Source organism: Phoca vitulina, unplaced genomic scaffold (assembly GCF_004348235.1).
Source record: "Phoca vitulina isolate PV1807 unplaced genomic scaffold, GSC_HSeal_1.0 scaffold14, whole genome shotgun sequence".
NCBI classification, from domain to species: Eukaryota; Metazoa; Chordata; class Mammalia; order Carnivora; family Phocidae; genus Phoca; species Phoca vitulina.
Window position 1 is genome coordinate 13,771,484 of NW_022589717.1, and position 72,089 is coordinate 13,843,572.

A 72,089-nucleotide genomic window follows, 5' to 3' on the forward strand; every position below is an offset into this window, starting at 1 on the left:
GATATGGAGAATGAGGGAAAAAAGTGAGGGGAATCAATTGTCCAAATATTTTTAGCCCAAGCAACTAGAAGTATGTTCAGAAGTACACCTATCCTTGATTACGGAGATGGGAAAAAGTGTTGGAAGAACAGATATCAGTATTGACAAGCTGAATTTGAGATGACTAAAGATATAGGGGTATCACAAATGCAATCACATATATAAAAACAAATGATCTAAGAAGGAAATAAGAATGTGGCAGTTGGCAGCAAATAAATAGTATTCAAAGCCAGTACACAGGTAAGTGGACCACGGACAGAGCTCTGGTTTGCACCTAAGTTAAGAGGGTCGGGGAAGAGTAGGAACCACCAAAGTTGACTAAGAAGGAGCCACCAGTGAAGTAGAATTAAAAAAAAAAAAAAAAAAAAATTAAGAGTAGCAACCTGATATCTAAGGAAAGGTTGAGTATGTGAAACTGTTTCAGTTGCAATAAATCAAATAAATGGGGAAGAGAAAATTGATACGAGATTTGGCAACATAAAAATCACTAGATATTTTTATTCAGAACTCTAGGAGGAAAATCTTGGTCGGATTATATTTAAGAGAGAAAAAACATGAGAATTTGGAGACAGTTAGCATAGACAATTATTTCTTAGTGTTCTGCAGCAAATGGAAACATCTGTGGCAGCTGGTGGTTCAAAACAATAATTTTTTAGAGCTGGGATAATAACATTGTGTTTTATGATGATGGGAACTATACACAGACAGAAAATAATTGCTGATATAGGAGAGAGCCAAAAAGTTTTTCTGGGTTATGTACTGAAGTACAAAGGGTAAAAGGGAGAAAGTGTAAAAAACAGGAATTATTGAATTCAGGCAGAATTCAATATATATGAATATATATATCATATATATATTATATGAATATATATATCATATATATATATATAAATATCAATATATATATATATCATATATCAGATAGTTCATGATAACATGCAAGAATACAATATCTCCAGATACTAAGAAGCAGGAAAATGTGGCAGTGGGAGTATGTGGATTTTTTGGTTATTGCTTCTATTTTGACAGTAAAAGATGGGCTGTGGTTACCATCTGAGTGTGCATGGATGTCAATATATAGAAGGTTTGAGGATAAAGGAGCAGTTATAAAACAGCCCCATGGGTGAAGGGCAGGAGGAACTGATTGAACAAAATACCAGTAGTATATTTGCCTGGTATCTTTATGGGCTCTTTTGAACATTGTCATTCCAAATCTAACTGATACCGATCAACATGGTTATATGTTTGTTTTTCAGTAATTTTTAATTACACATTTGCCTGTGTGGAATGGGTGAATAGATGTGTTTAACCAGGGTTTTAGTTTGCCAGTAAGTAAGACAAAGCACAGGAATTTCAAAGGCCAGTATTATATTTATTTACCACTCTAATTGCAAGATTTTGTGATTTTTTTCCAAAATATAATCTATTCAAATTTGCCAAACAAACCAACAAAAAAACCTTTATGCCTAACAGAGAGATTTTCCCATATCATGGCAAGATTCAGTGATGTAATAACCCTCCTAATGATGGGCTACGCCTAGTCTCTGACGCCTTTCACTGATACTAGTTTATCTTGCACACTGCTAGCAGAGTAATCTTTATAATGAAGTTTTACAAATAATATATTTTACAACTTAAAAAATCATGTGTGCCTTTTAAATGAAAGAACAAATAACTTTGCTTATATTTCTATCACCAGAGAAAAGCTTTTTACCTCCTTTTTGTATGTTATTTTCCATGTAACTTACGGAAATATTTACATTTCAATGACAGAAATTAATACCACTTATGTAATGACATAATGATAAATAATAGTTTAACACAAATAAAAATATTTCTTTCATCTTGCCTGCTTTAAAAAGTTCTAATCCTTTGATGATTCTTTCTTAAAATAATTTTATTTTTTGGCTTTCAATGCACTTCACTAAATTCTACTCTTCACTTATGTTCCACATGACTCAGATAAGCTGATGACAAATACATTTATTTCTCTAATCACTGACCCTCTATTGAGCTCAAAATTCATTACCTCTTTCTTGATTTTTATTTGGGTATCTAATAGAATACCCAAACATAATATCTCCAAATGCTTTGTTTCAACTCTAGCATGTCCCACCCCCACTTACTCCTCTCTGTTTTTTGTATCATAGTAAATTGCACCATTATTCACCCCGGGCTCATTCCCAAACATGAGAATCTTTGATTTTCCTCTTTCTACCAGTCCAATCCATCATCAAATACAGTCAGCCTCAAATGCACAATTTCTCATTTCAGGGTGTCCTATGCAATTCCTTTCCTGGAGTGATCCTTTTAAAGTACAAAACTCTCCTACAACTTCTCATGAAAGACGGAATAAGGTCTAAAGTACTACGATGCCCTGTATGTATACCACAGGAACTTTGCTCTTGAGTTTTTCTTCACCAGAGAAGCTCTTCCCTCAGATCTCCTTACCACCTCACATCAATATTTTTCAAATGATGCTTTCTTAGAGATGTCATTCTTAACTTCCCTATGTAAAATAATCACCAGCCTTATCAGCCCCTCACACCTCATTCTGCTTTTTTATTCTTTCTTTCTACTTCCCATTTCACTGTCAGATCCTACTCTCCTATTCAAGCGCATAGATTTGCTATTTTAACTTCTATTTAATACACACAAACGCATGCACACATGCATGCAAACGCGCGCGCACACACACACACACACACCCTCCCTCTGTTGTAGTTATTCCTATTCATGTTTAGCCTCTCCACTTAAAAAAAAAAAGCTTTATGACAACAGGGAGTTTGTTTTTCTCATTCACTGTTTTACCATTAGAATAGTGTTTTACATATAGTAAATATGTTATAAATATTTGTTGAAAGGGAAAAAAGGCAGTGAAAGAAGAGAAGAAAGGGAGAGAGAAAAAGAAGGAATGCATTGCAACATACGAATTCCAGGGTATGATGACATTTCTCAAGGTACAGCTTCATTTCAGAATCTCTACTGACAAAACTTGAACAACAAAAAGAGTCTCCTTTGCTGGATTACCAGGGCAGGAATTATCCAAAAGGGACTGACTACCTTAGTGGGGAAAATGCTATCCAGTGAGGCATTTGAAAATCTGTGGGAGCATCCTTGTGTCACATGGGGGTGGGGAACCACTGGCATTGAATGTAGGTGGACCAGGACTGTTAAGTACCCTGCATCGTCCACAATGGGCTGTTGTCATCCACATTTTTTTATTTATTTTTTTAAAGATTTTATTTATTTATTTTAGAGAGAGTGAGCGAAAAAGAGAGCATCAAGCAGGAGAGGAGCAGAGGGAGGAGCAGAGGGAGAGAGAGAAGCAGACCCCCCACTGAGCAGGGCGCCTGATGTGGGGCTGGATCCTGGGACTCAGGGATCATGACCTGAGCTGAAGGCAGACATCCAACGACTGAGATACCCAGGCGCCCTATCATCCACTTTTTTAAATGATCTGATGCATATATTTCTATAAGATAAAAACTTGTTTATAATTACCTCAACCTAGAACTAAACTTTTATTTTTACCTAAACAGAGTGTTGTTTTGTAAACACCTTTTATTCATGTAATTTTTCAATAACGTGACAGCTGTATAAAGAGAGAACAGGATACTTTCTGAGAAATGATGAAGAATTGTTCAGTATTTCCCAAAATTCTTATGACCAACGTCAATGCCACTCTTGTTGAATTGCCTGGATCATTTGCCGCTGTCTACTCAGTGTAATGTAAGGGTCTCAGGCTTCTTTACTGTGTTTTCTACCAAAGACAGGCCCAAGAATCTGATTATGGAAGTACATATTATCTTTAACTTAAATTCACTTTATATTTCATTTTATCACACAGGTAGAGCATTGTATTATTTCTGTAGCTGTTTTTGAATTTCGGTTACACTTCTCTGGTTTATCACTGCACAATAAGCTCCAGTATCTGTGGGAGCTGGTCTGAGAGTATTGAGAGCAAATGGTCTAACATTTAACTTGTTAAAGCTCATCTATCCATTTGCTGTTTTTTTGCTATCAGATACGTCTCATCTCCTTACTATTTTGTAAAGTGAAAATTATAATAACACAAATTGCTGTCTTTTTGAATGCCTTCTGTCAGTCACTTTATGTTCGTCATCCCTGCTAATCCTCCCAACACCGTAAAGGTACTAAAGGTACTGAAGAGGAAAGACATGCCTTATCCAGCGATCACAGGTGAGTCATCACAAGACAGGACTCAATTTCTGGTCTTATCCCCTTTTTTAGATATGGATCTATATATAGCACAATTCCATCATGCATTATGCATAAATATTCTAAAAAAAAAATCACTCAATGTTTCTCACTGGAGAAAATAGGGACGTAAGTTAGATTACTACTCAGACTGAAATGACAGCTCCCCACTATGGCAAGAGGAAGCTGGTACCTACTCCCAACTTTCCAGGTTCCTGGTGTGGGTCACCTGCTTTCTTTCTTGGCATGTCCTTGAGTGCCTTTACCTCAGTCTTTCTTACTCGGCCCTCAGTAAATGATAAGCATGGTGGCACATGCTTCCTGTAATAGGCGCCCACCACACCTTTGAATATTTTCAACCATAACGTTTAAACCTTAGGCAAGAAACAGGTAAGACAGAAAACTCGGTTTAACAATATATTGCTTAATGAATGTAAAATCATTCAATCTGAATATACATTTAAAAAATTCACTAAATTAGGTAATTTTTGGAATTAAGAAGTCAGTGTCTTAAAATGTTTCATCCATTCTATTCAAAGTAATGTTACAGTGTCAACTATATGATATACTGTCAAGGCAATAGTTAATGTCCTTAAAGATAAAATTGTCAACTCATTAGAGCTGAATTTGGAAGTTGAATTTCAAAAGTGACTTAAAACTTAATTATCATTAGCAATTTTTTTAGCAGATGTATTTTAAATTGTTCGGAATATTGTTTTTAAAAATCAGACTTTTATATGTAAGTGATAAATTTAAAAATTACTTTCAAAAATAGCAATGGAAAGAAACTAATTTATGTATTAGATAAATGCTAATGTTTAAAGGTATACAAGCTGCATTTCTTCTGGTAAAACAAGGAAATTCAATCGAAATCTTTTCAACCTTTCAGTTTGGAAATGTGACAGTAATTATAAATCTTGTTGACAAGATTTCCCCTTCTCTTGGCAAGCACTTAAGCTTGTATTTGAACAGCCAACACTCATTATCTGTTATTTTGGTTTCCTCTGAATCTTGGAGAATATATAAATTTTTCTTTTGTTCCAGTCATTCCAACAAATGAGTTCATATTACCGAGTATGCAGAAGATGACTACATTCATTATATTTACTAATAGCATGCATGTATGTGTATCATACTGTTCTATATTAATAGCATGCTGTGTATATATGCATATATGTGTATGTGTACATACGCATACACACACATACACATATATAACTATGAAGAGAGCACCTCTTCTTTTAAAGGTAAGAATTCTTAAGTAAATATCTTAGCATTACTAGTAACGTGGGTAGAGTGTTTCTGACATGTTAGGCTGGGTGAAAGTACCCTTCTCTGCTCTTTAAACAAACCTTTAGGAAGAGCAAGAGGACAAAATTTGTCTAACATACTCTCACTAGGTCAGAGGTTGCATCTACTCTAGCCTTACGACATCAATGACAATAAAGTTTATTAAAACTAGTGTCCCAGATGCCTTCTGGTATATTTTAGTTCAGATATAATATTTGTCCTGAAATTTAAGGAATAATCATTCTGAAATACTAATTTTTGATAGGTCCATTTATTTTCTGTTGAATCTATTCACAATAGATTCTAATTCTAATTGAATGATGAGAGTAGAATTGTGGGAACAAAAGGAAGATGAAAGATTCTGTATCTTCCTGATCAGGTTCGGCTGCAGATGACCTCTTGTTCTTTCTCTGATTTCTCATTGTTCCACAAGAGCTTGTGCAGATCAGAACAAGAATTCTTTAGTGTCTGTCATGTAACATTAATAATACCTCTTATCTCTTATGACATTGACCTACAAATAAATGGCAGCTAAAAAATACACAGCTCAGGCTCAAATGTATGTTTTAAATAATGACAGTTTGAACATCAGATACCTTACAATATTGAATCCATACAAATCTTAGATCAGGAAACAGAATGGGATGGGAAATGGGCATGGGATATTAATAGAAACTCTGAATATGTCAGTGATAATTGTTGATAAGCCTCAGTGGAAAATAGTCTACAGAGGTTTTCTTTTTTAACCTTATATTAAATGTCCTCTTTGCCTTTTGTAATATGGCTTGTCTTGAAGTTTATTTTATCTGATATTAATATAGACACACTAGCTTTCTTTTGTTTAATGCTTACATGGAATGTATTTTTACATCATTTTACTTTCAAATCATTTGTGTCATTATATTTAAAATACATGATCTCTTATAGCAAAAGTAATAGTTGTGCCTGGCTTATTATAATATTATTATTATTTTTTTAAATTTGGGCTGACAATCTGTACCTTTTTATTTAATTGTTAATTATATTTATATCTGATATATATATCAATGTAGTTGGACTCATACCTACCATTCTTCTACCATTTATCTATATTTATTTATTCATTTATTTATTTTTCTGCTTCTGTTATCTTCTTTCTTTCTCTTGGATTAATCAACCATTTTTTTAACATTCTACTTAAATACCTTTCTGTATCAATTTCCTGATTGCTCCTGGAATTACTTTATGTATCCTTAACAGAGTATAGGGTTAGTATTTTAATACTTTATGCAAAATTTAAGAACCTTGGAACAATATTTCATTTACCTCTGATTTGTTGTATTATGGCCATATATTTTACATCTACATATGTTATAAACCTAACCATAAAATGTTATATTTTTGCATTAAATTATCAGTAGTATATTAATTTCGGAAGTAACAAAAAGTTAGTTTTTCTCATCTACCCAATGTATCTATCTATCTATCTAGTATAATCATTCTGTCCTTGGATCAGTTCCAACTGGAGTCATATGTCTTTGCTGAGAATTTCTGATAGCAGTTTTTGTGGTGCAAGTCTGTGGTGACTAGTTATTTTAGCTGTAATTTTCTGAAAATATTTTCAATTTACCTTCATTTTTGAAGTTGTTTTGGTTGTATTAGCATTTTTGGTTTTGTGGATTTGTTTGTTTGTTTCTCCTATACTTACCTTGAAGATGTTGGTCCACTGTGTGCAGGAATTAATTTTTTTCTGAATCTTGATAATTCCACTGTTATATTGTATCACTATTCTTCTGTACATAATGTGTCACTTTTTCTCTGGATGCTTTCAAGATGTTATTTTTTATCTCTCCTTTTGAGCAATTTAATTATAATGTCTAGGTGTGATTTTATTTTCATTTAGTCTGCTTTAGGGCTCCTGAGCTACATAAATCTGTTTGTGTTTTCCCTCATGTTTTGGACATCTTTGTCATTATTTTTTCAAAAAAAAAATTATTTCTGTCTCTCTTATTTTCTCACTCTTCTTTGGGGAATCTAATTACACATATATTAGTCCTACTGGTTACTGACATCCAAATTCTTTATTTTTCATCTGTTTTTCTCTCTATATGTCATATTGGATACTTTCTCTTGATTTATCTACAAGGTCACTGAACCTTTCTTTTGCCATCTTCAATATTCTGTTAGTCACATCCAATAAATTATAATTTTAATTTCTTAAAGCTTTCATTTTGTTGTTTTTAAAATAGATCTATTTTTTTCACTTATGAAGATTTTTTTTTTCCTCTGAGTGTTTGATGTATTTACAATAACTGCTTTCAAACCCTTGCCTGCTAATTTCTATATCTGGTTTGTCTTAAGACATCTATTTATTCATTTTTTGTTGTCCATGAGTCATATTTTCCTACTTCATCATTTATCTAGTCATTTTTATGGCTTACTAGACATTTTGGATGATATGTTGTTGGGACTCTTGGTTCTTTTGTCTTTCACTGAAGAGAAATGATTTCTGTTCAAGTGGATAGCCAGACTTTTGGCTGCTCACTTAATTTGTAGAGTCTAGAATTTAGAGCTTTAGAGTGGGTCTGTTTCAGTTCTGTTCTTAGTCTTCAGTTGAACTCATAGATTTGTTATGCAGTCTTTACTTGTAAGGCAGAGAGTCCTTTCATGGTTTCACAAGAAAGAGTGATGTGTTTTCCAAGACTCCCTATGTGGACAATATTTAAACTGCTACCTCTCTCTCCCTTCCATTAAGCAACTGCTAAATCTCTGTTCAAATTCCTTATTCTTTGGGATGTGTTTTCCACTGAGCTCCCCAGCATCTCATTCTGGGCTTACCCAAGGATTTGAGGGGAGATTATAAAATAGGTCTGGATCTCTCACTGATTTTTTTGTGAACTAAGCTATTCAAAAGAAGGTTAATTAGCCTTTAAAATATGATTTCTAAGGATTTCTTTTATAAGAAATTTAGGAAATATTTTACTGCTTAAATGCAGAAAATTATATGGATATATATGTATCCCCACATTTATGATATTCATGAGCATCCCTATGATCTGGGTAGATCATCTTTAAGTAGACAGAAAGAATGTTGCAGGCTTTTATTGGCTAATAAATACTATCTATCAACTTCTTCATGTCCCAGACTCCCTTCCTATTTTTTTCAGATTCCTTTAAATAATGTGTCCCTTTTCCTTTCTGGTGTACTAATCTGTTTATTCTGATGAAAGTTAATTTACTTTCTTATAGATTTTTTTTTGCCTTTCTGTCTCTAAAGTAAGTATGAAACTCTTTTGAAGTTCTTTAGGTTATTTGTTATGAGCTAGAGTTGAGTAAAATAAAAGGAGATAAAAGAAGAGAACAAAGCATGTGCTATAGAACTAATGGGATATGAAATCCAAACCCCAGAAGTACAGAAAAGGACAGAAATATCCGTGACTTCCTGCACTTGGGGCTACCATTACATAAGGAAGTCATCTAATGCTGTCCTTTTAGATATTTAAATTGTTTTCCAATCTCCATTTTGGTTATGTTTCAGTTTAAGGTCCTGCAATAATTACTGTTACAGAAAAAAATAGTTACTAAGCGTTTGAAGTCTCTAGACAAGACATATCCTATGAAAAATTTAACAAAAGTAAGATATTGTAGAAATAAGAAAATTAAGGGAACTACGTAATGGTAACAAAAAGAAATCAGGAAACATAAAAACCAAATATTAATAATAGCCATAATAATAAAGACAATTAGCAGAGCCAATGTAAACAGGTGCATTATCAAAGAACCTTCCCCTCAAACTGTATGTGAATAAGAGAATAAAGAGCTGAAAAGTTAGGCAAATCACCAATTTCTAAAGAAGATTTACCAGCTCATGAAATTACAACAAACCAACCAAAGCCAATTAATAAAGTCTATTAAGATTTGTTTCAGGCAGATGATTTTAATGATTTTTATAAACTCATGATACATATGTAATGTTTTCTCACTTCCAAATATGGATCAACTTCTAATGCTCCAATTCTTACATTCAGACATCATTTCTAGTTGTATGCACTCGCATTTATAAACTCTAAGAAGTTTGTTAGGCACAAATATTTATTTCCTTTATTATTTTTTCTTTAAAAAATACTTTATATTTATGGCACTAGACTCTTTATATGCTATGATAGACCAAAGCCAGTGAGAAATTAGATACTGTTTAAATTACATTTAGTATGTTTTTACCTATCATTTTGGTTATTTAAAACACAAAATAATGAAAATATCCCTTATCCAAAATTTCATAACATAGACAACAATCTTTGTTTATCATTTCTCTTTTGAATTCTGGACACTTATATTAATTAATAGATATCTATAAATGTCTAACTTGAAATATAGACAGAAAAAGATTCCCTGAAGTGTTAAATAAATACATGCTCACTATTCTCCTAGAAGTTACTATAAACTTTTCCATTTTGGTTGCTACTCATCTCCACACTCATTTCTGGGAATCCTTCATATATGCCCTTTGTTCCTCTTGTGGTTTATAAGAGCACACAGGAGAGCATAGTTAGATTTCATTAGAAGGTGTTTGACCAATAATTCTCTTTTATCATATTATAATCTATGTAAAAGCAGATACGTGAGTTTAGTTTCTGGTGTGTTCTAATTGAACTAAATAACTAAACTTTAATTAATTGCATACTGCTCTCCTGGATAACCAAATGTTATGAATAAATATTTTGAATAGGAACTAGGGCCACGATTAGAATAATGAATGTGATAGCTATTATATAAAATTGATTTTTAGTTTAGATAACATAAAGTATGTACAGTAATAAGTATATCTTGTCATATTCCATAAATGCTTCTTTTCCCATACCAGCATTCCCCACTATTCCTTAGAGTATTTTAAATTGATAATCGATAAAATATATACAAAATCTAGCTGTTTTACATGAGAGGTTTTGTAAAAATCATGAATTATAGAAACTGCATTGTTAATTTTTTGTAAGATTTATTTATTTATTATATAGAGAGAAAGCATGAGAGCGAGTGTCAGGAAGGACAGATGGAGAGGAAGAGAATCTCAAACAGACTCCCTGCTGAGTGTGCCCCCCCACACACACATACATGGGGCTCAATCTCACGACCCTGAGATTATGACCTGAGCCAAAATCAAGAGTTTGATTATGAACTGAGCCACCCAGGCACCCCTGCACTATTAGTTTTTTAGCTAACTTTTTCATTTTGTATACAACTTCTTTCTTTACTGTGTCTCTGCCTGACTTCTCTATTTTTAGACTGTGGGTTGATTTTCATTTCCATAATTGTGTTACATTAACACTTTTAAAATTGTTTTTAAGTCTAATTATTAATGTTTTTTTTGGCTATTTTATCTTTTTATTTTTTTGATTATTTTATTATTAACATATAATGTATTATTTGTTTCAGGGGTACAGGTCTGTGATTCATCAGTCTTATACAACACACAGTGCTCCCCACAACACATACCCTCCCCAGTGTCCATCACACAGCCATCCCATCCTCCCACACCTCTCCGCTCCAGCAACCCTCAGTTTGTTTCCTAAGATTAAGTCTCTTATGGTTTGTCTCCCTCTCTGGTTTCGTCTTGTTTTATTTTTTCCTCTCTTCTATGATCTTCTGCCTTGTTTCTTAAATTCCACATATCAGTGAGATCCTATGATAATTGTCTTTCTCTGATTGACTTGTTTTGCTTAGTGTAATACCCTCTAGTTCCTCTAGTTCCATCCACATCTTTGCAAATGGCAAGATTTCATTTTTTTGATGGCTGCATAATTTTCCATATAGTATTTTAATATATATATATATATATATATATATATATACCACATCCTCTTTATCCATTCACCTGTCGATGGACATCTGGGCTTTTTCCATAGTTTGGCTATTGTGGACATTGCTGCTATAAACATTGGGGTGCATGTGCCCGTTCGGGTTGTTACATTTGTTTCTTTGTTGGAAATACCCAGTAGTGCAATTGCTGGGTCATAGAGTAGCTCTATTTTCAACTTTTTGAGGAACCTCCATACTGTTTTACGGAGTGGCTGCACCAGCTGGCATTTCCACCAACAGTGTAAGAGGGTTCCCCTTTCTCCGCATCCTCGCCAACATCTCTCATTTCCTGACCTGTTAATTTTAGCCATTCTGACTGGTGTGGGGTGGTATCTCACTGTGGTTTTGATTTGTATTTCTCTGATGCTGAGTGATGTGGAACACTTTTTCATGTGTCTGTTGGCCATTTGGATGTCTTCTTTGCAGAAATGTCTGTTCGTGTCTTCTGCCCATTTCTTGATTGGGTTATTTGTTCTTTGGATGTTGAGTTTGATAAGTTCTTTATGGGTTTTGGATACTAACTCTTTATTTGATATGTCATTTGCAAATATCTTCTCCCATTCTGTCGGTTGTCTTTTGGTTTTGTTGACTGTTTCATTTGCTGTGCAAAAGCCTTTTATCTTGATGAAGTCCCAATAGTTCATTTTTGCCCTTATTTCCCTTGCCTTTGGAGACTTGTCTAGCAAGAATTTGATGCGGCCAAGGTCAATGAGGTTGCTGCCTGTGTTCTCCTCAAGGATTTTGATGGATTCCCGTTTTACATTTAGGTCTTTCATCCATTTCAACCAGAAAAGACCCCGGATAGCCAAAGGAATGTTGAAAAAGAAAACCAAAGCTGGTGGCATCACAATTCCGGACTTCAAGCTCTATTACAAAAGTGTAAACATCAAGACAGTATGGTACTGGCACAAAAACAGACACTTAGATCAATGGAATGGAATAGAGAACTCAGAAATGAACCCTCAACTCTATGGTCAACTAATCTTTGACAAAGCAGGAAAGAATGTCCAATGGAAAAAAGACAGTCTCTTCAACAAATGGTGTTGGGAAAATTGGACAGCCACATGCAGAAGAATGAAAATGGACCATTTCCTTACACCATACACAAAAATAGACTCAAAATATTACTCCAATGATTTTAGAATTATCATGTGAAATCATGCATTCAACACTAAAAAACTGACTAGAAGATGAGGCTGACTTTGTTGATGTTTTTAGGGTAATAATTTAATGGGTAAGTCTTAGATTATTTGTTTATAAATTAAGACTACAAATCTTAGTTTGTTGAAAATAGGTTTTATGAAAGCTTTCAGATATATGAATCTTGAGTGTTGTAAAACATTACGTTAGCCACAGTTGATTTTAATTCAACATAAATCAAATTAGCAATTATATTTAAATTATGAATCAATTCATTTCAAAACTTGCAATTACACTTACCTTTGCCATATCAGCTACTGTTGTATAATAACAAAACTTTCTACATCAAATAAAACACATTTTAAAACATCTATTGATGGAAAGTTGCAATGCTAGAGTTAAAGATAATAAAGCATAACTAAGATTTGCCACCTGACAGGAAATTTCACAAAATCTAAAGTTTATCAATATCTTCTCCTTCCTCTAAACAGCAACAGACCATTTGTTGACTTCTATCATTATTTTAATGATGTTTTGTTTTTACATTTCCTAAATTAGTTGTAATGATTATTTTTTATAAAATTAGTACTTGCTCCTTATAGAATTAGAATAATTTTAATATTAACCATTATATAATTTGAATATTAATTATCTTCTGATGCCTATGGTTTCAAAAAGTTGTCTCACTTAAAAGTGACATAAAAATCTAATGCTTTATAATCATTTCTTTCTTAGTTATCCAAACTAAGTCATCTGTAACTAATAGAGTACCAACTATGGCAAAATATGTAATGAGAATACTTTCTTGGGCTTTGATATATATTTGTGAATTCTAGAATTTAGTTACAGGAGTGACTGTCTCTGTCTTAAATCAAATTGCTTAACATCTATAGCTATAGCCACAGGATAACAAATACAACTATCACTAACTGGAACACGTGGAATAATGACCTTATCTAAGAGGAGTAATGACTTTTTTTTTTTTTTAAAGATTTTATTTATTTGCGAGAGAGAGAATGAGAGACAGAGAGCATGAGAGGGAGGAGGGTCAGAGGGAGAAGCAGACTCCCTGCTGAGCAGGGAACCCGATGCGGGACTCGATCCCGGGACTCCAGGATCATGACCTGAGCCGAAGGCAGTCGCTTAACCAACTGAGCCACCCAGGCGCCCGAGGAGTAATGACTCTTGTTCTCTGTAAGGCATTGTTCAGAAATCCTATTCTTCAGTGTGTGACAAGTGAGATGAAAGCACACTATATGTGAGACAGAGTAGATTATACATTATACACATTGTGTGTACCTAGGAAAATACAAGAAACTTTATGTAAAAGATTTCACTCAGGCTCCCATACTCTAGCCCAGATATAATGAAATTTGCATTTGTTTATTATACTTTTTTGTGTGTGAACTCATTTGCTGTTTTGTTATTGCCATAGACTGAATATTTGTGTTTCCCCAAATTCATACGTTGACACCTCTCCGCAATATGATATTATTTGAGGTGGGGCCTTTGGGAGGCGATTAGGTCATGAGAACAGAGCCTTGGTGAATTTGTTAGTGCCTTTATCAAAGAAACTGCAGAGGGTTCGTTCCTTCCTCTGCCATGTGAGGACACAGACAATAGATGCCTAGGTTTTAACCAGGAATTGGGCTTTCACCAAATTGGGCAGACATCAAATCTGCAACATCTTGATCCAACTTCACCAGCCCTGCCTTTGATTCAGGACACGGACACACATGGGTTCTGTTTATAGTACTCCCATGTCTTCTGGCTTCCTGTTGAGCTACACCAAGTGGTGAGCTCCAATAGGATATCTGAAGGATGAAAGTGTTAGATCGGGAAAACTATCCTCAGGTTCCCTCCCAGTAGGGTCAACACAAGTTGGCTGTCTTCCTTAACTGAACATAACAATCGTCAAAGCCATTTTTTCCTGTCTAACCTATAACTTCACCTCCCTTCATTTCTACATTTTTGTTAGTGCTGGACTCTGTGCTGACATTTGAAGTTCCATTACACCTCACTCACAACTTCATAACTAATTCCTATGTAAATAAAACCTCTTCAAATGATCTTAATTTGCATATGTCATCTGTCTCCAGTTGGGATTCTAATATATCTTCATAATCATGGAATACATTCTTTATAAGGCATATCCTTGAAGGTACATCAATATGCTTGAAATCTAAGACAATTTTAATAGTAATCTAATAACTTTGTCTAAGCAACCAGCTGCTAACATGTTAACATTCACTGATATTAATTTCAGTTCTCAGGAGAAGCCACAAGACAAAGTATAGAATACTATAAAAATAATTTGAGTTTATCACTTATAGACAAAGCATTTTTCAATAATTTGCTTCAAAATTAATAATTTGATTTTTGCCACAAGAATAATTTATTTAATATTAAAAGGTCATCATCAAGTGTTTTATCTAACTCCACATAAATGCATCATCTAACCCCAAATAAATGTATTTAAAAATAAATTTAAACAATTAAGATATTTTTCATTAATTACTCCATTCCCTATATTCAGAATAATGAGGTTGCACTGTTTCAAAAATTATTTCACTGCTATTTACTTATTTATTTATTTTTAAGATTTTATTTATTTGACAGAGAGAGACACAGAGAGAGAGGAAACACAAGCAGGGGGAGTGGGAGAGGGAGAAGCAGGCTTCCCACTGAGCAGGGAGCCCGATGCGGGGCTCGATCCCAGGACCCCGGGATCATGACCTGAGCCGAAGGCAGACACTTAATGACTGAGCCACCCAGGCGCCCCGTGCTTTTTAAATAAAATTAAATTTATATGTCCTTAAAAATAGACAATACACCATAAAGAAAGCAGGAAAAACTTATTTAAGATACATTTTATTTTATCTTCATGGAATATGTCACATTCATTATGGAACTGAATTAATAAAACCTGGATGGAAAACTAAATTAATTGGAAAAGAATATCAGTTATTTCAGTTAAAAGTTGTGTATATTATTTACTTTACTTAACTTTAGTTACGTTTTCCAAACTAGGACTTAAATTACTAATTTATCAACTTCCCTTCCTCAGTTCCTCATTGTTAATCACTCAGTTTGTGTAGTGTAGGCTTGCAGGGCCTGGGCATTTGGCTCAATTTGTTGGTATACTTACCTAATGGGCCAAGGATCTACTCCCAGTCCCAGTAGGAGCCACTTAGTTTCACTTAGTTATCGTTCCTACAATAACTACATAATGTATCTTCAATTTCAATACTGACTAGAAAAAAATTGATTTACTCATGTACAAGCTTGCCTTCATCTTTGTTTGAGAATAACTCTTCATCCACTATCAATATTTATAATAATAAATCATTTTAGTTTGCCATTTCCCTAAATATAGCACTTCACCCTAAGCTCTCCCTTATGGAAGGGGCTCATTTCCCACATCTTACAAAACTGAGGGTCAGAAGATAACATAAGCATCCCTTTCATCCCTGTTACCAAAACGCTCTTTCTAAATCATTACTTCTTCACATTTATATAAAAGCATCTGTGAATTTGAGACTCATGCCACCATGCTATATACCATGTTCTCTTCAGATTTTTTTAGCTTATTTGGAAATTATTTCACTGCTTTTTAAGTATTTTGGAGATATTTTAAACATATCACTTTTGAAAAAAGAAAACCCTTACATATTTCATCTATATTCTACCTATGTATTTTATAAAACGTGTTGTGTGTATACACACAAACACATATGTGTGGCAAAATAGTAATTGGAAATCACAAACACATATATACGTTTGAGAGTAAGTTGTAAATGAGTTGCTCTTTACCTCTGAAAAATTGTGTTATAATTATGTTATAATTGTGTGTTTCTTTTTTTTTTTTAAAGATTTTATTTATTTATTTGACAGAGAGAGACACAGTGAAAGAGGGAACACAAGCAGGGGGAGTGGGAGAGGGAGAAGCAGGCTTCCCGCTGAGCAGGGAGCCCGATGCAGGGGCTCGATCCCAGGACTCTGGGATCATGACCTGAGCCGAAGGCAGACGCTTAACGACTGAGCCACCCAGGCGCCCCTAATTGTGTGTGTTTCTTAAGAGGATGTTTTCCTGAGTAATCACAGTTTAGTCATGAATATCACAAAATCAACTTTGATAAAATACTATTTATATAATATATAGATTTTATTTAACCTTTACCAGCTGCCCCACTAATGCTTTTTATCTTGTCCAGAATCACATGGTGTCATTATTTGCCATTTTTCTGTAGACCTCTTTTAAATAATGTAATTTCTTAATTTTTGTTTTTTTACAACCTTGATACTTTTTTTACTGATATTCCCTTCACTCTTTTTCATTCATTAAATAGCTGGGTGCTGGCTTATATTTGCTTTTTCCATACAGGCATCAAGCCGGGTAATGTGAATAGGACTAGACACCAACTCCACTCACCTTCCTCAGTTAATTCCCCACTTAACATGGCTACATTGTGGACATAGTCAACAGTCAGAAGTGCTCTCATCCCTAAAACACTAATCACCATTACTGCATAGTATCATTCTTGCTACAATACTAATTGTCAAATTCTTAAAGATCTCAAGTTTCTCATGTTTCTCCTGATCAGATTCCTCCTGTCTTCATCTTCTTCCATGTTCAGTGACTATTTCATACTATATCAATCTACCTGATCTTGTCAGTTCTTTCAGTCCCTTTGATCCATTCATTTCAGTGTCCTCACTTGAAAAAACATTCATTTCAGATTAATCAAATGTTTTTCAATGTCTTTATTATAAAACAGGCAGAATTGTGACACTGTAAATTTATCATCCAAGATCAATTAGGTGATAATGCTTTCAGTCAATCCTTCTCTCTCTTTTTCCTTCAAAGGAAATAGACTAGGCCTTGAATGGCAACCCAATGTGAAAATTGGCCTGGCTCAAGCACAGCCCCAAAAGACTCTCCCCTACTAGTGCACACCACCCTTTGTCCTTGGGTGATCCCTGCTTCTTTCAACACACCTCAAAGACACACCTCACAATGCTTTAATCTTCCTTCTTCATGAATAAAGATTACTGAGATACTTAAACACCAAATTAACAGGGTTTCAAATTCAGAAATGGTTCCTTCTTTTTAATCCCTCCTTAAGCCTCTTCTAACTGCCCTTTATTAAAATGGTCCTCGGTTATGGGTGTGGCTGATAACTTGTTGACTCATTTATTTCCACCTGGTTCTATTTTTTTTAACCTTCTTTTCTCATTTAATCCTTTTTTTTTTTTCTTTTTAGAGAGACAGAGCATGTGGAGGTGGGCAGAGGAAAAGGGAGAGAGAGAATCTTAAGCAGGGTCCATGCAGAGCCCAGAGCCCAATGCAGGACTGATCTCATGACCCTGAGATCACGACCTGAGCTGAAATCAAGAGTTGGACATTTAACCCACTGAACCACCCAGGAACCCCCTTCTTTGCTCATATTAAACCTTCTTGGTTTTTTTCATTAGTGCCTCTGCCACTTTCCCCTTCATTTTCATCCACAAGATGCCTTCTTATTTCTCAAAGAAAATATAAAGACCCCTAGATCATAATTTATCCTGGCTGTATCATGGAGAATGTATTGCAAAGGAGTTAAAATTGAGATAAGAAAGGTGACTTAGAGTTTCAAGTAGGAGATGACAGTAGTCTGGAATAGGTTTCTAAGGTAGAATTGCAGAATTCAGGGACATTGAAGAGGTAGAATCATGAGATTGGAAGCCAATTGCTGCTCCCCTTCACTCCTGGAAAGATTCACAGGTTTCAGATGGCTTGGAAGAGGAGGTAAAAGTTAAATTGAACAAGGGTATAGAGTTATATGACTACGATACTGGAATGGACAGTTTGTTAACTACATAAACCCTTCTCGTGGATGAAAGTGATGCTATTTTACACAAAAATTTTGAGGCCTGCTTAAGAGTTCTTTCTAAAGCAATAAAGAAGATATAATCTGAAGAGTATGTAGGAGACAGAAAAATAAAATGTAAAGTTTTTCCTGAGTTGCACTATATTGAATTCAGCTCATTCAGTGTTTCTTATGTATGTTATTTTACTGTTTCCCTATTTTTTTCCATTTTAGATAATATATATTGCCTTCCTACTGTATCACATCATGTCCTTTTCCATCACACCACCCTCCTCCACACTCACAGACAACTGAAATATACACACTTAAACAAAGACTTTCATTGGAAAAATATCTGTGAAAATTATTTCAAACCCTGAATAATGAATTATTCCTCTAGAATAATAGCAATTTGCATCTTTCAGGCAACTGGACAACCGTCAGTCCAGGACCATTTTAATTAAATTTGTGGCTTACATTTATTTGTCTTTTGTTTTTTTGCATAACATCGATAACATGAATTTGTGTTGCAAATCTACATGAGGGCATGTTTGTGATGATAATTTCACATGGATAATTAATTTAATTCCATGACTGTGCAGTAACATTTTTCTTGCAGTCACTCACGATTAGAAGATGGAAGTCATTTATTTTCAGGGGGCACAAATCTGTGGGATCTGAGCAGTAAGGGGTCTCTCTCCTATTTGAACTTCTCTTGGTTTGGGGGTTTTCCCTTTATTCGCAGAAGCCTGAAAATCGAAGAAAACCAAAGCTCAAATACAATTCTGTAAATTACCCCAAGGAAAATGTGGCTCTGGTGCTCTGCCTACCTCTGTCATTTCCCACGGTAGGAGAGGAAAATATTTATTTTTTCTCTACCTTCTGAGTTCTTGGCTGAGACAACTATAAGAGAAAAAGAGATTAATAAGAGAAAAAGTTCATTAATGTATGCAGCTTTCATCACACAGGAGAAACCTAAACCAAAAGCAACTCAAATTAGTAGCTTAAGATTCCAGCATCTTCAATAAAGAACAATAAATTTGTAGATAAATGACAAAACAAAGGGGTTTGGGGTAAAGATAATAAATTGTGGAAGAGTAACTAGAAAGATAATAGTTAGCTTAACGAGATTTGTTTGTTCAGATTTCTGAGCCCCACCCCCACACCTCTAGTAATAAAAATGTCTTCCTTTGTCTTAGTTCATGAGGGCACCATGGGGGTGTTAACTCCTATTGGGAAGAAAAGGAGGGTCAGAGTGCCCTTCTTATACTTGCTGTTGCTCACATGTCTTTAACTCAAAATAATCGATAGGTCAAAGTGGCATACCTTGGGGTGACATGCTCTGAATCCACCTTCACCCTCTTACCTTAGATTTCAGCCATGTAAATACTCACCATCATGTAGTTTTCAATGTCTTTACTGAGAAATATGTATATTTAATCTTAAATTAATTTATATTGCTTTTTAAAATATCATGGCTGGCTAAGTATGTTTCTTCAAAATGCATGTAGATATACCTAGATAGCTGTACAGTACAAAGAGCAATTTCAGTAACATACTAATATTGTCAGGTGATAAATGAGGTTTAGCTTACAATGAAGAGTTTAAAAACTAGCTTTCCAGATGTACACATAATGCACAAATGCTATAAACATTTTTTAAATATATATGGATGTATGATGTGTGTAAACATATGCAAAAACATGTACATATACTACAGTGGTAATTTCAACTTACAGATAACCGATAATATCCTTCCTAAACTATCTGAACACTTGTTATGCATGATAATCCCATAATAGAGACACCAGTAAAAGTGTTGATCCTAAATTATAAGTAAATCTTTTTAAAGAGTCATCAAATTTTATAGTACAGCTATCTTCTAAATTGAATGTTTTTTTAATTAAAATTCAGAAGTTCTGTTTTGTAACGATTCCAATTTTTCTCCTTGTAAGTCTTTAAAAATAATAGATGATAATAATGTTTAAAATAATAGAATTTTGTTGTCACAATTTATTCATAAGAATAAATCATGATATACTTATAGGGATGACATTCAGAAATGTCCCATATAACCCTAGTTTTAGGGATTTATTTTATTATAAGTGAAACTTACTCTTTAGAAGGCAATTGTCCATGAATTCAGCCAATGCACTAAATTTATTCAAGGAACACAATAGAGTTGATTCTCTAGATGACTGAAAAACTGAATTTTATGGATACTTACAGCAAGTATTCAGAATCAATCATATTGAGTGAGGTTCAAAGGAACTATATATATATATATATATATATATACACAAAATAAAAGTCGACCTGTTTGCAGTGTTAGTCACAAAACCATTTGTTTATTTGGCCATATTATTTCATACTACACATTTTTTTTTCTCTTACAATTTTAATAATACTTTGAATTCTTCTTATCAGTAAAACTTATCTGTCAATAAGTAAGACCTACCTTCTATATTCCCGGGCTTTAAAGTATATTATGGAATTAAATGAGAAATTTAGCTCCTTTGGATATTTATGCCTCAATACTTAAATTAATCCTAAAGATAACTTTTCACAGGAGGAAAAAACCTTTTATTTATCCAAACTACACAATTTAAAAAAACAAAAAAATAGCCTAGTTTCAGTGTTTATTTTATACAGATTTTTTTTTAAATCTGCTAACCACCTGATAAGTCCAATTTTTTACCATTACATGTAAAGTATATAACCTCTCTCGAAAAATAAAGTAATACAAATAAAATAAATAGGAAAAAAAATAAGATGGAAGGAAGGAGAAAAAGAAAAAAAATCCATGAGCTTTATTTCTGGGGCATAAACTCATGATGTGATGAAAAGTTATTTGCAAAATATAACCATCCACACAGTATTTCTGTATTATAATTTTAAGATCTGAGGACTATATTAGGAAATTAAATGTGGCACAATCAGTTGAATACTTGAGTCTGTCATCTGCTATGTACTCACAGATTCAGTACTAACAGCTGAAGATAGGGGGATGAGGCAAATTTTCAAATTCTTTTCCATCACCGGGGAATGTAGTAGAGGATAATACTACATACAGCCAGCAGTGAACAAAAATGAGCTGACATATAAAATCCCTAAAAACATATCTTTCCAGTTCTATCCCCTACTACCCCACTAGTCTTTCACAAATAACCGTCTTTATCCTATCATTTTGAAATAGTTTCTCATGTCCCTTTTGAAATGTGCTTTTGTCATATCTTTCTGTATTTTAAGGAGTTTCTCTGTAGTTTTGGGGGTAGGAAATCAGTGATATTTGATATAGAAATAAAATAAATATTTGTTGAATAAATGAACAAATTGTAAGCTTTCCAGACAAACTTTTTTTTTTTTTTTTAATTTGAATAATGAGTAGTTGACAGGATAGAGGAAGTTTGGTGTAAAATATCCAAGGCAGAGAAAAATCATCCCTAGTTGAAGCCATCTTTCTTCTCTTCTTTGAATAAATCAGGCCCCATCTTCTTTTAGGGATTTTTGGACATGCTGTACCTTGTAAGGTACAGCATTTCCTCCTAACTCCAAGTCTTGTCTCAAATGTTACTTAGTGAGGCCAACTTATTTAAAATTGTAATTTTCTATCCTGATACTCCTTATTTTGCTTCCTTGCTTTAGGAAGCAAAGCAAAGTTTTTTCTCCTCAGCTTTATCATCATTAGTATATTATATAATTTCATTTTTCCATTTGGTTTAGTATTTGTCTTTTATTTTGGAAGTCAAGTATTTCTCTCTCTCTCTTATTCTCTCTCTCAATCTCTTTACTGCTCTAAACAGTCCCTGGAAGAGAATCTAAGCCCTTAATAAAAATTTGGTAAATGAATGAACATATTTATCTTGGTAAAATATAAAATACAAAAAGCTCTTTTTTTAGAAAGCTCTTAATTATCCTTAATTATTGATGTTATTATTGCATTTACATCATTCACATAAGCTAGGTTTTGCTGAGTTAGCAAACAAAACCAAAATCTCATTTAATTACCATAACAATGGTTTATCTTTGTCTATGTTAAATATCCAGTATAGATCTGTGGAGAGCTCTGTTACCTTTGTCACACAGGAACTTAGACTAACAGAGGAATTATCTTAATACATGATCTTGAGCATGTTGAGGTATTTGCTCCAAAGTAAAGGGCCAGTTGTTGTACTCAAAGAAAGAGTCACAATTTTTGATTGGCCCTTTTTGATAGTAAAAATGACAAAACCAAATTTGCATGTGCTGTTTCTTCTGCCTGGAATGTCCTTCCCCAAGATTTAACCCATTTACCGAGTAATCTGTAAGGTTTCAGTTTTGAATTGGGTGTAGAGAGAAAGAAAAAGAAAAGAAAAAGGCTCTGTATCAGGTTCAGAATGCAGTGTGGAGCTATTCTGCTTTTTTGGCCAAATGATTCTGTGTATCTGATCCTATTCCAAGTTTCTCTGGCAGATAAGAAAGTTTTATGGATAAGAATATCATAGCACAGACCCTTAGGACTTTGGACCTCAGGGCTTTAGAAAAGATTCATATCCTCTCTCTAAGAAAACTATTCCCCCTTTTAAAACAGAAATGAGCTTACTACTGGGTCCTCATAGAGACAGAATGCTTTAGCAAGAACTCAGGAACCTGAGCCGCCTGTATAATATCCATATAATCCCTACTTTACACTAAATTTATGGCATGTAGCAGGACTTTCTCTTTGATAGGAGATTGTATTCCCTAGGCCTCTGAAGGATTAGGTTATTTGTTTAAGTAAGTGGTTAAGATTCCTAGGAACATATTCCTGCTTCAGTTTTTCCTTTTTTTCAACTATCTCCTATGATCTCATACAAAGTTCTCTATAGCAGCTTAATGAAGAAACAAAAGCAAAAACAATTATATGTTTTTATGTATAACTCATTCCCCCCCTCTCCCTTCATCCTGTCATTACACTTACAATTTGGCTGTAATACTTAAATTTTTTTAGTCTTTATACAAGATATCAAGGGGATATTGATACTGAGTTTAGTAAGGTAAGACATTGTTCAGATATGGATAAAGAGACATATGGAATTATGTGCCCATAAATTTTAGAGGGAGAGTTAATATATCTTCATTTGTACTAGGAATTTGTTGATAGTACTGCAGCCCCCCTTGTCCACAGGAGACATGTTCTAAAATCTCCAGTGAATGCTTAAAACCATGGATAGTACAAACCTAATACATACTATGGTTTTTCCTATATATACATACCTATGATAAGGTTTAATTTCTAAATGAGGCACAGTAAGAGATTAACAACAATAACTAATAATAAAATAGAACAATTATAACAATATACTGTAATAAAAGTTAGATAATAACAAATATCTTATTGTACTGTACTCATTCTTCTTTTTCTCGTGATGATGTGAGATGTTAAAATACCTACCTGATGAGATGAAGTGAGGTGAATGATGGAGGCTTTGTGATGCAGTATTAGGTTACGACTCACCTTCTGAACAAGTCAGAGGGAGGATCACTGGCTTTCTGACCATGGTTGACCATCAGTAACTGAAACCACAAAAAGTGAAACCATGGATAAGGGGGAACTACTGTATCAGGTAGAAGAATGACGGAGCTGTTGGTGGTTAATAGCTTTGCCATATGACACTTGTATGGGTTGATAAAGAGTATGACCATGCTAGATAAAAATGTGGGTAACTCAGCATCATTTCTGTCACTTTTTACCTTTTTTTCTATATCATGTGGTAGAAGCTTGAAAAATGTATTTCCCAAAATTTCTTAAGGAATATCTTTTGCCAAAGAATAATTAACATGGGTGCTGATTTATACAACAAATTGAAGAGTAATTACTGAAATATCAGAAATGAAAATATCATACCATGTGTATAGTTAATTTCTACATTCCAATAACTGGATATAAAGAATTTTTGCTCTATCACTAAAAATAAGAGAAAACAAGAAATATTTTACTCCTGTAAACATATCTATGTAGTCAGGTTAAAATCAGAATTTAGTTTAATGTTTGTAAACATAAAAATACAGTTAACAAATCTATTAATTAGCTAGAGTCTATAGTACCATCATTCAAGGTAACTCTCTGAAAACTAATTAAAATCCCATAGATGCACCAGGACTGACAAAATAAAGCAAAATAAGAGTGGTTTGACTCCTGGGTACAGCTGAAGTAGGGAATTTATGTAGTGAATAATTCAAGCATATTTATGAAGTTTATGATAAATTAAAAAAGAATGATAGATTACAGTAATTTTCAAAAACAAATCTAAAATCATAAAGGAATAATTTATATTAAATAGTGAAAATATAACACAAACTAATGCAATTGAAGAGCTTCTCCCTTTTTATTGACTTTGTATATTTATTGGCATCCTGTATAAAAAAAAGAAATTTATACACCAATTCATATGCATGCATATGCCTGGGGCTATATTTATATTCACTATGTAAACTCAACAAGGAAAGGAAAACCTCTCATTTATTTTAAGATATTTGGAATCTTTCCCCTTTTTTTGTGTCAACTTAATACAAAGCATTTTAATTTTATTTCTTCTTTTTAATATATGAAATATTTAAAACATAGAAACATACAGCATGCTAGATTACTTAACACATGTACTTAGAAAAATAATTAAATAAAATTATTTAAATTTTATAAAATGATGCCATGCAATCTGTATCCTGTCTTTTGAAACACCTATTGAAACAATGACAACAGACCATATCTTAGCAATGATGATAATATCATTTTCAAAGGAGACCTGTTACAGATATAAATTCTGGTGGTAGAGCATTTGACTGCAGATATAAATTCTGAATATATAAAATTAGAAATAGAAATAAATAATAAAACTACTGCAAAAAGAGACTCCATTATGTCTAAAGCCTGGCCTCCTTTCTGAAGATAGCATACTTGGGAAAATGACTCTGGAAAAGTGCTCATTCATGAATTCAGTATAAGTGGACATTCTAAAATTTGCTAGAGGAATTAAAAATTACTAGTGTCTGCTAGGCACATAATCCATAGCTGATTTTATGAAGCAAAACGTTATAAAGAAAATCTTTCTTGAATACCAAGAGGAAGCTTTCAGAGACCAATTGAATTCTCAACCTATTCAGGTAGTATTGTTGGTGATGAGACATCTTGAAAGAATGGAAAGTTTCTGGTTCCACATTCAAGATTCTTGGAGATCACCACTCCATCCTAACAAGTAAAAAGCTGAACAGACTGAAAAATCAACAGCTCTTCTTGCCTCCATAAGAGAGGGGAAGACACAGGAAAACTGCTGCTCTCACGTAAATACAGGGAGTCGGGGCTCACCAGAGGAGAGATTCATGAACATGTTAAGAAGGCCCTCAGTGTAAAGACAGAATCTTGCACTATGAAAGGGAGCAACAATATGTTAGGATGATAATTTTACAGTTGATTTGAGTTCAAATAAATTCATAATTAAAGGCTGCATTAAGTATTTTAGAATGGGAAAAGTTATTCCAAAGTTTTATTGAAGAATAAACCAAAGGCATTTGATCGTATTTACTGAGGGGACTTGCCCTATTAAATGTTACACTACATTACAAAAATTTAAAGTGTTGCTTGTACTCTCACAGAATGATAATAAATATAATGGAACCCCACAGAAATTTCAGAAAGACTCAATATTTTATGATAAATTAATGTATGAGAAAACATGTTTAGTATATAGTGGTGTTAACACTGAATAGTTATTTGTTAAGAAAAAACAGCAACAAAAAGCAAAAATAAAATAAATAAAAATTCAATCTCACTTCATTTTAAGCCCAATATAAATCAAATATTTAACATAAATTAATATATGACAGGAATGGTAAACACAACCATAATAAAAAAGTAATTTTTTTTTTCTTGAAGTTTAAGTTGACTTTCCTTAAGAGCTCCTATTTATCTTTACGGTAGAGAGAAATTTTTTTTTAAAAATGAAATGAAATAGAATTACAAGAAAATAAAAAGACCAATATCTACTTTGGGGTTGTTAGTTCACTATAATAATTTTCACTCAATTCTAATTCTAACTACTAATTTTAAAACATGCTGTTTTTTTTTTTTCTCCATTCCCTCTCTTCCCACTCACCTCTTACCATTATTGAGTGGTTAATTCTTGAGAAATTAAGGTATAGCAAACATTTTCTGCAAATGTCATTCTGCCATTGTAGCATGAAAGAAACTGTGGAGGGTATTTAAAGAATAAAAGTGACTAAGGTCCAATAGAGCTTTATTTACAAAAGAAGGCAGTGGGTAGATTTGGTCCATAATGTTAGTTTACCAATCCCTGTTATACAAACTAAGTGGAATTCTGATCAAAATTCCAAGGGCTTTACTTGAAGAAACAGAGAAGCAGATTTAAAAATTTATGTCAAAGTTCAAAAAAACCCTTGAATTGCCACAAAAACTTTGAAAAGAAAGAAAAAAATGGAAAGACACTGGCTTATCTCAAGATTCATTATAAAACTATCAAATCAAGGCAGTTTGGTATTAGTGCCAAGAGAGAAAAATATGTCAATACAAGAGAAAAGATAGTCCAGAAATACACCTGTATATGAGAGGTTACCTGATCTTTGCCAAATGTGCAGTCATTTCAGTGGACAAAGGATAATGTCTTCAATAAATAGTACAAGACTACTTGGATACACATTCACAAATAAATAAACTACAATCTAGACCTTGTAAAATGTTCAAAAATCAAAGTAAATTGATTAGAAGCTAACATGTAAAACCTAACTCCGTAATATTTCCAAAAGACAACATAAGAAAATTTAAGTGAACTTAAGATAGCCAAAAATTTCTCAGATACAACATCAAAGCATGATCTATCAAAGAAAAATGTGATAAATTCAGCTTAATTAAAAATAAGAACTCTTGCTCTTTGACAGATATCATTGTGGGAATAAGACATCAAGTCATGGATGGGTGAAATATTTAGAGATCAAAGATTTGATAAACTAAAAAAAAAAAAAAAAATGTATCCAGCATGTATAAAGAACTCTCAATAATAATCATATAACAATCTAATTTAAAAGGTTTGCAAAAGATATATACATACAATTTACTAAAGAAGATATATAGTTGGCAAACAAGCACATCTATACCTGCTCACCCATCATTAATCATTATGAAAATGCGAATTATATTCACACCGAAAAACATTAAAATCCTATTAAAATGTCCAAATAAAAAGAATGAGAATACCAAATGGTGATGAGTATGTGGGATAAGTGGAACTGTCATAATCTGTACATTGGATTGTGAAAGGCAATGACCATTTTGAAAAACAATGGCAGTTTCTTAAATAAGTACGTATCCTCCTACCACATGACCTCATCATTTCACTGTTCTTCATTTATCTACAAAAAATAAAAGCTAATGTCCTTACTCAAGTCAGTAAACAAATGTTCATAATAGCTTTATTTGTAATAGCCCCAAACTGGAAACCACCATTGTCTGCCAATAGGTGAATACACACTGTAGTATTAAAATAAAATGCTACTCAGGAAAAAAAACAAAAAAGGAATTAAGTATTGATACATAGGTGAACACAGACAAATCTTAAAATAATTACACTCAGTGAAATAAGCAAGAAAAAAAATTCCATACTGTATGAGTTTTTATACATAAAATTCTAGAAAATACAAGCTAATCTATAGTGCAGAAAGTAGATCAATGGTTCCCAGTGGATGGTTGGGGCAAATAAGGGTGGGTGAGAGGAAGAATTACAAAGGACCAAGAGAAACATTTGGAATTTTTGGACACGTTCATTATCTTGATTGTGGTGATCGTTTCATAGGTCAATACTTACCAAATTTTACACTTTAAATACATATACTTTATCATTATATCTCAATAAAGCTATTAAAGTAGTAATGATAAAAGTCATTATTATTATAACAGTTATTATTGTTAGGTAATATCTACAGGTCTTCCTAAAGTAGTGCCAATCTAGAAATCATGAAAAATAAGATTGAGAAATTTGACTTCGTAAAATCTAAAACTTTCATTGTTCTCAAATTGTTCCCCTGGTGAAGGCTCTGTGGATGGAGCCACTCAAGAAAAATTCCCAGTTGATAAAGAAGGAAACTCAGGGCCAGAATTCCTTACATGGTTTCACTATAATAATAAAGCCTCTAGGCTTATTTATGCATGAACACACACACACACACACACACACTCACATTCAGGGGTACTCTGGTGTATATATACACACACACTCATTTCAAAACTAAAAACCAAATTTGAAACTATTCATATAATTCATTATGGCTAATTTAGTTGATGTGAAAGAGAATTTAAAAATAAATAATAAAATATGGAAAAGCCTGGGAAACACTTTTAAAACACATGAATGGGAAGTGTTCATGAATTTAAATATAAATGACTTATAAATATGTACATGTGGCTTCAGCTTCAAAATATAAAGAGCTTGGACATCATTATTCCCATTCTTATAACAAAATAAAAACAGAACAAAATAATGGTCAATAATTTTTCTTAGATTCATCAGAAGTTTGAAGTCACAGGGCAAAATCTCTCTATTTCTTTTTTTTTTTTTTATAGGCTGACTTCTTTATTTGATATTTATCATATGAGCTGGTAGGTGATATGTTGTTTTCATCTGAACTTAAATATGAGATATATATATATATATTTTATATATATATATATATATATATATATATATATATATATATATATAAAATCTCACTACATCTTAAAAGATGATAGTGAGAATCACACTGAGATGATCTTAACTGAATCAAAAGTGGCTGGAGCCACAAACTGGTAGTAACACTTACATGGTAACTTAATACTTTCTGGAGTCTGAGTATGGACTAGTTTGAGAATAAGAAACTCCTGGTCCCAATCTCATGGTTACCCCAACAGTGTCATGAATTTTACTTCCAGGAATCCACCCAGATTCCCATGTTTAATGTCTGAGAAATCTCCCCTCACACTTCCAGTAAGGGAGTGTCAAAAGTAATCATTTTGAAACACTCCTGGGACATTTTCCATAAGAAATGGCAACACTCCTAAGGAAACTACTTTATCAGTAGTAGTTTCAGAAACTACTTTGTCTAAGTTGGTGGAAGGACAGTTAGCCAACTCCCAACCCTTCTAGGATTGCTGTTTCACCTAAGAGGAAGGAAAAAAGAAAGCTTAAAAATATTTCTGGTGGTTTCAAATCAGCATGTAAGAAACTTAAAGGTCATCACTCCCATTCACACAAGGAAAAAGCTGAACTGAAAACCAACTCTTCTTAGATCCATTAGGGAATTGAGGTCACAGTGCAAACCACTACCTCCCAGGTTGGAGAGACAGATGGGCAGATACAGGGAATGACAATTTACTAGAACAGAATCCCACGGAAACCATTATGGGGAAGGAATACTATCTATTCTGTAATTGATGAATCTTGGAGGTCCAGTGTGGACACGTTTGAGAGGTAAAAATTCCAGGAGGCATCCGAACTTGGGGGGGGGGGTTCTCTCATACTTTGTGAGTTTTATGCTCTACCATGTCTTACAATGAAAATCAGAGAAAAAATTCCCAAATCTAAAATTTGGAAATGAAATTCTTGGAAGAGGGAAAGTAGCCATTTTGAAGTAAACCTAGAGCATTTTTTGATTCTTCTAAACAAGCCCTGTCCTCAAGAGAAAGTGTTTTATCAAAGCCTAACCAAGTGGGGTTTTAGCAGACCCCAACCAATCTGGAGGGAAGGAAATAACTGTCACCTAAGGTGGTCAGGATGGGGCGACTGAGAGAAATACACATTTCATACTTTAGTTAAGAGAAAATCTCTAGGGAAACCCAAGTATAACAGGGGGCACAAAAATAAGGGCATAAGAGGAAATTTTAGCCTCTGACACCTACATGTACAGGAAATAGTAAATACAGCTAACTCCTAGGCAGATAAACACAAAATCTCACAAGAAAGGCCTATGTACCTCAGTTCCTTTTACTTAGTACATCATCTATAGCATTTCCAGATTTCAACACAAATTGACAAGGCACACTCAAAGACAAAGAAAACATTTTGAAGAGACAGAGCAAGCGTCAGAGCCAGATACCGACATGACAGAGACGTTGGAACTATCAGAACAAAACTTGAAATAACTATGATTAATATCGAATGGCCCTAATGGGAAAAGTAGACACTGCAAGAACAGAGGTGTAACGTAAGCTGAGAGGAGATGCTAAGAAAAAATCAAAAGGAAATGCTTTAAGTCAAAAGTATTACAACAGAAATGAAGAATTGTAATCATTACTTCAGTTACTTAACTCACAGGTTTTATTTTAAGTCTTTTGTATAAAAGTTTGCAAATGTCTGAGAATTTAATTGTCTATACATCACTTTTATATTGGAGTAAAATAAAAATTTAGAGTTATAAGGATTTCAATTTTATTTTGTGTACAAGTCTTAAAGTTAATGGTTAACATTCTTTCTCTTCATACATATCTACATATTTGTTCTATGTCAAGTGTTAATAGTTTGGTTTGGCTTTAATTTTGAACCAAAGCCTTTATCTGGCTCTGTGACTACAAGAAAAAGGTTTCCATGCCAAAGTTGTGATTAACTTTATAGATGCAGGAGAATTATGGAAATGCATCATGCAAAATGCCTACTTGCCAAAATTATTCCCTGACCTTGTGCTTAGGCTGAGTTTTAAATAATTCAGTGATGTATTGAATGAATAAATTTGTCTTGCTTGTTACTCTAAACCGTCATGCATTCACTTTTCTTTGCCATTTTTAATAAAGCCTAGTTTTCTAATATTCATGAAATATTGCATTTCAATTAAATTACATAGGTTTTGAGAAAATAGTTTGCCCTAAGCTGTTTAGTGTTGACACCAACTGTCATTTGCTTTTTCTTTGGTATAATGCCCAAGGAGGCTTTGAGTACAACTAACGCAAAGCACTGTCACTCTTTAATGAGATAGTTTTTGATCATGTATAACACAACACTGTCTGAGGAATAGAATAATAAACTCAGACAATATTTTGTTTATGAGGGATATGATATATCAAAATATGCAGAGACTTCAATATAAACTTTTGCTACTTTAATAGAAATTATATGTGTATACTGTTCTAACACTAATGAATTCCAAGCATATGCATGCAACCCATTGTATTTTCTCAAACTTTTTCTTTGTCTCTCACACACATTACCTATCTTCATGGTACACAAATAAATGGACAAAGGGAATGAGTGGATTTTACCATTACTACATTAATTTAGCTTTTCAAAACTAGAAACTCTCATTCAGCTTTTACTTTTTTCTAACCTATTGAATTGACCCTATATTTCATGACGTAACTCCTCAAATAATTTTGATGTTCTCTGGTTATTTCTTCCTGAATCAGGACATTAGTTCTGATAAACAGAAAGATATTCTATAACTAGAAATGGCAACAGTATTCATTCTGGTACTAGATCAGGTGCTTTGAATATATTCTCCAATATTTAATTATAGTACATATACTTATTGAACTGTTTTCACTTTGATAGTAATACAGTTTTAGTCAATTTTAGGCATTGTGTCATCCTCTTAAAAACAATACAAAATTGAAATATATGATTCTTTACATGGCATGAAATAATAGTATCTACATATTAACAAGCACTTTTTAGTTGTCTTTTACAAAATTTTTATATGTTCTATACAATATTATTGGGTTTATAGCTTGGGATCATTTCACATTTAAATTATTGGCATTTTTGTAACAAAACATTGCTTTCAGTTACCCTCTCATTTGCCTGAGGTCTCTTCTTCTGTGAAGGCAGGTGGTTTTAGGCAGCTAGGATTTGATACCACAAAAGAATTTTAAATCTACTCCATTGCAGAGGGTTTAGAAAAAGACACAGTCAGAATCTGCCATAGGAATTTTGGAAAGCATTTTCATTTTTATGAAAAGTAAGGACAAATAACCCTATTCATATATTCTTTTTAATTCACTTTATCTGTATTGTATAATCCATGAAAAATAGGGTAACTTTAGGTACACTACTCATTTTCTTTTATGTAGATGCTTAATAGATTAAAATACAATAATATTGCCAAATGTAGTACAAAATAATATCTATAAAATGGTTTAAATTTTTTTTTCTTGGGAGGACTTTAAAGATAATCTCATTAATTTAGACAGCCATTTTCCTCACCTCCTATGTAAAAAGATTCATCTCTCGCCACATAAAAAGGCAGACTTCTAAGGTAGCGCTGGGTGTATATGCTTTGCATAATTTCCTCCTCTTGAGTATGAGGACACTATGTGAATATAATGGAATAGAAGCACTTTGATTATTAGGTTTTATGACAAAAATGATGGTACAGTCATCCCGATGATTATGTCACAGACTGTCCATCATACTAGACAGGAGAGAGATTCTCCTGTGTTCAAAGAAGTAAGCTGTCACGTTGTGAGAGTCAGGCAACTAGGTCTAGGAACTGACAGTGACCCTTTGCAGTCAGCAAAAGAAAAAAAAATGGAGACTTCACTCTGACAACTGCAAGAAATGACCTTTGCCAACAACTAAATGAGCTTAAGAAACACAAACATTAGATGAGATCACAGCCCCAGCCCACACTGTGATGTATGTTTGGTAAGACTTTAGTAAAAGATCCAGCTAACCCATGTCCTGTTTCCTTACATTCAGAAATGGTGAGACAAATGTGTTAAATGTTGAGTTTGTAGTGATTTGTTATTCTGTAATAGAAAATTAATATAACATATAAGGGTTTTAAATTGGAGCAGATATCAAAATTATAAATATCTTTGAAAATATTTTTAATGTATAACATTTATGTTGTTTGCTTTAATGTGTTGGAAACTACAAATAGCAATCCACGATAATATACAATAGAAAATACTATAGCCTAGGATATTTATCTACATATATGCATACATATACTTATATAAGGATACATATATACATGCTTACACTTATTCACATGTACATATATACACATGTCAAAAATATATATCCCTAAATGATATGGGGAAATACATAGCCTTAAATAAAGTGAAAGTTTAAAACTGAATATTATATATGTTTTTCACAACTAGGGAAGAATGACTGCAAAAAAAAATAGGAAGGATTGTGTACATGCATACATTACCATCTTCTAATGCAGAAAACTAATGTAGCTGATTATATATCTTTAAATTTCCACTATAATAAAATAAATAAATGAGATATTTAACTGAATAAAATACAATTATGTCTGAGAACAATGTAATTTTAACTTAAATTATAACATAATTTCAATTAATTTTATAATATTAAATTCTAAAATATAAATACATTCATTTAAATATAAATGATATCATTTTGGATCCTTTCTAAACATTTTAATGTATCAAAACTAGTATATAAAATCTCTTTTTAGTGTTTCTATTTTGTACAGAGTTCTTTATTCTTTTTTTTAATTTTTTATTATGTTAATCACCATACATTACATCATTAGTTTTGATGTAGTGTTCCATGATTCATTGTTTGCGTATAACACCCAGTGCTCCATGCAGTACGTGCCCTCCTTAACACCCACCACCAGGCTAACACATCCCCCCACCCGCCTCTGCTCCAGAACCCTCAGTTTGCCTCTCAGAGTCCATAGTCTCCGTGGTTCGTCTCCCCCTCCGATTTCCCCCCATTCATTCTTCCCTTCCTGCTATCTTCTTCTTTTTTTTTTTAACACACAATGTATTATTTAAAGTTACTCTTTTACATATTTTAATATAAGCAGATGAGTTTTAATCTAAACAAATCCATTTAAATATAAAGGTCTTTTCACATTTATATACATATTTTTCTAAGTCCCCAAATCATGAGATAAGATGTCTGAGAAGAAAAGAGATGAACTACAATTAGTGTCTCTTCTATGAAGAAATGGCAAAACATCAACCATTGAAACAGAGACCAAATGTGCCTATGTACTGCCTTTTTTTTTAAGAAAAGACTTTAAATGTAATTGCAACACACACCCAACCAAACATTTCTTAGTATTATGTACCTCAGCTATTACACTCTTTCCTTTTCATTGGCCTTCAAACTGTGGATGAAGACTAGTGCAGATGGCTCATTCCACTATCATGGGAGAATACAAATATTTTGATGAAAATGTATTAAGTTAGCTTAATAAAGTCTTAAGAACATGCATTATTCAATGCAGTAGTTTACTTTTAATTTTAGAGCCATCATGTATGTTGAATTTCTAAATACATTTCTATTAAAATATTTTATATGTAAGACCAATATCGCTGATTCTTATATTCTCACTTAAAAATAATAGTACTTACTCTCTTCTACTAGTGTCAGGTTAACTTAAATTGTTCTTCGGACTTAGGAGCTCATGAAAACTAATCTAATATATTGCTTATTTTGCATTTGGAAGTTCCAAGGAGAGAATGAAAACTTAGTTCCAGTTTGTCACTTCTGAAATTTGCATCACCGGCTAGCATTATGTGAATTTGTTCAAGCTACAATATTGGATATATTCTGTAAATGGGCTAAAATTAAATGTTAATCTGAAATGTTAATTTTAAGCCTAGATTGGCTATTCTTAATGGATTTCTTTCTTATTAGGAGAGATTCTGGTATAAATTATTCCCACAATAAGACACATTTTTGACAATAAGACGCAAATTTAAAATAAATATAAGTAAAGGAAACTGACTAAATTTTCAGACTCTATAGAAAAAGTAAAACTTTATTTAACATGAGTCCAATTGACAAGCCCTACCTCTCAGTGTAACTTTTGATTTCTGAAACTACCATGGTTATTAAATATAACGAAACTTTGTATACAATTATATGACTGCTATTATTATTATTGTTTATGTATATGCAATGCAAATTATAATATTTAATTTAACTTTATATTTTATGGGTACTTCTAATTTTCATTGGTATATTTTTATGGATAGTAAATTACACTTCATTATCTGTAAATTTGAAATGCAATGCTTAATGACTACTCTTGGGAAACGCATTGATATCCTAATCATCCAATTTTTATATGTGATAAATTAGACATTGAGGAGAACCTGAAATTTTTTTATCCAATGTGAATGCTGGTCCAATAGCATGTTCAACATCTGTTATGTATTTTGTTATTGTGAATGCATTTCAGCTGATTAAATAAATGTTAACATTCTATAATCTTCAACTTATGCAGACTTTAATTTAGAGTACCCGTCAGCTGGGATTTCCAAAGCCTACATGTTCATGTCATAATTCACATTCAAAGTTAATTTCTCAAACAATATTTTGGAAATATTTCATGACAGGGCCAATTCTACAGTTGCCTGAATCTATATAACTCTTATTTCTTGATATTTTAAATTTCCCTGAGCACAATATATTTCATTGACTCACATTTATATACACTCATTGTGCAAATCTATATTTTTCTTTATAATCCATACTTTTTTTCTTCATTGTCTGTGGTCAAGAAAAACCTTTCTACCAGCATATATAAGAGATGTTTATTTTTTTTAAAGATTTTATTTATTTATTTATTTGACAGGGAGTCTGATGTGGGACCCCATCCCAGCCAGGACCCTGGGATCATGACCTGAGCCAAAGGCAGATGCTTAACTGACTGAGCCACCCAGGCACCCCTATAAGAGATGTTTAAATGGAATTATAAAATGTCTGGGAGTAGTGTTACTTTTTAAAATTTATTTTCATAAAAATATAATTATATGTAAACACATTTGATCTCCTACAGAATATAGACATCGGTAATGATAATAATGTAAGCTACGGATCTCAGTAGTTGGGTAAATTATAACAATAGAATGTTTTCCTTTTTCCACAATAAAGACATTGTATATTAGCATATATAAGGGATAAAATCAGAACTTCACAAAGTACAGACAACTATGTAACATTAAAAAAGAAAAACGCTCCCATCAGTTGAAAAAAAAATCTTATCTTTTCCATTAATGGAAAAAATTTATGATTAAAACATATAATGCTACATTTTTCCTATGGTGTACAATAGTAGTGTTTTAGTGTTAATTATTTATTATTAAAAATTAAAGTAATTATTAAGTAGTAATTCTAGAATGTGATTGCAAAAAAATGACACACACCTAGTTAAAGGCTGATAGATATATGGAAATGTAACTCTCTCCCAACTTAGCCTCTTAAGCCTAGTCATATTTTCGTATTTTGCTTTGTGTTTACATTGTGTTTAAAGCTATAATGTCAAATCTAAAATGATGACAGCAGAAGCTTGAAAACTACAACATATTAACATAAAACCACAGCACAATACCAAGTAAGAGCACAATTGAGAAGCTAAAGGAAAGCAATGACAATGCCTCATTTCATATCCTTCCCCAAAAGTTTTGTGAATCTCTCCTTCTTTGATTCATTCCACTTTAAATTCATATATCTGAAACTCAAATGAAGGAAAGTATTTATCTCTGATAAATGTGAAAAAAAACTGGGAGCTATCCAAATGTGTCCAGTATCCTTACTTGTTTATATTTTGATTTTTCATAATATTATTTTTAATCCCAGCACTTCATTCTAATATTTATAATATTTCATTGATTTTCCATTGATTTACTGAGTACATAAGACTCACAGTGTTATATGTGAAAGCATCCAAGAAATGTACTCCTGAACTGGCCCCAGGGTTGGCTTACGTGAAATCTGGCTAAAAGTCAATATTTTATTGAATTAGTTTTCAGTTCCCTTTATATTTTATTTTCAAAGGAAGTTGTAAATTCAGAGAGCTCTAGATGCCAAATACTTTCTACTTAATCTGGGAGCAAATAATTGTATGCATTTAGAATTCCATAATTAAAAGGAATTCAGCCTGAAACCAAGAGTGTAATAATAAGGCTTCAGGATACGAGGTTAATATACACAAGTCAATTGCTTTCCTATATACCAGCAATGAACAAGTAGAATTTGAAAATAAAAACACAATATAATTTACATTAGCACCCAAAAAATGAAATACTATATATAAATCTAACAAAATAAATATAAGATCTACATTAATATACAAAATTTTGTTAAAATAAATCAAAAGTAAATAAATGCAAAGATAACCCATGTTCATACATAGGAAGATTCAATATTGTTAACTGTGAGTTCTTCCAAACTTGATCTTGATCAAAGCAATCCTAATCAAAATCTTGGCAAATTATTTTGTGGGTATTGACAAATTGATTTTAAAATTTATATGGAGAGGCAAAAGACCCAGAACTAAAAGAAATAACACAATACTGAAGGAGAAGATAAAGTTGAGGACTGACACTACCAGACTTCAAGATTTATTATAAAGCTATACTAATCAAGACAGTGTGATATAGATGAAAGAATAGACAGATCCACGGAACAGAGCAGAGAGCCCAGAAACACATTTTCATTAATATAGTCAACAGATCTTTGACAAAGAAGCAAAAAGATCATCTTTTCAAAAATGGTGCTGATGGCCATTCACAGACAAAAAAAAAAAAAGAATCTAGACACAGACTTTATACCCTTCACAAATGTTAACTCAAAATGGATCACAGACCTAAATGTAAAATACGAAGCTACAGAACTCCTAGAAGATAACATAGGAGAAAACCTAGATGACCTTGGGTACAGCAATGACTTTTAGATATAACACCAACAGTATGGTCCATAAAACAAAGAATTGATAAACTTGGCTTCATTAAAATGAAAATGAACAATGTCTGCTGTTAAAGCTACTGTTAACAGAATGAGAAAGCAATACACATAGTGAGAGTAAATATTTGCAAAAGACACATCTGATAAAGGGCCATTATCTGGCATATACAAAGAACTCCTAAAACTCAACAGAAAAAAAAAAAACAAAAAAAACTAAAAATGGCTAAAGACCTGAACAGACACTTTATCAAGGAAGAAATATAGATGGCAAATAAGCATATGAAAAGATGTTCCAACTCACATGTCATCAGGAAAATGCAAACTGAAGCCACAATGTCATATTATTACATACCTATTAGAATGGCCATAATCTGGAACACTGATCGCACTAAATGCTTGTGAGGATGTGGGGCAATAGAAACTCTCATACACTGCTGATGAAAATGCAAAATGGCACAGCTATTGTGGAAGACAGTTTGGCAGTTTTTTTTAAAAACTAAGTATACTCTTACCATATGATCCAGGAATTGCACTCCTTGGTAGTTACATAAATGAGTTCAAAATTGATGTCCACAAAAGCCTGCTAATGGGTATTTATTTATAGGAGCTTTACTCATAATTGCCAAAACTTGGAAGCAAACAAGATATTCTTCAGTAAGTGAACGGGTCAATAAAGTGTGGTACATATAGACATTGAAATACTATTCAGCACTAAAATAGATGAGCTATCAAGCCATGAAAAGACATGAAGGAGCCTTAAATGCATATTACCAAATAAAAGAAGTCAATCTGAAATGCCTATATTCACTTGATTCCAAGTATATGAAATACTGGAAAAGGGAAAACTATGGGAGACATAAAAAGGTCAGTGGTGTCTAGGGCTGGGGATGGGGGGAGGAATAGGATAGGAGCATGGAAGATGCTAATGTCAGTGAAAATATCATGCATCATAATATAAAGATGGAAATATTTCATTATATACTTATCCAAATTCATAGACTGTACAACCCAGAGAATGAACCCTAATGCAAACTATGGACTTCAGGTGATTATGTTGAATCAAAGTATATTTATCAATTGTAACAAATGTACCATCCTGGTGGGAGATGCTGATTGTGCGGGAGGTTATGCATGTGTTGGCGTAGGAGATACATTGGAAATCTCTATGCCTTCTGCTTAATTTTGCTGTGAATGTAAAACTGCTCTAAAAAATAGTCTTAACTTTTTTAAAAAAGGAAATAGATACAAACTGAGGGTACTAGAGGGGAGGGGGTGGGGGGATGGGTTAGCCTGGTGAGGGGTGTTAAAGAGGGCACGTACTGAATGGAGCACTGGGTGATATATGCTAACAATGAATCATGGAACACATCAAAAACTAATGATGTAATGTATGGTAATTAACATATCATAATAAAATAAAAATAAATAAATACATTAATTAATTAATTTTTAAAAAAGGAAATAGGTAGTCACCGTGCATAACCCTATTCTTGAAATAGAGAGTTGTTCTAGATACAGCAGGGTGATTTCAATATGAACATATGATTATTTGATGAAATAGATTGTATTTTCTGTTCCCTAGAAAGGGCATTGAGGCTTATTTGATTTGGGGACAGCTTATGAAATAGTCTTGTGCACATCAAGGAGCACAGAAAGAAACATGCACACACACTCTTGACACTTATAAGCATATAATTACTCTTACCAGGTGAATTCAATAATCACACTCACAAACAACTGATGATTAATATGATGAGGGCCTATTACTATTTATGGGCTAACCACCAGAGGAAAACCTTGACAAATGAACTTATTTGTGTTCCTTTAACATCTGTTGTTAAATATACTTTCTTGTTTGAAACATTGCTTTTTTCACTTACTATGAGGACTAGTAATGTCCCAAAGAATTTATGAATATAAAATATTACAACTAATACTCAAATTTGGTATTCATTTTATTTCATAGAAATTATTAATTTTTATAGACTGAAAGATGGTACTTTATACAGATATGGATTATGAAGGCAAAATATTTTTGAGTATTTAATGTCTTATTTTATAAAATAGTGATCAAGTTTGTATCCTGGATAATAATATTATGTGCAGAATTTTGGAAGTACATTTTTGATTCATCTATCATGCTAAATCTAATATTACATACAGCAATACCAAACAATAATTAAGTGGCATTGGTTGATGAAATTATTTTAAAACCACATAAGATTTTGCAATATGCTATCCATGCATATTTTACAATCAATAATGAGTGATCCTTTGCACCTTCCTGCAATTTACCCTGCATTTGATTTTTAAATTTTCAGGTCTAAAAGTAAAAGCTATTTACTTTTAAAAATCTAGGACATAATCACACTGGAAGGCAATTTACGTTATGCCATAATTTTCTTTCTTTAAATATTATTAGATGACATGGGGCTAAAGTAGAAAGGCAAAATGTGGACCAACTTAACATTTAATTTACAAGTGAGAAATTTAACTAAAAGTAACAAATAAAAGCTTCTAATAAGATTCGCCTAAATGAGCTTTGAATTTCTAATCTGTCCAAGGAACACTTTCTTCACATAAAGCAAAGATTGGATAATATAAACTGTACTACAAAGGCTAAATGACCTTCTGACTAGATTAATGCTCTACCCTGTCTTTCTCTGAGGCAGCCTCATGTATTTTTCTTCATGTTAAAAATACTAACCATTACTTAGTTTTCCAGACTTTTAAAAGTGCCTAGCTAAGCTTATATTCTTTCTGAGGTAAATTAAATTTATGGAGTTAATGGTTAAAGAAATCAACAGTTTGGGAATGCTAAAATTTAATCTGTTGGATCGTAATTTTAGAAAAGAATACTTTCCAAAATTCAAATGCATAAACTGAACTCAGAAGCAAGAATACTCAGAACTCAATTTATCTTAAAAATACATTTTTTTCAAGATATCAAGTGTATAATTTGCATTGATGCCTTTTAAAGCTATTTGTATTACAAGCCATCAATTCTATGGCATAGAAAGTAATAAAAATGACAAGAAGGAAAAGTCATAAAAATGCTATTTTATAGTTAGATTAAACCTATAAAATAAACTCCCTCCCCATTTAAAAATTAAAATTCTAATATTTAATGAAGAAAGAGAAGCCAGTTTCAATATTTACTCTTATGGAAAAAAAATATTTATGTGAGATTTGATGTTAGATACAAGCTTTACATTATACTTTTATTGTATAAGTTAATTAATAATAAATTAGTTACTCAAAATAAAATAAAATGCAGTTTATCTCTGTAAAACTGGGTTTCTTTAATTCTAAGGAGCTAAAGTTTAAAAGCCCATTGTTCAAAATTCATTATCTGATCACAATATTTGAGCTCTAAGAAGGGAATTTAAGGTACACTTGATAAGATAATATTGAGTAATTTAGGATTACTTTTACATTCTTGAGTCTTATTAGGGAAATACAATCTTTTGAAAGATTTATTTAAAAGATTTATTTATTTATTATGCGGGGCATAAGGTAGAGACAGAGGAAGAGGGAGAGAGAATCTCTCAGCAGACTCTACGCAGCACGGGGGCCCAAGGGGCTTGATCTCATGACCCTGAGATTATGACCTGAGCTGAAACCAAGAGTAGGATGCTCAACTGACTGAGCCACCCAGGCGCCCCAGGAGAAATACGACTTTTGACTGAGTTTTTTGATTCCCTATGATCTTCCTAAAGAACAGACCTAATTAGATCCTCAAAAATAACCTCAGGCTTCTTTCTGCCTGAAGGCCTTCACATAAATACTATACCACCATGGGATTCTATTTTCCTACCTCCATCAAGTACTACAAGGCTCTACATCCTTGCTGAAGATTTCCCTGAGCATCCACCGCACCTCCTTAGGATCAGTTAGACTACTATATTCCAAATAACATGTGGTTATCCTTGTTAGCACTTATAAAATTTATTGTATTAATTTTTATTTTAATAGACAATCTCTATAATTTTTCTACTATAACCAAGTCCAGTGATATCAGGGACTTCTTTTGCAGCTCTGCATCTAGCACTAAGGTACCTTGTAGTAACTATCACAGATTTTGGACAGAATTATTTGACTGGAATTTTTGAATATAATTCTGGTTTTGATTGATTGTGAATATCTCTATTTCTAAATCATAGTAATAGATTTATGATCATATATATCTAAAGAGAAACCAGAACCATTTTCAGCTATTTTTAGTTTAATTGAATCAGATTCTATTGCCAAACAATTCAAAGGCTGTTAGAAATCTCTGGACTTACTAGTTTAAAATGACTTCTCTTTATATGAGGTGCTTACGCCACTAGGATTGAGTGAAAATATATAGTAACTATGAATAACTATTCAGGAATGATGAAGACTACCAAATTAGTTAAGATTCTGAAAGAGCCTTTGACAGACAAATATTAGAGTGCTCCGAATTCAGATTCTTTGCTCTCAGCTCCGCTCACTACACTGCTTAGAAACTCATCCTGCAAAACACCACTTAAAAAAGTCTCCTCTGGTTAATATTTCCTCTGAACACCACTGCCCAGACTTACCATAGCTGCTTATTCTCTTGCTCATCACACTTTATCTAGTTTATACCCCTTACAAACGATTCTAACTTTTCAAGCATATCTGCTTCCTGTATTACACAGTCATATTAAGAACAGGAATCATGTTTTATTCAATTCTATATCCTTGGCAAATCTCTCATTTTGCTAAGTAAAGACTTTAGATTAATTTCATGAGTCAAAACATGAATATCATTACCATTTTATTTATCAGCATGCTTTTGAATTTCATGATTTACTGGTAATGGTGGTAACATCTACAGTTCAATCATAAATAGTAAAATATAGTATGCTTTTGACATTATACTCATGTTCCTGTTTGACAATAATGAGAACCTTATTCAAGAATTTTAATATAATTTTTAACTGCCACATCTAACAGTAAACAATTAAATGGATGACCCTTTTTATAGTAGAGTAATGTAAGGAAGAACCATTGTTGACTCATAGACAGCTTTCATGACAGGAGCTGAGGTGATGAGGTTCCATCTCCTCCCACTATTTCTGAGATACTAACTCACTTCATATTTACCAAGTACCTGCTCAGCCAAAAAAAAAAAAAATAGGGCTTTGCCAATTGCAAGCTAGCCTATAATAAAAAAAAAAAAAAAAAGAAAAAAAAAAAAAAAAAGAGAGAGAGAAGGAAATAAAGTAATAATATATAGCCAATAAAAAAGAATGTCTTTTAATTATACTGGATGACAGGATGCTAAACCTGTTTTTATATGATAAAGTCGACAACTCTATTTCATTATACATGACAACTTACTTGCCAGGTATTATTACTCAAGCCTTATGCTCAGGTCTCTGTCCAAGATCTGCTCAACTATCCTTTATTTATTTATTTTTAAAGATTTTATTTATTTATTTATTTGTTTGTTTGTTTGACAGAGAGAGAGAGAGTGAGATCAGGAACACAAGCAGGGGGATGGGAGAAGGAGAAGCAGGCTCTCCGCCGAGCAGGCAGCTTGATGTGGGGCTCGATCCCAGGACCCTGGGATCATGACCTGAGCCAAAGGCAGACACTTAACGACTGAGCCACCCAGGTGCTCCTCAACTATCCTTTAAATGGCAGTGCTCCCACAGGAGCCCCTTTTTAGGATAAAATTAAAAGAATACAACAATTTTGTTTATGCTCTCTAATGACATTTATTAGTTCTTGATCTGTATGATAATGAAATTTTCTTGAAAGTTTTCATAATTTTATTTTTAATTAATGGCACATTTAATTCAACTATGTAAATGGATTAATTTTATAACATTCTTTTATGATGTATTTAGTAATGTAATTATTTTTTTAATTTTATTTATTTATTTGAGAGAGGGAGAGAGAGAGCAGGGGGGAGGAGCAGAGGGAGAGGGAGAAGCAGACTCCCCACTGAGTGTGCAGCCCATCATGGGGCTGGATCCCACAACCCCAAGATCATGACCTGAGCCAAATCAAGAGTTGGTCGCTCAACCGACTAAGCCACCTAGGTGCCCCTATTAATATCAATTCTTACTTAGAAGTGAATTTCATCATTCTCTCTTTCTTTTACATCACATCAGTTTTACATCATCAATAGTAGGTTATTATCTATTCATGTTTAATTTCTATCAGTGATATATATCCAGTAATATAAGAAAATTATTGTATTCATTTAGAATATTCCTTGCCTTTTTATGATTTGAAAAAAATTAAATAGCATGCTTTTTTATTTTTTCTCAAAAACTGGTTTTTAGTGCAATTAAATAATTTTCTAATGTAATTCCATATAGTTTGTTTGAGTAACTTGGAAAATGAATAACGGAAAGTCTACATCAAATTTTATTCATGACATTATCCAATATGTTGACTGCCATTCACTGATAATGTCACAAATAACTCTGTTACCTACCACTGGCTTCCATTCAGCCTGTTACTACTTACTCTCACATTCTGCAATCACTTATTATATAATTCAGTGGAGGGTAACCAACACATTTGAAAGCTTTCCCTTTCACCCCACCCCTTGATTGACAGAATTCCTGGTTTCTATTAGGAGTGGACTCATTTGTATGTAAAATATTCTGTAACATCCAATTGCTTGCATAAAAATTTAAAACAAACAACAATCAATGCAATTTTGTCCTAGTTTCAACTGACAAGTGCTGGATGTTGAACACATTGAGGAGATTCTCAGAGGACTTTTTGTGAGTGTGACTATTTTTAAAGTATTTAGAAATATGTATCTTCAACCAAAGGGAAAAAAAAACTAAAGAAATAGTTTAAAAGAGGAAATATCAATAACAGTGGCATCCTGGATTATTTGATTTTTGAAGCTTGAAGGTAAACATAATTCAAGTGACAGAGAGATGAATTTATGCCTCCAGCTGTTCCTCTGGATGCTGAACTGCATATTTTTGAACACGGCAGCAAAAGGTTAGATGCCTATCAGTTATATAGTTAAATAACACAATCTATATTCACAGCTTGCAGATAGGACAGTTAGATCACAGAAACCATTCACTTTCTAGTAGGTTAATGTTTTGTTTGTGCAGCCTTCTTCCATTGTTACAATTTAGGAAATATGCTTCCCCCTTCATTCTAGCCAACAGGTAGCTCACTGGTGATACCTGCAACCCATGCCATATTCCTGAAGCAACAGAAGGCAAAGCTTAACTATTAAAATAATGTGTGTTCTCACAATTTTTGTAGGATTGCAAATGTAACTAACGATTGTTACTCACCGGTCCTCTGGTTAACATTACATTAACCGAGAAGGTGAGAATTGGATCCTCAATAGCAGTAAGGTAATATGGCCTTTAAAGTTCAGAAATGTGATGACCGACTGTGAGAATAAGCTGAAATTTTCTATAGCCTGGGAAGAACACAGTCAATAAAGTAGTATAATTATCTGTGTGGAATGTGTTCGAATGCAGGGTTTATTACAGAGTTAGCCGTTCGGACAGTCTTCAAAAATCTGGTGATGCACTGGGGGAACTGCAATGACTGAGTTTAATAACTAATTAATTGAATTGCAGAAACTGACTAAGGCTTAACTTTCAATGCAATTCTCAAATGGAGTGTGAAGTAACACAGAAGAACAACTGGTTACACTATAGAAATATTTAAAAGAATAAACTCAGAATGCTTTAGGCATTTCAGTTGGTGCCTTCTAAAAAAATAACTTGCCTGATTTCAGATTATTGAGCTGGTTATTTTCATGTCAACGAAACCCCAAACCCCTCTCTATAAGTGCATGCACGTATGCATGTGTGTGCCACATGATGAAGATATAACTGTGATAAGTCATCACAGCCTTTAAAACTAGTTTTAATACTCTGAAGAATGAACTAAAAATGAGTTTACCATCTGTTGAAGTAGAAAGGAATAATTAATTATCAGTGACCCATTATCAGATAGGTGTCTATAAATTGCCTGATCACTATGTTGCCCTGAAATATTTGTGGGATTGCTTTCAATGTGTTGCTTGTTTTGGAAGCCCTCCAATCACCATGATCATCATGGAAAAGAGTTCAGGATGTATAATTCTATCAATTTCTACAGATTAGGTACAGCTAAGTTTTCAAGTGGCAGTTCCTTCATGCTTGGGTATCAAATCACAATTTATGAGCAGCATATTTTATTTTCAGAGCTGGAGATCTTAGTCAAAAGATCTAAATGTGAAAATATATGAAAAATAGAAAAGAAAGATCATAATTCTGTTTTTTTGTTGTTTTGTTTTTATTATGTTATGTGAATCACCATACATTACATCATTAGTTTTTGATGTAGTGTTCCATGATTCATTGCTTGCGTATAACACCCAGTGCTCCATGCAGAACGTGCCCTCTTTAATACCCATCACCAAGCTAACCCATCCCCGCACCCCCCTCCCCTCTAGAACCCTCAGTTTGTTTTTCAGAGTCCATAGTCTCTCATGGTTCATCTCCCCCTCTGATTTCCCCCCCTTCATTCTTCCCTCCTGCTGTCTTCTTCTTCTTCTTCTTTTTTTTTTTTTTTTTTTAACATATAATGTATTATTTGCTTCAGAGGTACAGATCTGTGATTCAACAGTCTTGCACAATTCACAGCGCTCACCATAGCACATACCCTCCCTGATGTCTATCACCCAACCACCCCATCCCTCCCACCCCCCACCACTCCAGCAACTCTCAGTCTGTTTTTTAATAGTTGTGGTAGGATATCCTCCTTACCAATGAGGTTTGTCTGCCAGGCACAGGTTAATTAGAAACTAGCTTTTGCCATTTGTTTTTCACCCTAATTTTTTAATAATTTTATGATGATAGAAAATATGTAGATATTGTGTTCAAGCAATATGCTAGTTGTGAAGCAATGTGACTAAATAGGCAGCAAGTAAAGTTAGAGGAAAGAAATTATAGTGGTGATATGTAACTTCTCAATTTACATATAAATTTCTAATTTAATTATATGTAGATATCTATAAAATTATTATTTAAAGTAAGACTTTGGGTAAACAAATCGTCATTGCCATAGAATATTTTAGTTAAAATAATGAATATATTACAATTAATTGGTCGCTTCTAAGTGCACTGGAGATCTTGGAGAAAGAAGAACATGAGTTCAGTGCTTCAAACTTCAAGATTAAAGGCTTGAGTAAGAAACAGAAAGCTTCTGTAATTTTGCTAACAAATCATTAGTTCCTGGAGCCATAGGGCTGCTATTTCCGAAAACCAAACCCAGAGTCTAATCCTGTGAGTGGCTGAATTACAACAGAAATGAAACTTATAACTTCATAAGGTCTATTATTATAAAGATGGGACATTTACTAGGAAATAATGGGACCCTAGAAATTGGCACATGGGCAGAATCTCATGAAGCTGGAGACACTGAGCTCCAAATTCCTTCTGATTTTCTTTGCCGGGAGAGCCAGCCTTTCTTCCCTTCTTTAAGGAATGTAGTCTCTCCTTGTCTGAAAAATCTTTAATTGCCTTCTCTGAAGTAGTGGTTTGGTAGGAGACTTCTGATCATCTTCAGAACACATTCCCATAGCCTCTTACTGCCTCCAGACCCATAGCCAGACTCAAGTACCAGCATGTTCCAGAGGGAAAGGTAAAAAGTGTGATCCATGAGGATGTACTACACACACCAAAAACTGGCAAAATCATGTCAAATGACATCAATAGAAATGTGGAGCAAATATTTGGGAACGGATCCTAAGAGTTTTGTGTTAGAATGAAAGAAAGACAATATTGTATCAGGCTATAATCATTGGCAGGGATACACTAAAAGGCAGAGGATTAGAGACATTCACATATTAGATTTATCATGCAACACCCCCAAACTAAGTCCCCAGAAAAAGTCTAGAGACTAATGCTTTATGAAGGCTTTGGTAAATATGTTTGTAAGGAGAGTCCCAACATTCTCAACACTCTGTATTGGCCCTGTACGTAGGCCAGAAATTATAGTGCAAAATTGTGCTATTGAAGGACCTGACTCCCTGAATTCAATTGATGAGGCCCACGGTGGCAAGGGGCCAAGAAACAGTACTTAATTATTAAAGACAGGTAGTTGTGATTACTGTAATGGTAAGTTGGTACAAGCAGTAATCATAATAATTTGACCTACAGAAAGGGACATTAGCTAACTGATCATGGTGTCTCTAGAATTGAAATAGATGGATGTCTTACTGAAGCCTTTCTTGATTAATATAAGTGGCTAAGCTCTAGAACTGTTGAACAGAAGTACGGACTAATGATAATGGAGAGTCACAGCCACTCAAAATATTCCCCAATTTAAGGCAATTCACAGCACAGAGATTCTTGAATGAAAAGGAGGCCTTGTCCTTTTGAGGAAGTACCTTCCTACACTGACATAAGTTTATAATGTAATTTTTTTCTCAGCCTTCCCTAAGGGACCTGACATTATATACTAGAAGTGTAGTGTACTAAGGAAGGGAAAATAATGAGAATATTTGGGGATACCTGACACTGGTTCTTACACAGATCCCAAACATCACTATGGTCCACCAGTCAGAGAAAAGGCTTATAGAAGTCAGGCAATCAAAAGAATTTGGTTTGGGTCCACCTAACTGTGGGCCTAGTGGGACCGTGAATGCAATCTGTGGTTATTCCCCAGTTTTGTAACGAATACATATATCCAGCAACTGGCAGAATTCCCTGATCCACAAAGTGAAAACTATCACGGCAGTAAAGGTCAATTAGATGTAATCATAACTGTCTCTATTGACCCAAATAGTCAATTAAAGTTTACACTGTGTTCCTGGAGGGATTACAGAGATTGTGCCACAATCAAGATGCAGGGGAAGTGAATCTCTTCATAAGCTCATTCACATCTTTGACCTGTGCAGAAGACAGATGGATCTTGGAGAATGAGCGTGGATTATTGGAAACTTAATTGGTCATATGAATTGCAGCTGTTGTCCTAAATGTGATTTCAGTATTGGACCAAATTAGTATATGTTCTGGCACCTGGTATGTGTATATTAATGTGGTAAATGCTTTTGCCCTGTAACTGTCAGTAAAGACCATCAGTAGCAGTATTCCTTCTTCCCAGTTGGCCAGAAATAACTTTCACTGTCCTACTCAGGGCTACATTAATTCTCCAGCCTTGTGCTGCAGGAATCTTAATTGCCTATCCATTGCAAAAGACATCATGCTGGTCCATGACTTTGATGATATCATGCTGACTGGATGGAACCACTACCATAGCAGGTGGTAGGAAATATGAAATGTTTATTGGAACTTAGGGCCTTGTTACTGTTTGCAGAAATAAAGATTATATAGCCCCTCTCTACATTTTCCCTGAATTGAAAGGTACATATCTATAGATATTAACAAATTTCTCTTTTCCCCTCCTATCCCATCCCACCATCAACAAATGTATGAAGATTAGATATGCCATACATTACTCACTTTGTTAAATATTGAAAATGGATTACAATGAGGAAAATGGGGGTTTATATTCAGAAAAGCTGAATTCAAAGCTAACTAAACTAACACATCTTCAGATTTTCTACTCTTGTGGAGTGATGCTTATTTCCAAAATATCTTTATGTTAGTCTTGCCATTTTAGGGATTATATGTATATAAGAAAGTATAATAGGCAATCAAATGGCTTTATTATAATGGACACTTTATTTATGTCTTGGCCTACCTTGTATTTATCCCCTCTTCTTTATTGTCTTATGTGGAATGATTTCATGCTTAATAAATAGAATTTGGTGGACTACACGAAGATACCTTTTTTCTCAGAGACAAATAGCAGACATATTGCTCAAGGTTGGTCAGTGGAGGATGGCCCTGTGGAATATAAAACTTCTACAAAGGGACAAAAGAACCTGAAAATTTGCAAAGTGTTCTGGCTTTATGAGGCATGTTCTTATACTTCCTACACTCTAGTTCTGTGAAGCTGTTTGGTTTTTGACAAACTTCCAAGCAGAATGTTTATATTTCCATAGATGTGAGCTCACCATATAATTTTGCTTGAAAATGACTAAAGATGGAACTATTGCTTGTAACTAAAAGAGCCTCATTTCGACAGCATTCTAAAGATACTATTTCTTTGTTCTCTTATGAACTTTGTAGTGTCCTCAAGTGACAATATAATATTATAGTACCTTTGTTTAATGATGTGAATACCTTCTCTATTCTGTATATTGAATGGTGTGGCCTCTGATATTTCCTTTTTATCCTTGGACATGCATGAAATTTTTGTACAGACATATATGTACACACACAAAAATGCAAGACTATGTTTGTTGGTTGTTTCAAGTAAAGACTAGAATGTGGTGGGAAGGATGAGGAAACATTTCATCATTTCTAATTGATGAAAATTCTCCAAGGAGACAAGTACAATGCCAAAATGTTGTGGAGTATTGAACTCAACTCCCTATGGTCCCAAAGGTGATATTCTGATTTGTGTATTTTAACATGGCTATAAACATTTGGTTCACAGTTGTTAAGAGTTAAACAAAGGAAAATAGGTTAAAAGCCGGTCTCTCTTGAGAGAAGAAGAAAGAAAGAGCAAAGAACATCTTGGCAAAGTGTAATGAGGAAGTGGGATCCCAGGGGAATACCCAGCTTCTCCAAATGAGACAGCAAGAAAACCTGCCAGAGACACACTGGGGAACTTTGCCAAGATAACATATTTTCTCTGAGGGAAACAGAGCCTGTGAGGAAAAACAAATTGAAATTGAGGAAATAACTGAAAATAAAATCCAAAGCAGAGAGGAAACAAAAGGTAATGAGCACAACACAGGAGAGGAGAAAAAAAAAAGAAAGTGAGTTTTCATTTACTTACAGATGTTTACCTTCATTGGAATAGATATGGTGATGATTTTTCTTCTAAAATATATTGTTAAGAAGATTTTAACTATTCATCTATATGACTTCAGTATTCTCTTATTGTATAATTATTGACTATATCGATATAATCAATATTGATGATGAGGATAACAAAATGTTTAACATTACCCACAAATCTGGATTAGAGTTAAGATTCAAATAGTAGCAGCATAAAGTCCCAGTAGTGACTAAATTGATACAATGTACTTTTTGTGTATGGGATATGGTCTTAAATATTATGAGATCAGTGTTTTCTGTTTGTTTAACAAGGCTATCTCATTATTTTGAAGACAAACTATAGAAACAAGCAAATAATTAAAGGAAAAAAACACTTAATCCCCAAATAAAAATAATAGGTTGAAATATATCATAACAGCAATGTCCACAATAGCCCAACTGTGGAAAGAGCCAAGATGTCCATTGACAGATGAATGGATAAAGAAGATGTGGTATATATATACAATGGAATATTACTCAGCCATTAGAAAGGATGAATACCTATCATTTACATCAACACTGATGGAACTGGAGGGTATTATGCTAAGTGAAATGAGTCAATCAGAGAAAGATAATTATCACATGGTTTCACTCATATGTGGAACATAAGAAATAGTGCAGAGGACCACAGGGGAAGGGAGGAAAAACTGAATGGAAAGAAATCAGAGAGGGAACCAAACTATGAGAGACTCTTGACTCCGGGAAACGAACTGAGGGTTGCTGGGAGGAAGGTGGGTGGGGGCATGGGGTAACTGGGTGATGGGCATTAAGGAGGGCACGTGATGTGATGAGCGCTGAGTGTTATACGCAACTAATGAATCATTGAACACTACACCAAAAACTAAGGATGTACTATATGTTGGCTAATTGAATTTAAATAAAAAATTTAATAAATAATAAAATAAAATATAGTGGCAAAACTCTAATATCTAGCATTTAAAAAAAAAATGTAAAGTTGTATATAGAGTTATACTTCCAAAATGACAAAACTAAATTTCTACAAAATATTTTAACTTTTTAAAAAAATATCTTAAAATAATCAACCAAAACAGCAGAGAGCACAATAGCTTCCCCTGTAAGAATCATTACTCTTACGGATACTTTATAACAGAGTAAATAATTTCACCAAAACATATTTTATTACTACAACAAAATAATAATTTTTACTACATTTTTATGAGAATTGGTGAAGACATATAAACTCCATTAAAATGTTTAGAAGAATCAGTTTTTATAAAGATAACATTACTATGATTTTCTACAAAATCTAATGAGGTAGCATTTAAAAATAACCCAATAGGGATGCTTGGGTGGCTCAGTCAGTTAAGAGGCTGCCTTCAGCTCAGGTCACAATCCCAGGGTGCTGGGATCCAGTCCCATATCAGGCTCTCTGCTCAGCAGGGAGTCTGCTTCTCCCTCTCTCTGCCACTCCCTCTGCTTGTGCACTCTCTCCCTCTCTCTCTGGCAAATAAATAAATAAAATCTTTAAAAAAGTAAAAAAAAATAAATTAAAATAACCCAATAAATATTTAGAAATATATGGATACTGACATTTAAATTATAACCTAATAAATAGTATAATAAAAGCTGGAAATTACACATTTTTTATATAATATAAAGTTAAATTGATTTAAAAATATTAAATTGTAACATAATATTTGCATATTTACTAGAAAATGAGCAACTATTTTTTAGCTGAAATTCAAAAATGTTTCCATAGTGGTGCCTGGGTGGCTCAGCCGGTTAAGAGTCTGCCTTCGGCTCAGGTCATGATCCCAGGGTCCTGGGATCGAGCCCCGCATCGGCTCTGCTCAGCGGGAAGCCTGCTTCTCCCTCTCCCACTCCCCCTGCTTGTGTTCCCTCTCTCACTGTGTCTCTCTCTGTCAAATAAATAAATAAAGTCTTAAAAAAATGTTTCCAAAATTTTATGTTTATGAATAATCACAAGTGGGAAAAACATGAAGCATTCAAGTATGAACTTATTTTAATATCTCAGCCTATCGATTAGATAACTACAGGATTACTGTGCAAACATATCAAAAGGCAGCCATCCTTTAAAAATTATACTTCTTTTTCAACGTATTATCTGATATGACAAAGTGCTTTTGAAATACTAACAACCTTATGCATTATGATCCAGGTTAGGTCAAGCTATGTAATGGGCAACAAATGTATCTCTGTAATGCCGTATTGAAAAATGTGTGAAAAGAAATTGATAAAAGTTATTCAGCAACTTCTTTTTTTTATTTGTTTTTTCCAGTTTCTGGGTCATTTGTTTGGTCTCTGAAAATATCAGGGTAAGATAAATATTCATCACTTCTTTTGTTTGTTTGAAAAAATATGTAATGTTGAAATGATTTCTTGCTCAACAGTTTAATTTGTATTGCAAGTAATGGTGGAAGACTCCAAAGCCCTTATCATCTTCAGAGCTGTTACATTTCTGCCACTGAGCGGAATGTAACTGATGATACACCAGCATTTTCAGGTTAAAAGTTTTAGAAAACAGGTCAATGTTACAAGATTTTTATTTCTGGATTATCTTTCTTCTTTCCACACATACCTGCTGTGTCTTTGTTTTTTAAGATGTATTTATTTGAGAGAGAGCGTAAAAGAGAGAGCGCGTACACACAGGGAAGGGAGGGGCAGAGGGAGAGGAAGAGAAAGTGTCAAGCCGACTCCCTGCTGAGGGTGGAAGGTGAGGTGGGCTATATCTTACCCTGAGATCAGGACCTGAGTGGAAACCAAGAGTCCCCCACTTAACTGACTGTGCCACCCAGGCACCCCACCTGCTGTTTTTGTTTGTTTGTTTGTTTTTAACATAAATATAAGATTAATTTAAATTAAAAATAACCTGGAAAAAATTAGCTACTTATAATTATATCTTAATATCCAAGATATAATTTTTGCTTATACATTTTGTAAAGAACTATGTTACTGGTTGTTTTGGACTGAATTGTGTCCCACAGATTCATATATTGAAGCCCCAAGCTTCAGTACCTTGAATGTGACTACATTTGGAGGTAGAAGCTTGAAAACGGTAATTAAGTTAAAATGAGGCCCTTAGGGTGGGTCTATTCCAATTAGAATTGTGTCTTTATAAGAAGAGGAAATCAGGACATACAGAAAGAGACTCCGGGAGCGCCTGAGCACAGAGAAAAGGCCATGTGAGCACACAGGAAGAGGGGGGCCGACTGCAAGCCAAGGAGGGGGCCCTCAAGAGAAATCTAACCTGCTGACACCTTGATCTCAGATTTTTAGCCTCCAAAACTGTGAGAAAATAAACCTGTGTTGTTTAAGCCACCCAGACTGTATGTAGGATTTTGGTATAGCAGCCCTATCAAACTAACGTAACTTGAAAGCGATTTATTTTTCATTTATCCATTTTAATTTGCCTCCTCAGCCATGAGAAGAAAGTTTTTCCTGTGAAGCATTAGTTAATACCAAACTCTTTAAGGTACACTTACTCATCACATTTGATATATTGAGTCTTATTTTTTTGTAAACTGAAACTCTAGGCTAATACTGCATTAAACTGTAAAAAATAATAGTCTTACATAGGTTTCAACAGGGGCAAAGAAGATTTAATGGTTTATATATAAAACATTATATATGAATTTTGTATATAAACCACTTAATGGTTTCCCATGACCATGCTCTACAACCAGTCCAGTTCTAAAGAATCACTATCTAACCTAGTGGACCTTAGAGAATGATGAATGTAATAAAGATACTTAATTTCTCTTAAATTATCTTAAACTTTATGCCTTTAGCCCCTTTTTAACAAGGTGACAGAGTAAGGTCCCGGAGTGACATAGGAAAAAATGTAAGGCAATTGAAACACATGCAATCAAATTGTATTTAATAGATACCCACTTTTATGCTCTACTGTAATTTTTTTTTTGTTGGACAACTCTAGTTTATTTATAGTAAGTTAAAAATGTTTGGATACAACATAATTATAAAAAATGAAATGATAACTGCATCACTTAGTTGCTACAAAGGAAGTTTGATGTTAAAAGATTATTCATCAGGGGCGCCTGGGTGGCTCAGTCCTTAGGCGTCTGCCTTCAGCTCAGGTCATGATCCCAGGGTCCTGGGATTGAGCCCCGCATCGGGCTCCCTGCTCCACGGGAAGCCTGCTTCTCCCTCTCCCATTCCACCTGCTTGTATTCCCTCTCTCGCTGTGTCTCTCTGTCAAATAAATAAATAAAATCTTAAAAAAAAAAAAAAAAGATTATTCATCAAAGAGCCAGGAGGCCTGGATCAAAGGTCAAGTTCTAAAGAACTGTGTGACCTTGGGAAATTCACTTAATCTTGGTGGCTTTATATCTATACAAATGACGTAATTAAAACAATTATTCTGAAATCCATACAGCTTTAAGATGCTATGATGATCAGACACAGAATATCAAAGTTAGATGATTTTTATGTACAAATGTAAAGTTCAGAGTGTTCTTTTTTTTTTAAGTTGGAATTTGAAAGCCATGTGTTTGTGTTGTTTGTATTGTTCAAATTTTAAATATATTCCCTGAGTTTCGCTGATTGACTCTCTAATTCTCAAACCACATTTTAAAAAAGGAACATGGGAATATTTTGACCATCACTGTCTTCCAAAACTGGAGGAGATCACTAGGAGAGCAGTAGCAGTAATTAATGCCAAGCTCACTCAAGACAGAACAATTAGAGAATGATATTAATAATTATTAACTTCCACGGGATGTGTGCTGAATAAGATCATCTTCTATGACAACACTGACTACCTGCCACAGATTAAATCAGATAACCTGTTTTTTTATTAATATGCTAGGAACCTACTATGTACCATGTGTATTAGATGTAGCAGATGAGGAAATAAGATTCTTTATACTCAAAATGGTGAGAATGTAGCCAAGTGTTTAAATATAATATGTATATATGGTACTTTCTATAGTGTGTGTATATATATAGTGTGTGTGTTTATAATGTAGTTTAGACATATTTAAAGAGACCTTATTTTGTAGAATAGGTTTACATTCACAGCAAAATTAACAGGAAAGTACAAAGAGTTCCCATATTTCTTTCCACCCATTAACTTGGATTTATAATAGTTTAACTGTATTTCTCCTGAGAATTAAATTATTGTATAGTTTTCCAAAGATTTCAGAATATTCCTTTATTAAATGTGGGGTTTTATCTTTGTTTAAAAAACAAAGATAAATTATTTGATGTCATTTTGTACCTTTTTACTGACAACTGTGGCTTAAATTCTAAATTGAATATCAGGACTTTGTGGAACCATCACTTTCGGCTCATTTAAGTCCTTTGAAAATTTCAGAAGAACAAAGCTCATAAAACTTTTAGAATTTCTCCCCCTTCTTGAATCATAAAATAATCTGTGAACATACCTACACATATTATTGGTATTAATAAGAAATAGGAGAAAGATGGTTTCTAAGTAATATAAAACAAATTAGCCTAATGCTTTTTTAATTAAAATCTGAAGACAACAGCAATCCAAGATTATCTTTTTAATGTCTATGTTAAGAATGATTGTACATCACTATATTTAATCTGAAATATGTCAATATGAGCTCAGAACATTTTTTAAAAATATGACAATTATAAGGATACCTGGGCAGTGCAGTTGGTTAAGTGTCCGACTCTTGGTTTCAGGTCAGGTCATGATCTCAGGGTTGTGAGATCAAGATCGAAGTCAGGCTGTTCTCTCAGCAGAATCTGCTTAAGACTCTCTCTCCCTCTCCCCTTGCCCCTCCCCGCTCAAATAAATAAATCTTAAAAAAAAAAAAAGGTATAGACATACCCAAGATCAAAATATAACATGATGCATAAGAAAAGTGTCCAGCAGATGATGTGATCAATAAAACCACCAATGCTTTGATATTAGAATTGAAAAACAAATAATTATGGTGTAAAAACAAAATTCCTTAAAAATAATAAGGGAATGACCAAAAACCGAGTAAGAAAATGGTCTAAAAACATGAACAGAATAAAAACAAACGAATTTTAAAAATAGGAAAATGTGTATGGTTACAGATGGTAACTGGACTTACTGTGATCATTTTGTAATGGGGAAAATAGCGAATGACGTACCCCTGAAACCAGTAGGGTATTCTATGTCAATTATACTTCAATAAAAAATAGGGAAAGGAAATTAATATAAAATAAGAAAATACAAATAAAGCTTTTCATCAATCAGATTAGTAAAATATTTGTTAAATCCCAGTCTTGGAATGATGGGGAAGCAATCATTTTCATATCTTGTTAATAAAATTGTAAATTGTTCCATCTTCTTTGAAGGGCAATTTGGCCACATTTATTGATATTAAAACATCTGACAGGCCCTAAATAGTGACATCTCATTTACTGCTCTTAGCACACCGAGTGTCCAGATTTTAGCTTTCAAAACAATTCTACAATAAAAGAAACTATGGTTCCTCAGAGATATTTTCTACAATAAAAGGAACTATGGTTCCTCAGTGACTCTGATGTTGGGGCAGAGAATATTGAATATAAGCCTAAAATATTATACAGTATGTGCTCAAAAATAAAAATTAAAAAAAATGTTTGAGAGTATGTCCAAGGACATAGGAGAAAGCATTGTTAAATTCTTTACATACTGGAGCTTAGATAATTTGCTCTTGTGCCTGGACTTCTGTTCCTTTGTCATCCTGTACATCTGATACAGATGTTTTGGACACTCTACGGATTAATTATAGTTATCACAATCTTTGTCTTTGACTTTTTCAAAAATCAGGGAAATGCATGGCCAAGAATGGGCTATACCTGAAGAAGCTGTAAAACTGAAATAATGCCTAGGTCAAGTAGAAGAAAAAAGTACTTAATTTTCTCATAGAAGAATTAGTACAGTCACAGTTATGATCCAATACATTCTTCAAGTTTTAATGGTCCTGACTGAACAGTGGAAGCCCCCAGTGCCTGGAAACTTACTGTAAACTCTATAGGTTTAGGGAAAAAGGGACTACTTTTATTTCTACTATTTGATATCATAAGAGTAACTGAAAATTCTGCCACTATTAGAACTTGACATGCAGCCTTGGACATTGGTAATGGTTTTTTTATAATGCTCTGGAGAGAAAACCAAAATCAGTTTGCCTTTGCCTGCCTGGAAAAGCATGCTGATGACAGATCATGAATGGATGGACAAACCATAGTACAATGTCAATTCTTGAAGGATGCACAAATGTTGCTTACAATGACTTTTTGATAAGGTCTTTTACAGAAAACGCTGCTTGCATTTCACTGCATGCCATCCCAGCACAACTGGCTAAAATTGGTGTGCCCTGAATGAGAATAAAGTCTAAGAGAACATCATCTAGATGATAACCTTGGGAATTAAATTAATTATAACCTAAAGAAACAAAAATGATCTGCTGGTTGTGCATCCACCAAGTACAAAGAAGGAGGCTTAACTACTAATTAGTCATTTGGGATATTGGAGGCAGCACATGCCTCACTTGAGGTATTTTACACGTCTCTAAAAGAATTGACAAAGATGGTCACATTTAAGTGGGAGTACCTATGGTAAACTGCCATGAGAGCATGGCAAACAAAAGTAACTTAGGCACTGCTATGGATATCTATCTCTCCTTTAGACTCTATGACATGTATATCTTTTACAATCCTCAGAAACAACTGGAACTTTTGGCAAAAGATTCCACCAGTAATCCTGAGTTGCTAAGTGGTTACAGCTAGACCATCACTGGTTCCTAACAGAGATTGTCTCACTGAAAAAAATGCCATGACTCTCATACCTAATATTCTCATCCTTTAATAGACCCTCCAATTAAGGATTAATACTGGCCCTGAGGCCTTACCCCCTTTCACCAACAGACAGTTGTTCACCCATTAAACACAGAGACAATCTTGCTTACCACATAAACTGATCACAAGGTTTGGTACCTACAATGTGATACATTAGGGAAACAGCCTGACTTCAAGGTAGGCATGTCCAATAGAATACAATACTGATCTACTATAATGATGATGGATTCCTAATGTCTGCGGGACTAGATATTCTGCACAATGGGTAAAACTTAAATGTTGTTCCTGGATATAGAACATAGCCTAATATTTACCAAAAACTACCTTTAGAGACCGATGAGGCAACAATAAGGCCTTAATTCTACGGTCGCACTTTTATGACTGTATTACTAAAGCCACATGTATACAGAACAAGATATAACAATTTTAATTCAGCTCAATCTTTTTTTTTTTTAAGATTTTATTTATTTATTTGAGAGAGAGAGAGCACAAGCAGGGGGAGTGGCAGGCAGAGTGAGAGGGAGAAGCAGGCTCCCTGCCGAGCAGGGAACCCGACGTGGGGCTGGATCCCAGGACCCTGGGATCATGACCTGAGCTGAAGGCAGACGCTTAACCGACTGAGCCACTCAGACACCCCTAATTCAACTCAATTTTTATGTATCACATGTAAATGTCAAAATAAAGAGCTGTGTCTTAGGAAAAGTAAATGGACTATCAAAGCTAATCAAATATGCAGTCATCACCTCTACTATTGCCCAAAGGACTTGTACTCTATCCCACCATGATACCAAAACCAGTAAGAAGGATTGGGATCTATACAAAGAAATTTTTGGACATACATAGGGAACACTGTTAGTCACAAGAAATTTACTCAATGCCAACTATACCAGTCTCTCCAGAAAAATCCTCCATAAGATTGGTTAATCTTGTCATCAGCCACTTACAATTTTCATATGGCCATACCCACTCCACCTCAGCTGAGTGTGTAAGCACCAGATTCAGGGATTGGATAACAAAAGTTTGAGGAAAAAAAAAAAAAAAAGCTGTATAATTCTTTCCATTTTCAAAACAAAGTACTCATTTTCAGGGTAGTGACTTCTTAGGACAAAACAATAGTTTATAGGATGCCTGATTTTGACTTCAAGGGCTGGATAGAGGGATTAGCATTGCTCTAATCAAGGACATCTGGGCATGTAGTAATTTGGATATTGACTTTGCCTCACACAGTTCTAGGGGTACTCTCTTCTGTCCCCAGAGATAAATGATGATGTAAACATGGTGACTCCTAGATTTCTATGAAATACATATCCAAAATAAAGGACAAACATTTTGGATCATTTCCAACAGTTGTTGAATATTTCAATTGGTTGGGTACGGATGGATATGCCCTATTCTGGGAGGTAAACAATTATCTATTTTTCTATTACACATATAGAGAAAAAGCCCCAAGTAGTTTTCCAGAACGGTTTTTAGCAATGTCTTGAATTCCTCACAAGTTTAGATATTTAACTTCCCACCTGACTCAGTGGTGTGAGATCTCACTGCAGCCCCTCCTGTAATCTGATGTTAATCAGAACCTATGGAGTCACTTATATGTTATGAGCCTTCAAAGGCAATGAGAGTCAAATACAGAGCTCCCTGGAAGCTCATTTGCTTTCCCCTTTTGATAGCTTAGCCTAGTGGGAGGCTGCCTTAGATTAACTGAAGATACCATTCAAGGTTGTTTTCCAGTGCCCTTGGTATACTTGGTTTCTCTGTATTCACTCTCCCTAGTGATTCTTCTAATATCTAACATCCCCTGATGCTTTACTCATGACTTAAAGAAGCTACGTGTGGGCGCCTGGGTGGCTCAGTTGATTAAGCGACTGCCTTCGGCTCAGGTCATGATCCTGGAGTCCCTGGATCGAGTCCCGCATCAGGCTCCCTGCTCGGCAGGGAGTCTGCCTCTCCCTCTGACCCTCCCCCCTCTCATGTGCTTGCTCTCTCTCATTCTCTCTCTCTCAAATAAATAAATTAAAAAAAAAAAAAAAAGAAGCTACGTGTTTGCTTGTTTTTTTTTAATAACTCTCTTTACATACATGACATGATGTATGGGTAGAACTCATTTTCTCGCAAAGTTCTCTTAGTCCTAAAAACACATATTCAAGTATAATGTAATTTTATTCACACAGAAACTCTTATATGTTGTGATTTAATTTTTGTTATATGAGTTGATTAGAATAATATTTAAGTCTATACAGTTTTCTAGTTATGAGAATGATATATTACTCTGCAATTCCATGCTGAAGTTCACTGTTATCCAGAGGAAGAGCTTTATCAAGTTTATGATCAAAATATTTGAAAATATTTTGAAAGGAACTCTAATTTTGTAGGTTTTTAGTAAAACATTTTTACCTCCAAAAAATGATTTATGAACTGAAAACTTTGAGTACCTGAATAAATGAACTTGAAAATACAACCACGCGTTAAAGTATAAGAACATCTTCTGACACATTTTATAGATTTAGAGCAAATATCAACTTTGAGTAAATTTTAAAATGTTCCAAAATAAATGAATAAATAAATAATCAAAATGTTCCAATGTTATTGTTTGGATGGTGTTGGTGTTATAATTTCATTTCTAAAGATGAGTTATTAAAACTAGAGGAATAGTATTTATGTAGACTTAAGAAAAAGCTTCATTATAATTATCCAATTTTTGGTGGAAATTACTTGTATTCATATCTTAACTTCTATTATCATAGTTAATTTCATCATTATATTGTTCAATTAAAGAAAAGGAAGGACTGATAGAACTACAGAACATCGTCACTCTTAAAGTACAATTTTTAGAAGTTGAGATGGCAAAATTCTAGTTAATAGAAATAAAAACAGTTTCTGTCAATTGGAGAAAAACTAAGAAATACTCTTTTGCTGTTTTCTACCACCTATCTATACAGACAGTTTCTTATCAATTTAGACTCTCAGAATGTGAACAACCTTTTGAAAGCCTCAGTCAGCACTTGGGTGCAAGCACTGTAAGCATGAAACCTAATATTAAAAAAATATGTTTATAGAAGCAAACTCGACTTTATCATCAAAGCTTTGAAAATATTTTGAGGTATTTTACAAACTTAATATTTAATGTCTTCTCTAAAGTGTGTATTTAATCTGAACAGAATTATGAAAAGGTAAGACAAATTTTCACTTTGTCCTATACTAATGCTCGTATTTCTTTACAGCTTAACTAAGGCTGCTATAAAATTTTGTCTTTTATCTGTGTGCATTTCACAAAAATTATTGGGGAACACTAGAGAAATGAAGACCTCTGAAGTTGTGTGCCTACCATTAATATAACACTAATAATTATTATCATCATCATTGCCTTATTTTAACCATTATAAGTTCATAAACAGATAAAATCAAAAGGCAGATTAAAATCAATAGTAATGTTACTTCTGAAAATATATTTTTCATGTAATCCTATGGATTGGGAATAAATAAATCCTGAGAAAGATGCACAGAAACATCTTCCTTAGTATATTATTTTGTAACTTTTTATACATAATGTATCATGTTGATATTTTATGCCAACAAATGTATCTCTATAAAATAAGTTAAAGTAGTGCTTATCAAATGTAAAGTATACATTGCATGATATAGATGTCCTGAAATTCGTATGTAACCATTTCTTGTTGGATGTTATTACTGTTTCCAAATATTATTTCTATAAATGATACTAGGAAATATCTTAGTCCTGTATTTTTGTGCACATTCTTATTTATTTCTGGGATCAGAGAGTGCACTAGTTTTTATGATTTTTGATACAGATTTTTGTAATTGTCCTCTGGCTTTGTAATGTTTTAATTTACTAGAATAATCAGGTTCAACATATGGCTTCATGTTTCCAGATGTACGATAAGTGGCATTTTGTAATTTCTATTATATCTGAGAAGTCTGAAAGCATATGTAAAATATTCTAAAGTCAGTATTGCTATGCATTTTTCATGTAACGATGATTCCCTAAAAGTAAAAAAAAAAAAAAAAAAATCTTCCCACAAAAGCTTTTTGAATAAGAAGCTGCAAATTGATATTGTAACTACATTTAATATTTGTGTTCAAGATTGTAAAATTGCAATGTGCTTAAAACATTCATCTCAGGTTTAAGGCTGTAATTAGGAGTATAGAAAGCCAGATGCTCTTTCTGTTCAGTAAGAATATAATTGACAGTTTAACTTGGAATCTTGCACTTCTGCTAGATTGTTTTTCAAAATCTACAGTGATAATGAGAACAAGAGCAACAATGCCAATTACCTGGTATTTGCAATATCACTAACAGAAAAAAAAAGGTAACAAGAATTTGAAGACTTAAAAAAAAAAGATACGATTTACAGGAGAAAATCTTCACTAAGTGGCCTTCATTTAAAAAAGATCAATGAAAATCGTAAGTGAGAGTGCATGAAGAAAGATCCTTGAACTATATCTTTAGGTCAAAATTAACATTATTTCACTCTTTGCTGACACAGATAATTGGAAAAAATAGTCCAACCAACAGACCCCTGAAGTGGTGTCATTTTCATTTTCTTTAGAAGACACTTAGAAGACAGGTGCATCCACTGAAAACATCTACACATGTTGGAAGGGAGAAATAATTTACCACAAGGATAACTATCTGTCATAATGACAGAACCTTATTATCAGGAAGGCATTGGGTGAACTTCTAAGAATATATATATATATTTTTAATGCTTGTTCCACTGGAGAAGGAAATAATTTCATAGGGACATCTTCAAAGGACACTACAACAATTATCTAAACTAGTTTTCTTTTCAATCTTTCTGACGTGCATTATTACTCATTCGAACATGTGCATTGTAATTAACTAAAAAATGTAATTTTACACTTTTTGCAAATGAGAAACAAAATAATACAGATACATATTGTCAGAAAAATTACTCAAATCAGTAGACCTCTGTTATTAGTAATTTTGAAGATGAATTAAGAAGAATCAGCAAATAAAACCAAACTCATTAATAATAGAAAGTTATTTCACCAGCAATAAAAAATATTTCAGGTATAAACAACAGCATTCCTTTAGGAAGGACTAAAAGATGAATCAATCTGCACAAGTCCCAATTAGCTCATCTGTCCTAAGCCCTTTGAGTGTCCATGAATCCAGGCTCGTTCAGAGTAAATAGGAAAATATTTATTAGTGGCAGAAGAAAAAATTGAGCTTATTGACAAATAATCAGAGAAAACAGAACAAGGGCTTGTATTAACAATTGTGAGCTTGCCTGCCACCCCCTCGATATAGATAGATGATAGATAGATATATAGATATAGATAGAGATAGAGATAGAGATAGGGATAGATATAGAAATAGAGATAGAGACGAGATAGAGATATATCAAAGTTTTGGTAGCATTAACATACTGATCAAGCTTTATTCCATTTCATATCATTGGCACAATGAATGAAAAGGCACACAAAATCAAATTATTCAGCAGAATAACATTTTGTTGTGTAATATGGAAAGGATATTTTAAAGATAGGGTTACTAAGGTTTAAAAAATACTTACATGATTCCTGTTGATATTTTCAAACTTAAAAAAAAAACGAAAAAATTACTGGAATTTTAAAAATCTTTAGGTGACCAAAATAAATACTAATTGAAAGATTATAAAAATGATGATGTAAAGAAAATATTTTAAAAAGTTTTATAGACTGTTAAGGTTAGTGATGAGTGGTTCCTTAGCTTATTTCTGCATCTCAAACATTTGAAAAAATATGTATATAACACAGATTTAAAAGCACTAAGATGACTGATAGCTCCTAAATAATCAGTATCCTCACTTTTCTGTGTCCATACTTTATGGCATTTTTCATTTATGTGCCAAAATTTGTGGTTCTTATACTTGTCCCTATTTTCTTATCTTTCCATATTTAACTTTCCCTGCCTAAAATGTTTTCCCTATCTCTTAATTTATAAGAATGTTCCTAATTTTAAAACTTCAGTTGAAGTCTCTCTGACTCCATAAAATATTGACCATTTCAATTCTCATTATCTGTTTTTTAATCTTCGTAACATGTGTAATCCATTAGCAGTATTTAATTCCATACTGTATTTTTTTCTGCATCATTTGTATTTGTATCCAAAAATGGATAATTTTACTGAATGTTACTTTAAGGAAGGTTAAAATATATACTGAAAATGTACCAGGTTGGGTTCTGCAGAAGCAAATGACAAGCCAGTAGTTGGAGTGCAAGGTTTTTTTTTTTGTTTTTTGTTTTTTGTTTTATTTTATTATGTTATGTTAGTCACCATACAATACATCATTAGTTTTTGATGTGGTGGTCCACGATCCATTGTTTTCGTATAACACCCAGTGCTCCATGCAGTACATGCCCTCCTTAATACCCATCACCAGGCATAACCCAGCCCCCCAGCACCCCCCCCAATATCCTCAGTTTGTTTCTCAGAGTCCATAGTCTCTCATGGTTCATCTCTCCCTCTGATTTCCCCCACCTTCATTTTTCCCTTCCTTCTCCTAATGTCCTCCATGCTATTCCTTATGTTCCACAAATAAGTGAAACCGTATGATAATTGGCTTTCTCTGCTTGACTTATTTCACTTAGCATAATCTCCTCCAGTCCCATCCATGTTGATGTAAAAGTTGGGTATTCATCCTTTCTGATGGCTGAGTAATATTCCATTGTATATATGGAACACATCTTCTTTATCCATTCATCTGTTGAAGGGCATCTCAGCTTTTTCCACAGTTTGGATATTGCAAGGTTTTTTATGAGTCAAATAATTCCAAAGCTGAGCAGTGGGTCCTTCCTTTAATGGGGACTGCATCTATAAGTATAATACATAAATGTATACAAATCATAAGTATATGTCTGGCTGAGTTGTCTCAAAATAAACACCATTCCTGTATCATAGTCGAGTTTTCTAGCTGGTCTTGGATTAAGCATTAATCAGGTAGAAGGCGTTTCAATACTGTGATTCCAGTTACACACATATATTGGACTTGGGATAATTGAACTTAGAACCCACATTTCCTGAGGAAAATCTCCATTTTGAGTAGGTTGCCAGCTTTAAAATTATGAAAGTAAAATATGGAGGAATAATAGGTATTGTCACCTACCAAGAAAAGTCAATCAAATCAACCCAGACAATACAAATTGGGTCATATATATTCTACCCTATGTTTTCATCTTGCAACTACCAATTAAATCTAAGGTACCAGAGCCAAAAAAAAAAAAAAAAGTCAGACAAGATGCTGGAGCAATTAATTAGTTGCTACAACTTCAAAACACCTAAATAGTGCAACGAGATCTCCAGATAATCCCCAAGGAAGCTACCTAATGTTTTGTTACATATTTTAAGCAGGTCAGTAATGAGAGATGTAATATTGAGAATAATGCAGAGCAGACTAAGATTAAAGCATTGAAATGATTCAAGAATCAGGACAAAAATGGTCCCCAGTCTTAAATCCATTTTCCTTTAGTAACAAAAAAATGTATATACAACATTGGAAGACATTTATTTTGACTTTTATAAATTGGTAATATGTATTTAAAAAGTGTACTGATAGTAAGCATACAGTATGATGCATTTTCACAGACAACATATTTACCTAACCGAGCCTAAACTGAAGAAACAAAACATTACCAGCACGCTCAAAACTCTCCTCATGCTCTTTCTAGTCACTATCTCTCTGAAGACAATCATAATTCTAAAATCTAACGTCATCTTTTAGTTTTATTTTGTCAAAAATAATCTACTTTGAAGTAACTTCAAATTTGTAGAATTGTTGCAAGTATAGTAAAAAGGACTGTCATAAACTTCTCACTGAGATCCACCATTTTGCCATATTTGTTCTTTTGGCTCTTGCTCCTTAATTCCCCTCACCCCTATCCCCCACTCTCTGGACCTTTTGAGAGCAAGCCACAAATATACAAACATGATACTCAGTTCAGTGATTCCCAGTCCCAGTGTGTATTTACCAAAAAAGAGGATATTTTCCTACATAACAACTATATAATTCCCTAAGACCGGAAATCAACACTGGTAATGCACTGCCCTTCTTTCCAAAATCTCATTCAAATATACAGCGATGTCTCTTTTTTCATTTCTGGTTCAACATCTCCATCTAAAAACAATATATTTGCCATGATATGTTCTGTGATTTTAAATTTTGTGCTCATCTTTGGCTGACCATTCTCTGTGGGAATCTTGAGGATATTGGGTTGAGGGAATTTTAGAAAGGATGTGTGCCTGTTTTTACCTTTTTTTCCTGGAAGACTACAATCTCAGAGCCACTCTTGTATTGATTTGTCTGTGGATTCCTGCCTAATAGAGATAATGAAATTTCTTCCAGAATTGTACATGAGTATAATTGTTATGTAGGAAAATATGTATTTTCAGGGGAGTTTTCTCCTATCTGATGCTGCAAATGAGGCAAAAAGTTTCCTCCTTATCTCCCTTTGTAGGTAAAAAGATTTTTTCTAATTCAGGCTTCCTCTTAAGATGTGTCACTTTTGGAAACCTGGCTCCATGCAGGGATCTCATTTCTAATTCTCCATTATCAACAGGCCAAGGTTTTATCTATCATCTCCCTCTGGCTGTGCAAACTCAAAATTAAATCCTATCCAATACTCTGAATTTTGTTTCCTCTTTGTATCTGGCTCCTGTGGTTTTCCTCAACTTTTTTTTTAATTTAAACATATATGTAATATGACATATTTTTCATCCTACCTAGATCTATAGATGTTTTGTAGCAGGACACTTCACATCATACAGCCTTTTTGTTGTTGTTGTTCTGAGGCACTCCTAGTTAAGTGCAGACTTTTTCTCTTAAAAAAAAAAAAAAAAGAGGCAGGGGGAGAAAAAAAATCTACCTATTAGATTATTCCTTCTAAATCATTAGTTTCAAAATCACTGGCCACTGTTCCCTAAAGGTTCATGTCCGTTCTTTCGTGTTTGAAGTTCAGAGCAAGAGCACATGACTTGAGCTGAGCTTCGACAAGCCCTCTTATTATGAGAATTTCACCAGCAATTCAATCCTTTTTAATAGGTTTGAAACATCCATTTTGGAACAGGAAACATGAAATTAAAATAAAACAAATGTTTCTTCATCTTCTAAAGAACACAGAGAACAAATGTCATTTAAATCACAAAGGTGAAAATATCAGAATTTTCATAGATAATTCATATTTCATTAATCAATTCACTCAGAAAGGTATTACAGAAATAATGTATGGGTATAAATTCTTCTCTCTGTCTCACTAGAAAGAATGATGCCTGCAGGATATTCTCAATTAATTTCCATATTTGATATCCTATAAATGTAAGATGAATTGCTATAAAAAAGGCAAGGCATGTGGGTGAGATTTTATATAAATATATCAATGATGGATTAAACAAATCTAATATGAAAATGAGACAATCCCTCTAGGCTTAGAATACACTGAATTGGATTATCCAGGGAACTGCTAGAAATATATATGAAAAATAAGAAGTACATCTCAAAAGAACTAAATTGGAAGGTATTTTGAAATGTTCTAAATATTGCAAATAAGTTCAATTTGTAAAATTTGCAAAAGAAAATCATTACACAGAAGTGAAAAGAATATCAATATACTGAACTTTTAAGAAAGAACTTCAAAGAGAAATGACTTTTTTTTTTTAAAGATTTTATTTATTTATTTGACAGAGAGACACAGCAAGAGAGGGAACACAAGCAGTGGGGAGTGGGAGAGGGAGAAGCAGGCTTCCCACGGAGCAGGGAGCCCAATGCCGGCTCGATCCCAGGACCCTGGTATCATAACCTGAGCCGAAGGCAGACGCTTAGCAACTGAGCCACCCAGGCGCCCTAAGAAATGACTCTTTTCAAAAAAAACAAAAATACAAAAACACTCAGGCTTCCTTCACTTTTTTTATCATAATCCAAAATGCTAAGGATACATATTCTTCTCTCACTAGTGTTATATGTATATACATATACACCATTTATACTTACAACTTTACAAATAGTTCATAAATACAGTGATTTTCTTTAACTGCATACATAGACACAAACCATTTCTAAATTATTCTTACCATAATCCTAAAAATATAAAAATAATAGATTAAAATAGTAATGCAACATCTTCTTGGGTAAACTGATGACTGCAAAAGCTATTTTTTAATGGAAAATTTTAGTTTTAAAAGTCCAACAAAGAAGAAAAATAGAACAGAGAGGTACAAGGAAAATATGTGGAAACAACTGTTTCTCTCAGTGGAAGCATTCCTCTTCTGAAATTCTTATGTTCTCATCTGTCTTCTGATTCACATCATTCAAAATTTCTCATTATTCTTTATAATATTGTCCTTCTAATTCAAACATTACCAATAAACAGTTTCTAAAGTTTAGATTTTGAATACTCTCTCTTCCTCCTGTGGTAACATCTCAGGTGTAAGAAGCTTAAACATAACAGCAGCTTCAGGGGGAGGGGTCATACCTCCCTAGGCTCTGCTTGTGTCGTTAGTCTGTCCTGTTTGGTTTTCAGGTGCCACACTATTCCAGTCCCTGCAGAGGCCAGCAGGCTCTGCCTTCACCTCTGGTTGTGAGGTACACAATCTGCTCTCTCTTCACTCCAACACAAGGCCTGCCCTGTTCAACAACACTTGATATTTTTTAAAAACAGAGCACAGTGGGGGTCAGTGACCCCAGGCTGCTTATCTCATACTAAGCTGCATGTTGTTCAGCTATCCTCAGTCTCACCAAATTGCTTTCTCCCTTAGTCTTTGTTAACGTGCTACCTGGATATCATGTTGTTTTCCTGCTCTGCTATCATAGAACCTTTTTTTTTTTTTTTTAAGAGTTTATTTATTTATTTATTTACTTACTTTAGGGGGAGAGGGACAGAGAGAGAGAGAATTTGAAGCTGACTCTTCACTGAGCACGGAGCCCGAGGAGCGGCTCAATCTCACCACCCCGAGATCACGACCTGAGCCAAAACCAAAAGTCTGCGCTTAACCAACTGAGCCACCCAGGTGTCTCGATCACGGACCTTTTTAAAGATACTGCAAATTTCCCCGATTAAGCCCCAGTTATAGGGGCTTAAGACTCCTTGTTCAGTCTTTTCCCAAACATACGTGGAGATCTCTGCCTCTTTTCTTCGTCTCCCGTTTCCACACCAGCAGGGGTTGATCAAGATTGGAAGCAGGAATAAACGGCAATGCTCATATTTCACTAGTGAAGGAGCCCAGTAGTGTTTCTTTATTTAAAACTGCAACATGGGCGCCTGGGTGGCTCAGTTGGTTAAGCAACTGCCTTCAGCTCAGGTCATGATCCCAGGGTCCTGAGATCGAGTCCCACATCGGGCTCCCGGCTCAGCGGGGAGCCTGCTTCTCCCTCTGACCCTCTCCCCTCTCATGCTGTTTCTCTCCCGCTCACTCTCTAATAAATAAATAAATAAAATTTAAAACTGCAACATGACCTCTACTCTTGATCTCATTTAACCTCTTAAAGTCTTTCTTTTTATAAAACTTTTCACCTTCTAAAATAATATGTAATTTAAATACTTATTGTGATTAGTGTTTATTATTTGACTTATAAGGAGGGTATGCAAACTTCTGGAGAAAGGAAATTTGTGCTGTTCCCAAGCAACTAGAAAGATACCTACCACAGAGTATGCCGTCAACAAAAAGGTACTGAGTAAACAGATGAACAAGACTTCCATGTCAAACTGAATCCTCTCTTTTTCTGCACGATCCTCCCCTCAACACCCATACGTTAAAGAGACTTTTTACCTCCTCCCTGAATGGTAGGGCTCTGTCTTTATCTCATATTCTTCCTCCTCTCTAATTCATCCTTATACTATGATATCTATGCTCTGAGTCCCCCCAAATTTTGCTATTAAAATATAAATAAATCTTTGAGTACAGAAAATGTTCTTTTTCAAAGAAATCGCTTTAGTCAAGTACAATGGTCTTGGTTTGAGTATCCTATGCCAACTGTGAGTGAAGAAATACATCTGCTAAGCGTATCCTTTGCCCAGCTGGAACAAATCTGCCCACCTTTGAACAACACCAATGGCCAGGGGCCAGGGGTAGAAAGCTGCAGAGTTACAATAGGTGATGTCATGATAGGAAATATGGCAGGGAAACTGCCTAAATGTCACCCACACCATTCCTCACTCTAATAAGAATGTTTCTTGACTCCTCACAAAGGTATTTACTTTCATCCTAGTTTTCCACCATTATTTTTCAAGAATGTCAAATGTAGGCTTCTCTCCAAGATCTTTTCTCAGAATATCCTTCCAGATAAACCGTGTTTGACTAGGTAACCTAGAAACTACTGGGATTTTTCACCACCCTCAAATGAGGATACATAAATATTTTCTCTCAGATTTACGTTCTACAGTTCTGAATAAGTGCTCACCCTGCTGGAAGTGGAGTAAGTATAAGTATATACTTGTGTCTCCAGGAAGCTCTCTGTCTCCTGCGGCTTCATCCCCTAGCATGAGCAAAATACCCTAGGGAAGGAAGGGATAAGATTCCTCTGGGTCCTCCTTTAATCCAAATCCGTGTTCTCCAAATTTAGCCTACAGCAGAATCACCAGGAGGACTTAAAAACACAGCTTGTTGAGCCCCATCCAAAGTATCTTACTTAAAAGGTTTGTAGTACTAACAAAATCCCAGGTCAACATGATAATTTTACTGCTGTGGCCTAGGGACCACACTTTGGTAACTATCTTATGACTTAACAGCATGGCTTTTTTATCTCTTTTATCAGTTATATAAAGCAGAAGAAGCCATAGCACTATATAAGATGAAATCAGATTTCCCTCCCACTGAACTATTTCATGTTGCCTTACTGCCTGAACTTTTATCACTTCTAAAACTTTCATTGGGGTACCACCTTTATTCTCAGACTTTCACCTTGGTGTTTCTTAATTCCTTATAGGCAATTGCTCAGTTCAATATTCAATTTAATTGACTTTATTATGAGAAAGTAGATAATTTTTAATAATGATGCCTCAATTTTTATTAATGATTCCTAAATTAATAGTAAATACATTTTGAGTATAGATGGAATAAAGTGTGAGCAGTATCATTATGAATTAATACCATCTATTTAGTTCTTAACTGTCGTAGCTTTTAGGAGATCTTGTCATCTTCTCCCCTTATTTCAAAAATTAGGTTGCTGTAAAAGTAATTATTTGAGTAAAATACTTAACATTATTTGCATTAAGTACTAGGATAAATACTTCTTAACGTATATAATTGTTGATTGTAAATGAGGTAGTATACTATATTAAAAGTATACTATTTTAAATGAATAATATGTTTGGGAATTTAAAGAAAATTCATTATTGTATCAATGTATATAATTATGTAT